Source organism: Protopterus annectens, chromosome 3.part1 (assembly GCF_019279795.1).
Source record: "Protopterus annectens isolate FY-2018-M chromosome 3.part1, PAN1.0, whole genome shotgun sequence".
NCBI lineage: Eukaryota > Metazoa > Chordata > Ceratodontiformes > Protopteridae > Protopterus > Protopterus annectens.
The window spans coordinates 1,891,575,914-1,891,644,761 of record NC_056732.1 but is presented as its reverse complement, the minus strand read 5'-3'; the positions used below and the strand labels follow the sequence as shown (position 1 = coordinate 1,891,644,761).

The 68,848-nt window shown below is 38.9% G+C and overlaps 1 protein-coding gene across 1 annotated transcript; it reads left to right on the top strand.

The window, feature by feature from the left end:
- Positions 1-21,967: 21,967 nt before the first annotated feature.
- LOC122798808 (single-pass membrane and coiled-coil domain-containing protein 3-like) lies at positions 21,968-49,782 on the top strand. Its single transcript, XM_044067929.1, has 2 exons — positions 21,968-22,107; positions 48,887-49,782. The coding sequence occupies exon 2, from the start codon at positions 48,904-48,906 to the stop codon at positions 49,570-49,572; it is 669 nt and encodes a 222-aa protein (XP_043923864.1). The 5' UTR covers positions 21,968-22,107; positions 48,887-48,903; the 3' UTR covers positions 49,573-49,782.
- The last annotated feature ends 19,066 nt before the right edge of the window (positions 49,783-68,848 follow it).

The window sequence follows — 68,848 nt, the reverse complement described above, 5'->3', positions numbered from 1 at the left end:
TGCTGCCTGTCTACTTGGCTCTGCTGTGTCAGGTCTTCACTCTTTGCAATCTGCTACCTCCGCTACTTTCTTTGCATTCATATGCCTCCCTATCCCGTTTTGCAGGTTTCTGCATGCAGAGTTGTCAGCTGCCGATTGGCCTTCGTGGGTTGATAACTGTTGATTGCTCATTACTACTCCAATTACACTGCTTCCGCATTTCCTCATATTCTCAACATCACCTTCCTGTATCCAATGTTATTTGCGGGGCGAGCGTCACATGACTGGGTTAAGGGAACGTAGTCATCCTCGTGCACATGCACCTCTGCGTGCATTGTGTGCTCTCAGCTTAACTATTTCCCCACACGCCGGTCCTGCAGCTGTGATGTGCAATGTACAGCCCAGGTTTGCTGAGCTCCAATGTGCTTCCTCCTACAGTGGCACACCCCTCTGCAGGTGACATGTATTCCCTCTGAGCCACTCCTCGGTGTATTACTGCTGCGCCATTTGGTACAGCCTTACACCGGCGGGGGTTTTGCGATTCAGTATTATCGGCCTCATTTGCATGGCATTGACTACTAATTCATAGTTACCACGCCGAACACTGCCGCGACTCCTTGGCAACCCTTGCACCATGGATGTGGCTTTCCATGCATACCATGGTGTATTGTGGCTGTGAAGATGATGTGTATTACACTGCTGTTTTATGACATTGTCATATTATTTCATTGTTTAGCACCTTCCGCAGACATGTCCTGGGGTTCTGCTGTGAGTTTCTGTGGACATACCATTTATGTTATTATTTACATGTTGTGCATGTTTTCTTTTGACATTCTCTGTGTCTTTCACCATTGGCATATGGCAACAGTGTGATACCTGACGTTGACAGCCTTCCGTTACTCCTATGTTATGTTTGGGTAAATGTAAACCGGTTTTTTTTGGTTTACATTGCCGTGCCCTTATGCTACGCCTGCGCCACTTCGTGGATCGCTATATGCCTTCATTTGCATGGTGCAACACCGCACATGGAGTGTTTAGCATACCTACGCCGGAGGCGGCGCAGATCCGGCGCATGCCAGTAGTGCATGTGGGATTGGATCGTACCTGAATCGCTCGGCAGCCATATTTGGCGTTGTAACGCCTACGCTATGCGTCCGCCTGGTGCAACGTTCATGAATCCTGGGGATTATGATTGTTGTTAAAAAATCTATGCATGTCATTACAAAAGGGAACTAGTATTCCTCTTCCTCCTTATTCTTCTTGGAAATACTGTTTTATATCTCCAGTTTTAAACAATGAAAGCATCTAGACTAGTGCTCTTCATACAGACATTTTTTGCTGTTAAGCATGGCCTATAAATTATCCGTATCAATAATTACAAACAGAGTAAATAAGTGATCAGTCTTATAATACATAAGAACCAAACAGGATATTTTTGAATAGGAAAACAGAAGATGACATTAAAATAATTATTTCCATTATAGACTTTGATCAATGAATACTAAGCTATCCATTATATTTTGTGATCTGGAAAAAAAAATGTGATATTCTTAAATTGAGTTTTCCTCCTGTGTGTCATCTGTTAGAGAGATTTTCATCAGATCTCATACAGGATAAAAGTCCTTAACCTAGTTGTTTGTTAAATAAATCTGTTTGTCATTAAAACTTTGATGTTGTTATTTGTTGGAATCAGCTAAGTCAGTGGAGGTGTTTCCCAACATGAATCATTTGGGTTATTAGTTTTTCATGTTGGACTTGCTCACTGTTTTTAAGGTTTTGCCAGGAGTTTTATATTTAAATTGTTAGAAATTATGTTACTCTATTTCAAATCATATATAAAAATTCTAAAGCCTGTATTAAAAGTGTATCTTTTTATCACATGAATTCAAAATAAATAGAGGAACTAAACAATTTTGTCTTCTTTCCCCTTTGATTTTTGCATTACTCATTAAACCTTTTGCAGTCTTTATCAGAATAAACATGGAATTGAGGCATTTAAGCTTAATGAAATAGTCCATTGTAAAATACAACTGTCTGAGACTACATTTTATTAACAATTAAAGAAACAAAGCTTTCAATGATATTTTATCATCCATTATACTATCTGAAAATGTTTCAAAAAAAGAAATTTAATACAGACAAAACAGAATTATTATCTATAAATCATACATTTGCTAAACTAATCAATACATTTAACTTTGACTTACAGTAGCTAAAACTAGCTTTAAAGTCCGAGGAATTCTGGTCTCAGAAAACTTTGTGCTTTACAAAAGAACATGTTGGACATGCTCCACTTAAAGAAATCCGAATCCCTCAGAGCCACATGCTCCAGGTATCTAAACCCTGTCATCACAATGAACAAAACATGCTGGAGGGATAGGGTCCTGACCCGAAGACCCCCCATACCCTGGAATAGACTGCCCATACATATCAAGCAGAGCAGCTCATTGGCCCACTTCAAAAGGAACCTTGTTGATTGGATGGGAGATAGGAAATTCATCCCGGGGATCATGTCAGTCGTCCTGCTAGACAGGGGCCCGGAGAAGTAAATATTGTGGGAAGAAATACCCAGGGAATTGTTATGGCTAGGCTTGCATAGACCCTAGGGCTGATAGCCTAGTACCAACCTATGAACCTATATGAAAATATAATAAAGTTAAAGAAGAAATTAACTCCCATATAAATAATTGGAATAATATACATTTTTAATTGAAGTATATTTTATTACTCAAGAAAATATTCTTTTTCCAAAAGTTCTATATGTAATACAGTCAACAATCCTTTTTCCATTAAAGGAAACAATAAGGGAAATTAATAAGATATTTTTAATTTTCTTTTTATTATTCTGCCCTGCAAAACCCTGAACTGCATTTAACAATCATATCAGACCATGGAACAAAGGTTGTATTAGATTTCCAAATATAGAACATGATGTCCCTGCTTCAATATTTAAGACTATTTTATGATGACTAGATAAATCCCGAGATCCTCTGTGTAAGTTGTGACCAATCAGATCTTTATCCATGTCTTCATTTATTAAATATTGTAAATGCACAGTGGGTTATTAAGAACCATGTTAAATAGCCATGCTGATACTCTAACCAATTCTAATTATGTCAATCTATTAATAAAATCCTTCAGAAGTCATATTTATAAAAACACTTCTCTTAAAAGCTGGTTGTATTCTTTAGTTCCAATAGCAAATACTGGTGGATATTTCAAAAGCAATGCTATTAACAAGGTACATACTGGTCTAATTGCTTCATCGGAGAAATATAATGACAGATACAAATTATGCCAAATTTTGTCTCAGAATATGAAAACTAGTCTTTAATCTTCAGTACAAGAACAAAAATTGAAGAAAAAATGATGATACAAACTGAAAATAAGAAAGAAAATATTTCCAAAAATACTAGAATATTTTTCTCCAATTATAACTGGTGGTAGTGGAGTTATAAAACTTTCTCAGTCAAAATTTTATAAGTTAAACCTTGAACTAGAAATTCAAAGTCTTAAGAAATATTGGGATTTCATTAATCTTTATATCGTACAAGACAATGACACATGCATTGACAAGGACTGAACATTAAGCTTAGTCAGCTTACCTTCAAGGACATTTTGAAAAAGTTTTTACTTTAAAATATTTGTACAGAACATTTATTACTCTCACAAAATTGGTAAAATGTTCAAAACTACTGAAAATTCTCACTAAAGATGTAAAAAGAATCTATTAAGGCTGACTGTTATCAAATATTTTTATAATGCAAAAAATAAACAAATATTGGAAAGACATTTGTTCCTTCTCAAATGTGTTGTTGTCTCATAGATGTGTAATTTCGGATACTTTGATGCTAAGTGATGTTCTAGTTACGGCTTAGATAATTCTTAATACCGTTTGATTTGAATATTATTATCAACAGCAAGGAAGGTAGTAATTTTTATCTGGAAAGTGAAATACCATCTTTGTATGCCAAATTAAATTAATGTTATAACTCTGAAATCTTATGGTAAAAAACTAATTTTAGATATTGGGTAAAATTTGAAGCAATCAATAGATAGCTATGATTAAAAAGAATTGTTAATAATACTTTTTAATTGTTTTATATATGGGAAAGTGAGTGTGAGGTTTGTTTATATGTCTCTGTAAATATCAGACATAGTTATACATGTATTACATTATTGTAAAACAATATTTTTGGAAAATAAAAAGAAAGAGGACAGATGGCTTGATCATGTACTAGAAAATCTCAGATTAAATAAAAAAGCAATTGATTAAGTCAGGCAACATGATATGGAGCATTTAGTATCAGAATTTAGTATAAGTATTAGAATGTGAAGACTTGGGTCAGGGAATAAATGAAACACAAATGAATATGGAGTGAATATTAACTAATAAAAAGGATAATATACAGAACAAAAAGATGAATGGCAAAATTAAGTTCAGGTCTATTCAGAGTTTTTGTAATTCTGGCTTGACAGTGATGAAATGGTTATATGCAAGTAACAAGCAAGTGGCTAGAGAAGAAAGGCAAAACTTGAGAGAGGATACTGGAGATGTGATAAATTAGCAAACAAGTCAAAAAGGGAACAGATGACATGGAACTAGAGGAAGCATCTAAACAGTAATTTCAGCAATGGATAGGGGACTGCAGTGCAAAACTGAAGACACAATGGATGGAAAGTACAGTTGTGTACACTTACCATAAATGTAGATGTTTGAGTGTATTCACTGTTGCAGTCATTACATTTGGGTAATCTGTTGGCAGGTTGCCCTCAGTCGGCCTGAATAACAAAAGTCTTGGGTCTTGTGTCAGTTGCTGTCTCTTCTTCCATGCCGTCAGGTCATCAAGGGTATAAAACATGCAGCCATCACCATTTTAATCAGTTTTTCTTGCCCCAGATGTCAGGTGCCCCCCAAATGGGGAGCAAAGAATATATATATATATATATATATAAATATATATATATATATATATATATATATATATATATATATATATATATATATATATATATATGTATATATATATATATATATATATATATATATATATATATATATATATATATATATATATATATATATATATATATATATATATATATATATATATATATATATATATATATATATATATATATATATATATATATATATATATATATATATATATATATATATATATATATATATATATATATATATATATATATATATATATATATATATATATATATATATATATATATATATATATATATATATATATATATATATATATATATATATATATATATATATACACGCATGTAATTTAGAACACAAAAAATGTACCTCCAACTAAAAGCAAATAACCAAAAAGATTTTTGAGCCCAGTGAAGGACAGAAGAGGTATAATAAAGGAGAAATAGGGGGCTGGCAGGTGGGTAACCAGGACTGCAACAGTGAATACATTCGAACATCTACATTTACGGTAAGTGTACACAACTGTACTATGTTCTTCATGTTTCACTGTTGCAGTCATTACATTTGGGTAGAATCCCAAAGCTATGGTCGGGAGGATGGAATTATACAGCATTACGAGTGGCTATAAGGCCCTCCAGGACAGCAGTGGCAAAGCCTGCTCTGGATTTAGAGAAGAGAGGTAAATGCTAATGTTTGGTGAACATATGAACTGAGCTCCAAGTTGCAGCTTCTAGAATGTCTCTAGTAGGAACCCCTCTGAGAAAAGCTGCAGACGTAAATGCAGCCCTGGTGGAATGGGATCTGCTTCCCTTGGGGACAGGTTTACCATGGTGCATGTGGCAGAATTAAATACAATGGCTTATGCATTTTGAAATAGTCTGCTTTGAAATAGCCTTTCCCTATGCCCCTGCAGCAAATGCCACCAGTAATTGTTCAGATTTTCTTAGAGATGTTGTCCTGTTTAAATAGAATCGTAATTGTCTGTGTACATCCAATGAATGCAGAATCCACTCCCCCTTGTTCTGTGGATTTGGGAAAAAAGTTGGCAGATGAATGGTCTGATTAAGAGCTACACTGGATACCACTTTAGGCATTAATGATGGATTGATCCTGAGAGCCACCCTATCTGGATAAAAGATAATGAAAGGATCCACTGCCATGAGAGCCTGTAGTTCTGAAATCCTTCTAGCTGAAGTGACTGCTAAAAGAAAAGCAGTCTTCTAAGAGAGAAATCTTATGTCTGCAGTAGCAGCTGGTTCAAAAGGAGGTAGGGTGAGTTTTTCCAGTACAAAATTGAGGTCCCATGTTGGAGTTGGTGCTCTTCTGGGAGGTCTCAGATTTTTGGACCCTCTGGGGTACTGCTTTAGCAGGGGATGAAAAAAGAGGGGAGGCTCTAAGTGTAATGAGCCGAAATGGCAGAAGCATGGATCTTTACGGAAGAAAAGGATAGGCCCTTATGAAGCATCTCAGTTAAATATTGCAGAATCTGAGGAATATTGGGCATTGCTGTGCTTATTCATTGTGCTTGGATCCAGGCACAGAATCTTTTCCATTTATCAGCATAAGATTTTCTAGTACTAGGCCTTCTAGCTTCCAAAATGACTTCCATCACAGGTTTACTGAGAGATGTAACTGGTGAAATTAGTTGATTAGCCATGCTGCAAGATTCAGAGTTTGGAGCTGAATGTGCAGAATTTGATAGTTCTGCTGAGACAGTAGACAAGGACATATTGCGTAGGAGGGGATGCCAGTGTTTACGAGGCCAGTCTGGAGCAATCAGAATCATTTTTGTTTTTTTCTGTATGAGTTTTAGTAAAACCTTGGAGAGCAGAGGCAGAGGGGAAAGCTGAAGGATACAGCATCCACTTTCCAAGCTTTTTTTGTGATGAATTCTTGCTCAGAATTTGTCCAACTGCTAATTTTGGGGAGAGGCAAAAAGATCTATGTCTGGGCTCCCCCATCTCTGTGTCAACATGCTGAAGATTTGTGGATCCAGTTTCCATTCGTGTGGGTCCTTAAGATTTCTGCTTAGTTCATCTGCCAGAGTATTTTGCTTTTCTGGCAGAAATTGAGCTTGCAGATGTATTTAGTAAGTTAAGGCCATGTTCCACAAAGCCATGGACAGTCTGCAAAGGGGGTAGGAGTGAGTACCCCCCTGCTTGTTTATGTACCACATAACTGTGGTGTTGTCCATCTTTATCAGTACTTGTCCTGGATGAAGAAGGTCCTTGAAGGGTGTCGGAGCATTCTGTACAGCTAGTATTTCTTTCTGGTTGATATGTAGGTGCATTTGAATTGGGCTCCATTCGCCCTGAATGCATTTTCCTGCCAGATGGGCCCCTCAAGCATATTCTGATGCATCTGTAGTCAGGGTTTGGGTGGCAGGGGATGGAATGAATGACAGTCCCTTGTTTTGGTGACAGGCCTCTGCCCACCATAGGAACTCCTGTTGCAGGCAAGGAATGATAGGAATCATTGTTTCCAGGCTGCGACAATGTTGACTCCATAAGCTTTTTAGGTACCATTGACGTTTCCTCATATGCAGTCTTGCACATGGAATTAGCAGAATGCAGGAGGCCATGAACCCCAAGGCCTGCTGAATTTGTCTTGCAGATAGCTGTTTTTTGTGGCCACTTGTTTGAAGTATGGCATCAATTGAATTTGTTTGTCTGGCATGAGGTAAGCCATCTGGGCAGTTGTATTCAAGCTTGCACCCAAGAATGTAATTATTTGAGAGGGCACCAGTTCTGATTTCTTTTCGTTGATGGTGTACCCTAGGCATGTGAGAAGCCTTTTTACAAATGCCAGATGTTGAAGAAGAGTGTCCTTGTCCTCTGCCTGAATGAGACAATCATCCAGATAAGGATACATTTGAATGTTTCTTTGTCTGCAGAATGCAATTACTGGTGCCAGGCACTTTGTGAAGACCCTGGGAACAGTAGATAAGCCAAAGGGCAGTGCAGAGAACTGGTAATGCAAATAGCCTGCTTTGAAGTGGAGGTATCTTCTGCAAGATTCCCTGATTGGGATATGCAGGTAAGCCTCTTTTAAGTCTAGAGTTACCAACCAGGCATCCTTGCCCAGCATAGGCAATAACTGTTGTAGAGTTAGCATCTTGAATTTTGGAATGTCCAGGAAAGTATATAGAATGGATAAGTCCAGAATTGGACACCATGATTTGTCTTTTCTGGGTACCAGGAAAAGTCTTGAATAGAAACCTTGTCCTTTTTCCTTTTCTGGTACTGGTTGAATAGCCCCGATATCATAACTTGTTTCTAGGACTCTGCCCACTGATTTGTAGGCAGATCTGGCCATCCGTTTGGAATTGGCAACGTGTGGAAATGAAATCTGTATCCCTGGGATGCTGTATTTAAGACCCACTTGTCACGGGTAATTAGATTCCAATTTTGTGTATGAAGTGCTAGTTTTCCCCCCAAAGTGGCTGCCAAAAGATAAGTGCTTGGAAATGGCAGAGTAAAGTCATTGAGACTGTTTACTGTGAGGAGGGGCCTTGCTACTACCAGATTTGGAGGTGGAGGCACTCCATTGTTTTGTTCTGTAAGCTCCTTGTGACTGAAACCTGGAGCTTTTGGAATGTCTGGGCTTGGCCTGAGTGGCTCTGTTGGGTACTGCAAAGGACCAGTTCTTAGTAGGCCGGTGCGTACTGAACCTGGGTGGCTGCACTTTTAGGAAATCTTTTACAGTTTGCATAGATTTAGCTTTGTCTTCCATCTTTTTCAAAACTTCTTCTGCCTTATTACCAAATAGACTGTCCTGTTGTAGAGGTTCATCCAACAATTTTGCTTTAACATGATCAGGCAGATTTTGCTCCTTGTGCCAAGCACGCCTTCTTATCACAGATCCAGTTACGGTGGCCCTGCAAGAGGCCTCCAAGGAATCAAAACCACATTGCAAAGTATCCTTTCCAACTTGTTCAGCTGAGTGCAATAAATCCTGTAACTCTTTATTTTCCACACAGTCAGAAATCAACATAATTTTCTGTTTCAGTAAGCCCATGACATGCTTCTGATATTTAAGCATATGAAATTGACAGTTTAAAGCCCTGATTGCCAGGGTTGCAGATGTGTAAACCTTCTTACCGCATCTATCCCACTCCCTGGAGTCTCTATCAGAAGGGGTAGGACTTTTAGCAGTAGAAGCATTAACACCCTTGGGACCCAGAGAAATCATTTCAGGATCAGCATTAGGGATTTTAAAAAGTAACTTGTGAAAGTCAGGAACCCTGTAATATCTGTCTGGCTTACTAGGGGCCAGAGGCAGGGAATCAGGAGTCATGCTGGATTCTGAGAAAACATCATCAACAATATCTAAAACAGGAGGTATAGCTAAAGGCCTATGCTGAGGAAGAAGACGGAAATCCCTAAGCCTCTTTTTGGATTCTGAAAAATCCCGACTCTCCCAATGAAAATGTTCCCTTAAGGAATGCAAAGTTTCTCCAAAAGAAAAATCCTCAGAAGGAGAAGCAGAAGGAATAGATTCTTCTGCACCAGAATCCTCATAAGGTGGAATAGAAAATTTCTGATCAGAAGAGGACTCAGAAGAAATGAAAACCTGATCTGAAGATTCATAATCAGTGCCTTGCCTAGGCCTCTTAGCAGGAGGGGGTTGGGAACCCCTGATCAAGGTAATTAAATCCTCAGCCATTTTGATCATTTGTTTTTTAGGCATTGGAGCCTGAGCACGTGGCCCATGCGTTGGTTTTTTAGACATATAAGTTGGTTTTGGCCTTGTTTTTGATGATGGCGTCGGTTTAATATACAAATCTCTAGGCCTGAAAACACCATCAGAAGCCGGTGCCTGCTCAGCATTTCCAGACCCATCTAAGGGAGAGACACTCGCGGGTTCAATACTTGAAGTGTCTTGCGGCATACCAGACTCCAAATGGGTCTCAGTAGAGGCCTGCAAATCAAAAGTAGTGGGCATCGGGGACAGTCTGTCTCTGCCTTTTTCTTTGCGTTTTTTTGTGTATTCCAGTAGTCGGATTGCTAACCTACGACATTTCTGGATAGTTAAATCTTGAGCCAAAATAATGAGATGCAAAAATATATTGATGCTTAATAGTGCATTGATTAAATTTAGCACAAAACCGACAGCAAGGCACATTGTGGTCAGGGCCTAGGCAAGGAATACAGTACAAATGAAAATCCTTATGAGGTATTTGCTTCCCATAAATAATACAATTATTAACTTGTACTGACATTGGTAAGGAGCAAGAAAAAGTTTCCCCAATGGGGTACTTAGCTTTAGGTTGAAGACTTTGGTTCTGAAACTCAAAAATGAAAATTTCCGGAATCGGCCGACTGGCACTTGCGAACTGCTTCTGCTTCGGGCACCACACAGCAAGGAAGACTGATTAAAATGGTGTTGGCTGCATGTTTTATACCCATGACGACCAGTGGTGGCTGGTGACTTCAAATCAAAGGGGGGGCTGCAGGAGACAGCAGAACGGGTGGGGCCAATGGGACGGGGTGTGGCCAGCTCAAAAGTGGAGGGGCTATGCTGAAAACCACAAAAACTAATAAAATACACTGCCCTGGGTGCCAAACCATCATTATGAAAGGCCAATCAAGACAAAATTAAGTGTAGAAGAATAAAAATATTTCAATGCATTGGCTGCATGACAGCTTACTTAATATCTAGATGGAAACAAAAAGGTTGTGAGGCATGAAAAAATAAATTACTTTTTAAATACATTAATGGAATGCCAGTCAAAATCAAGTATAAGAAAAACAAGCAGCACTCAACTCAAACCACTTCTTACACTGCAGTTCTGATTATAATTTATATTCAGCTTTATTAAAGTGCCATGTAACATGCTGAAAGTAGAAATCTCTGATGCCCCCACTTGTAAAAATGTTTCTTATCCAAAAAAGACCTGCTGCCTGACAACTATCTACTTGTTTCATGGGGAAAACATGATCAAAGTAAAAAATAAACAGCAAACAAGAAACAAGCTCAAGATACATTGCTTAAAAGGATTACTGTACTGGTTATGGACCACGCGATTGGCATTCTGTTTAGTTTACGGGTAAAGCCTGCAGAGATAACTGGAAGTCTCCAAGTGTAATGAGCTTCTTAAAATAATGTAATCCTGTCCTTTATTACAAATACTGTCATATGCATTTTAATACCCAAGGCTTATACATTATCTAGTTAAGTATTCTCTACATGGCAACAACAGAAAGGCTTTCAATGTTGGCAATTCTTTAACAGTATGCTCATTAAAGTTTACTTGCATCTTACAATCTCAACCAAGCTTACCTGATGGTCATTAAAGTATTGCTACTTAAACACAGAGCAACAGGCACTTTGAGTAATAAGCATAAATCAACAGTACAAAAAATATGACAGAAACCAGACCATTCTGCAAAAATCAAGGACAGATGAAAAACCACTCTAGTGCTTGTGTCTACCTTGGATGGGGGGATACTCTGCACATTTGCACTGCATAACTACTCCTTGCCTTGCTTCGACACATCCAAAGTCACTACATGGGGGAGTGGGGTGCAACAAGTATGTCACAATTTGAAATGTCTCTGGCTGACTGTGATGGCCCTGACACATTTGTCATACCTCTCAACCTCAGAGCAAGAAATCTGGACAAAGCCTTACAAAGAAGTGGGACAAAGGCTCAAAAATAAGGACAATTTTTAAATATTGCTCTTATAAACTTAGAAAGATAATAGAATAGGTCTTGCATTAGTATGAATTTTCTGAAAGGTATAAAATCTGAAGCTCAAATGTCTGTCATTATTTTCTAACTTCAGTCTTTAATGATTTGTCACTAATTTGCCAAAAAAACACAATTTTATGAAAAAATGGGCCGAAAATGTGATGTAAAAATATAAAATAGCCACACAATGCAGCTGGGAAGTTTAATATACAAATCTCTAGGCCTGAAAACACTGTCAGAAGCTGGTGCCTGCTCAGCATCTCTGGACCCATCTAAGGGAGAGACACTCGCGGGTTCAATACTTGAAGTGTTTTGTAGCATACCAGACTCCAAATGGGTCTCAGTAGAGGCCTGTAAATCAAAAATAGCGGGCATCGGGGACTGCGGAAGTGCCTGACTGAGTACAACTGAGTTACAACTGCAGAGACTTCTGGGATCTCTGCTCTTACATGTTTCCCAGTCCGGACTGCTGCTGAAACAGTCTGCACATGCTCCAGACTGTCTCAGCATTAGTCCGGACTAGTGTGAACGTCTGCAAATTTTAATTTTTCTTTATCTTTTATTTTCTTTAATTTTCTTTAATTTCTTTATTTTTTTACAGCTGGGGGGGTTGCAGTCTGGCAGTCCAATAGCACGGGCCACCCCTGCTTGATGACCTGACATCATAGAAGAAGAGACAGCAACCGACGCAGGGCTCAAGACTTTGTTTCTGGCCGACTGAGGGCAACCTGCCAGCAGATTACCCAGATGTAATGACTGCAACAGTGAAACACGAAGAACATCTGAGTGCAGACAAGGCAATCATCATGGTAGTAAAGAGGGAAGTCAGGAGATGCTGAGAATTTAGATACAATGGAAAATAGCTGAACAGATTAACAACTTCAAGTATATGGTGAGGTTGAGGGGAAGGGAAGTTTAAATGCGTAGGTCAAAGTTAGAATTGGAAGGAAACCAAACAAGCTAAAAATTCAACATCCAAGTTTTAATAGGGTAGAAGTATAAAACAACAGCAAACAACAAAGCTTTTGAGACTGTAGCTCTTTCTTAACGCATATAAATACTAAATTAACTTCACTCCTTCTATATAGAAAGTCACCCAATCAATAAAAAATCATGAAATGCAATTATAATGTGCTTTAAATACAATTAAATACTTCATATAACAGCCCTAAATAGTCCTTTTATACAACTCCTTATAAAACATGCATAAAAATATAGAACATATAAAATGTATTAAAAATATATACATAAAAACTCATTCATACATTGATTCATAGAAAGTCATGCATAACTTTTAAAACAGGTTTTAGGCTTAGTAATGTTCAACCATGCTAGATTATCTGCTCTGAAATAATTTATCCATTTATATTCTGCTATTTCTGTTTTTGTAACTAAATCCCCCCTCAAGCATCTTGAGTAATTCTCTGTATTATCTTAAATGTTAATTTATGTTCAATACCACTATTTAATATGTGTTTGATTAATGCCTTAGTTTCAACTTTTCTATAGAAGTGGGTTAGGGAGGAACTCTGCTTCACTTGGATGGGAAGCCTGTTCCAGAGATGGGGTAGTCTCTGTGATACATACCTGTCTCTCTAGCAGATCCTATTTGTATCACAGGCAAGGTTTATTCTTTAGAATGGGTAATTCTGGTGCTATTTGTTTTCTGTATATGCAGGAGGTCCATCAGAGGGGGTCTGACAATGCCCTGTATGCCAGGCATAGATCTCCCATCAACAGCCTGTAGGAAACAGAATACAGGGATATAACTCTGAGGCCATCTGCAGAAGAGATTTTCCTTACATCCTGTATTCTTTTAGTGAGTAACCTCTGTGGATAATCCAATTGTTGGATATGCCTGGTTAGGTACATACCAAAGGGGGCATTTTACTCAGTGATAGGTCTGATGAATGTGGAATACAGTGGAACAATGACTTTCTCAGACTTAAATGTCATACCTTTGTTTATAAGTTGTGTAACATAGCATGATATGCTCACCACTGTAGACACATGATGGTCAAAGACTAGATTACTAGCTATATGTGTCCCTAAGTCCCTGACATCTCGGTCTACTCTAAGAGGTGTGTTGTCAATATGATAGCTACCAGAGGTGGAGGACTTCCCAAAGAATACTATTATGCATTTTTGGCATTTAGCTTTAGTCCATTGTTCTGACACCAGTTGTTTGTCTGTGTCAGCCCTTCCTGGAAAACATTTATGTCAATGTGGGATTCGATGACAGCTCCTAATTTGCAACTATCTGCAAATTTATTCAGTCAGAGACCATTGACATTGGCCATGATTTCAGAGGAAGAAATGCTAAAAAGGAGCAGTTCAACTACTGTTCCCTGAGGGACTTCACTTGTGACTGGCCTCTTTGTATAAGTGGACTCTGCAGATCTAACTTCCTGGATCCTGCCTATGAGCCAGTTGCCTATCCACCACATGTTTGTACCTAACCTCTTGAGTTTGTCAACAATATCTGAGTGGGGTATTATGTCAAACACCTTGGCTAGATCAAGGGCAGTGTGAACCGTTTTGCCCTCATCGATTGCTTTGGTGACCTTCTCAATGATGTGCACCAGGTTGAGTAAGCATGACCTGCCCTTGCCAAAACCAAACTGGGCTGGGTTCAATGTCTGGAGGTTTGCTATATCATTATTAATCATTTCTATGATAATTCTTTCTGTGACTTTGCATAAAAGACTAAAGAGACTTATGGGTCTGTAGTTTCCAGGGTCAGTAGATGGCCCACCTTTGTGCAGAGGGATGACTGATGCTGTTCTCCATTCATGAGGCACAAAGGCTGTTTGGAGGCTACAGTTAAATAGCGATTCCACAGGGTCTGATAGGTTGTCCAGACATGTGTTGATATAGATAAGAAATGAAGGAAAACACCTCTGGCATTTGAAAAGGTGCTCCACCATCATATTGTACCTTTATATATTTCCTCTTACCTGCTACAAAATTATGTAAGATGGTTTATAAAAAGAAATTAAAAATACTCTGTGATGGACAATTGAATGATACTCTTTTTAAAAGAACCACAGTTGGCCAGCAAAGTTAGCAGTCGATTGTACAGCCCAAAAGAGAGTGAATAAACAGACTTTATTAATAAAAATAAATAACAGACCAGTTTCGGCAAAATTATGCCTTCTTCAGTGTTAAGCAAACAGACATAGAACAAAATTAAATATGCATATTTATATATTATGCTGACCAATGAACACATTGGAATGTTATTGTTGCTCATGAATAATGCCTAGGACAGAAAATAATTGGGGCTAACAAACCATATACCAGAGACCAAGGCTGCTATTCAAACACAAACCAAAATGTCACAAAAGAATAATAAAGATTTATACCAAAGCCAAAACAAAATAATATGTATAAAATATTAATGTAATATACAAAACCATGTAAGTTGAGCATATATATGCTAATACATAAAATATATTAATTTGACCCACATGTAATACATCCAACTGGTAAACACCAAATTCTTTGCTATAACATGCATAGTTGAGAGCTTGAACAACTAGCATGAATCGTATCCTATAAACAATATATGATGCATTATACAAGCATAATATCCAATAAATGATGTATATATATATATATATATATATATATATATATATATATATATATATATATATATATATATATATATATATATATATATATATATATATGGGATTAGTAATAAAATAGTGATAATATACAATACCTGGCATCGATGATGATTAAAGTATGGAAAAGTATATCATTCTCCATAAAATTGTGGTTATAGATGATCATTGAGTCCAGGTGAAAAAAGTGCACCCAAAGTAATTATCCAATATTTCTCCTTGTGATTCAATATACTGTGCCACCCTTGTGGATTACTACGATCACCAACTATTCTGTCTATGATCATAAACATAAACTGTGCTTGTTGATGTTGTAATACATGTCGGTATAAGGCATTTGTGTCCTTTTTATTTTTAATATCACTTCGATATTCATTTATTCGTGTCCTGAGTGGTCTGGAGGTCTGGCCAACATAGAATGCCCCACAACAGCATGAAGCCAAATAAACAACCCAGTCGCTACTACAGTTACCAAAGAGTTTACAATCAGAAACCTTACTGGTATTATGGCTAGAGAAATGCTGGGACCTGGTAATCTGTTTACAAGAGCCACAGTTCCCACATGGATAAGTACCCAACAGTTCATGTCCCGTTATTGTAAGTTGTTTATAGATTGCTCCTCCACTACTGATATGTTTGTATTGAGATAAAAGGGAGCCCAGTGTTTTGCCTTTCCTGTATGAAAATTGACATTCCTCCCCCAGAACAGATCTAAGTTGTTCATTGGCCATAAGGATATTCCAATGTCTATTTATGATGTCCCTAATTACATAATAATTCCTACCATACGTTGTAATAAATCTGATAGTGGATGTCCTGAGATTACCAGATGGAGACTTGTAGTCCAACAATATATTCCTATTCATTTCAGAGGATCGTGCCCATGCTTTATTGATATCCTCAAGTTTGTACCCTCTGCTGGCAAATCTATGACATAAATCAAGACTAGCTGCATCATAATCCGATTTAGTAGAACCAAGGCATTTCATACACATAAATTGTGATACCGGGATATTTCTGATGGTATGGCGTGATTGCATGCTGGATGCATGTAATAAGGTGTTGTATTGAGGATATTTGCGAAACACTCTGGTGGCCAACGTATGATCCCGATTTCTGGAAATGGTTACATCCAGAAAGTTGATAGTCTGCAAATCAAAAGTAATGGAAAATTCAATGCCCCAGATGTTACCATTCAGATACTCAACAAATTCCTTCAAATATCCTGCATCCGCACGCCATACCATCCAGCAATCATCCAGGTACCTGCGCCAGATGTCCATTTCAACCAAATATATATTATGGGATACATCATAGATCATGCATTCTTCAAAGAATGCCATAAACAGGTCGGCATAAATGGGAGCAAAGGATACTCCCATGGCCGTACCCTGTAATTGCCAATAACATTGGCCTTGAAAATAAAACACATTCTTGTTGAGTACATGTTCCAACATGCAGATTAATAGAGTATTAAACCCTGGTGATTATAGTCCAGCCCTGTCTAACCAATATTGAAGGGCTTGTAATCCAGCCCAGTGTGGTATGCTGGTATACAACGCTTTGACATCCAATGAACACATTAACCACTCAGGCTCCAATTGTGTGTTCTCTATTATTTTAAGAAATTGTGTAGTATCCTGCAGTCTTGCCCAGACTAAACCCAAGAGAGGTTTCAGATATTGTGTCAGGAAGGCCGACAAGGGTTCAGTCAAGGATCCAATACCAGAAACTATTATTCTACCCGGCGGGTTCGTTAATGATTTGTGGATTTTTGGGTAATAAATATAAAATCTGCTTACGAGGGTCCTTGACCGAAAGTTGTGTAACACAATTCTTACTAATAATACCTTCCTCACATGCTTAATTCAAGAAAGAATCAATTTCTTTTTTGAAATTCGGGGTAGGGTCAATGGCCATGTTCATATAACATGCTGTGTTGGATAACTGAGATAAGCCCTCATGAAGATAATCACACATGTTTTGAACTACCACCACCCCACCTTTGTCTGCAGGTAAAATAACGATATCCCTGTTGCTACATAACTGTTGGAGGGCTATGCTCTCCTGCTGTGAAAGGTTATGTCCCAACATGGTGTATCCATGATTTTGAAAATGTAAATCCCTGAAGACAGACTGCATGAAAATGGACACATACTTATTCATCGGAGGCTGAAAATCAGATTTGCCAAATCTGAGTTCTGTAGATCTTTGAAATGTATAATCTGCAAAAAACAATTTAAGATTTAAGCTTTGACAGAAATTTGTAACATCTGTAACGGTATGGTATTCATTGGAATAAAAACCAGGTATAAAACTAAGTCCTTTATTCAAAAGATTTTGTTGTTCACAAGACAAACTTACATGGGATAGATTTAAAACATTTTGATTTAGTTGTTGATCTGGACTTATGTTAGAAAGTTCTGGATCAATCCCTCCAGGGAATGCTCTAATTGGTCTTTTCTTATGCTTCCGCCCCCTCTGTGCCTGGAGCCATTTCTAAAGGGATATTTCTATTTGTTTTCTTTTTATGTGGTGATCCCCTATCCCCTGTACTATCATAATCTGTAAGAGAGGAATCCTCTCCTGAGGTGCTGTTATTAAACCCTTCTCTATTTTTCAAAATAGATCTTGGTCTTTTCCTGGGGCGATTTGAGAAAGACCCCTGACCGACCTCTGCAAATCTAACTAAACGATTAAACTCAAAGGGGCGTCCCCTTTGGTAATTAGAATAATCTCTGTGAATTTTATTAATTTTTCTTTCTTTAGTGATTTTTTCATGGTTTGTCAATTCTTTAGTTAACTTCTTTAGGTTGTCCTGAAAATTAGAAAGAGATTCATATTTTTTACAATCAAAACATAACGTTTTGACATCCTGAATGTTCACGTCCACCATCCTCTCATAGTATTGTAAAAGCACATTCACAAAGAGCATAGACCCAGTTTGTACAGCTTCCTTCCAGTCACTATTTAACCTGTCATCCAGTCTACCAACCAACGGTTGGAGACGTATTCTTAAGCCCCTAGGGGCAATATTCTGATTTGAATACACTCTAAATAATTTAAGGTGCCATATATTGGACCTCAAATTCTTGAGGCCTTTAGTAAATGAGTGGAACGACAAGTCACAATCAGATGAAGTTCGTTGGTAAGTACTATTTGGATTACTGACTGGTGAGGAATTGATCCCAAAGAACCCAATATCCTCCCGATCAGCACATAATCCAGATAATATACTTTCAAGGTCCATACTGTGAATGTGTACCAAATATACTAATAAATCTACAAAGGGGGGATAGCAGTTATTGACAAATCAGGAAAAAGCCCCAATACTTTTGTGATTCAAGCAGAAGTCCATCTAAGGTATCTCAAACCGCTCCAACAAAAAGACCACAAATCTTGGAAATGTCCAATATGCAATAATATTCAAAATTCAAGTAAATTTTTATAGAAAAGTGATTCAACAACAAAATAATATTCCCAAAAATATATTGATGGAAACAAAAATCTGACTAGGGGAATATGACCAGATAATTGTCCAGCACATATATATTCCTTAATGACACCAGAATATCATGGAATATGAAAAATTGGTCCCAAATGCAAAACCACTGACAGCCTTGGATAGTGATAAAAATGTACTGAAGTATTATCTCAGTTCCCTTGGTTAAATTACATAATTCTCACTACCTCCTAGGATAATGTAAAAAAATCACATATTAGTGATAAGTAGTAATCCAACAACCTAATAAAGTTGCTTGCACTATGTTAATAAGATCCAAGTATACGACCAGGGTATAACCACCCTGACCCATAAATATCTGGCAACAATATAATACTGAATAACACTAAGAGTGTCCCGAAATACCTATAATTAGTCAAAAAGGAATTACTATTGGTCAAAATAAACTAATGAAAAAACAATAATGTTAGAGGAACCAGTTCACCTTGTCACTGTTATAAAGTATAGATGCCCCTACTCATAATAGTAAAGGAAGAACTCAAAGGATACCATATTAATGATCCTTGTGTAAAGCCAGTGTGATCTAACCCCATCAATCTGTAAAACATCCAATAAATCTATGTAAACCTTATTAATAAAGTCCAGAATTTCCAAGGATTGTGAAAAACACTGGACTAACCAATATAAAGTCTCCACCTATATTGTTATTAATCCATGGAAATATCCTTGTGCATAACAGTTTAACATAGAAGATTCCGGAATATGCTCACATGTGGTATCCAACTAGGTGTGGATTAATAATCTAAAATAAACACAATATATACTGGACAAAAAAAAGCTGCAAGTATATGACCAGAATAAAAATATATGCATAACAATGTCCCATTCATTAACAATGTCCCAAATTCTCGACCAGGTTGGGTTGTTCCATTCTTCAGCAGAACCAAGTCCATAAGTTAGTTTTTGGAAGTGATAATCTGATCCGATATTGGTGCTATGCGAATCAAACAAGGTCCAAAAAATAGACACACACCTCTGTATGAGCATCAAATGTCCCTCTAGCACAATGTCAAGTGTAACAATATGTGCCCTATATACACAAAGTATATAATGATAGTTGTTAAATATAAGGTTTGTATCATATACTAATACTTTGCGAATCAAATATGGTCCTTAAGAAACACCTGTTTATAAGCATTCCCATATTACTCTAGCACCATGCCAAAACAAAAATAAATATCCTACATACACAATATGTATGAAAAAATCATGACAGAAAATAAATGGATGAAAGATACAGGGTGTGTGTATACTAGGGCAGAAACTATTGCCCCCCAAAAACTTAGTCCCAAAAAGATGTTGAATACTGTCCCACATTGTTCAGTGAAAGGAATGTCACTCACATGCACCATACCAAGCCTGTGCTGAATACCAAATAAACAAGCCAACAGTACCCACAGAGAAAATGTCAATGAAGACCAAGCCAGCATGTGTAGTAGATACCTACTAGACCTTTATCCCAAACCAAATGTATGTACACCGTCTGCATGGAGCTGTCCCAAATAAGAAAAAAATTCACCTCGATATCTTAGATGTAATAATCCACCAATTCGTAGGTGCAAGCTGTTTAAACACTGTCAATATAAACCTATAAACATATATACACTGTCTGCATAAGAGGCATCCCAAACCTGTAGAAAATTACCCTCGATGTATAAAGAAAATAATCCACCAGTTTGTAGGCCCAAATCTAAAAAAAAAACACGACTATCATCGTAGTAAGCCACAGTCCCTAGCTAATTAAACGAAACAGCAGCCCGAGTATTGGAAAAAACGTCTGTTGCTCCAAAGAAAAAAAACGCTGTCATAAATCCAACATAAAATGTGTTGGACAAGTAGCCTGTAACACTATCAGGAGAGGATTCTTCTTCGTACAGAAAATGGTGGATCAACTGCTGATCCCACAGCACAGCCCAAGAATCAAGACCAAACCAATTGCTGTGCACGTGGGTGATGCAAGGCCGGATAATACCATAAAGAAACACAGTTGGCCAGCAAAGTTAGCAGTCGATTGTACAGCCCAAAAGAGAGTGAATAAACAGACTTTATTTATTTTTATTAATAAAGTCTGTTTATTCACTCTCTTTTGGGCTGTACAATCGACTGCTAACTTTGCTGGCCAACTGTGTTTTTTTATGGTATTATCCTGCCTTGCATCACCCACGTGCACAGCAATTGGTTTGGTCTCTTTTTAAAAGCTCAGGAGTGTTCATAGGTAGTTACTACATGCTTGGACAAGGAGACAATTTAGGAGACTACCTCATTTCACAATTGTACCAGAACACTGTTTGGTTAAGCGATGTGTTCCATACCTCTCAACCTCTTAATAAGAGAAATCTGGACAAAGCCTAAAATGATTGGGGGAGACAAAGGCCCAAAACCAAGGGCAATTTTTAAATATTTCTCAATAAAATAAGTTGCTAGAATTCCAGGATTTGTATTAGGAAGCATTTTCTGATGGATATTTGGTGATGTCAATCCTTAGTGATTTGCCAGAAAACCACTCATTATATGAGTGAAAGACCAAACATTTGAGACAAAAATCTGAAGATTTGAGAGGTATTTTCTCAATTCATACTGCAGACCACTAGAGTTAATTCTTTGGACTGCAGAAAAAAGTTTGTCAACAGCTTATAGCCTCATTCCTCTGTGCTAGCCAGACAATGAGCTCAATCCCACAGGAAGGGAATAGAACCCATAGTCTTCTGATCATCAAGTACCAAAGGCAAGTCTGCTACCTGTTGAGTACTGACACCACAAATCTGTGCCATACTTATTTTTTTCTCCTCTGGAAGCCTGATAATTGTAATATTTAAATTGACACAGACAAAGATTTGTTTCTTTACAGTTTCCTGGATATAATCAATGCAGAATGCACTATAGTAATTAAACAGGTTTAATGTTTCCTTAGCTGTAATTTATTCAAAGGCTGAAAATATAAATAAAATGTCACATAATACAAATAAAATGTCACTCTTCATGTATGTGGTCACAGTACTGAATGCAGTCTGTTGTTGCCATCAGCATTGCACATTTTAACCACATGATGGCATCATCAACATTGTATCAGCCATCAAAACCTGAGTAAAACTAAAAATAAATTAAAAGCATCACGTGACAATGCCTAAGTAAAACTGAAAATAAAGAAAGAGAGAGACAACACCCTCACTTTAGAACTTTAAACAGTCACAGAGTGAGACAGAGCATCTTCAGGTAACCATACTCACCTTATTCAGTTCTCAGGAGTGTCCGTTTGCATTAAAAAACTTAGCAAAGATTGTAAACTTCTATCATTGGAAAGAAAGTACTCAAGGTATGATATTTTTTTACATTTATTATTCATGTTAAATTAAAATGTGTCCTGATGTATGTGGGCTAAAAAACTGAGCTCATGTTTAACTCATAGCCTAGAAAATGACAGATTCACTCAGTACAGGTGAGCATACCCTGTATCCTAATTGGATAATGGACAGGGGGATATTGTCAAGTATTCCAGCAAATTTATGTTCAGGTGTTGAATATTTCAGGTTATATGGTGGGAGAAATCTTCTAATTAGCTGTTTTCCTCATTTGTCATTTCTGTTAGTGCTGCTTCCACCCTTATATCTTTGTCAATGAAAAGTACTTTGAGATTCAGTTTCCATCAAGTTACTTCTGTTAAAAGGTATAAAAGTCAGGGTCTATATTAGATCACCGAATGCTTACAAAAGCAAATGGTGATCAATCGAACTTATGTAAGCGAAAGCTTAAAATATCGAAGCAAGAGAAACCGTCTGTTTCTGTTGCTTCGGTATATTAAGTGCTGTGGTGGAAAGTTACGGGTCGGGTTCAGGTAAGTGTGCGATTGTGTAGATGTGAGTGTTAGGGCGGGTTAGGTGAGTTAGGGCGTGGGTTAGGTATGTCTGCGATTGTGTGGACGTGAGGGTTAGAGCGGGTTAGGTGAGTTAGGTGTAGGGAGTGGGTGAAGTGAGTGTGCGATAGTGAAGGACCTTAGAGTTAGGGTTTGGGTTAAGGAAAGTGGATAGTTAGTGATATGTGTATAGTTTAGTGTAGGGTTAGGTGTCAGATGTTAGGTGTATGTCTGTGGATTGCTGTTTGTTTGGTGTGCTTGTGTTGTATGTGTTATGGAACATCGATTTTTTTCCCTAGGAAAAAATCTCTGTTCTGACAATTTGAGATTGTAAGCTTTTGCTTACATAAGTTTGATCAATCACTGTTCACTTTCTTAAGCGTTCAGGGATCTAATATAGACCCTAAAAGTCAGACCCTTATCGAAGATTTTTTGCTGAGTCAGTGGATTTTGTCGAGTGGTTCCAAATCTTAGTCCTTTTCGTTGTTGGTTTTGGTGGGTCCCTTCTGTTGTGTCAATTTCACCAAATCCCTGAGCTCTCAGTCTCCTTTCCAGGACATGTTCCTCTGTTGTTGGTGCCCTTGTGGAGACCTCTGAGTTGGGGTGAAGGGCTGCTCCATTGTGTGTCTCCCTGTTTGGGTCTGGTGGTTCTGGTTGGTGGGTGTTTTTCACTGTGATGTTTTCCTCATTCTAATCAGAGTAGGAGGAAGAAAGATAGGCTACAATGTCCTCACTTAATTGAAGCCATGCAAGAATACGGTGTTACAGGTAAAGCTGGCTTCATTTATAATACAAATATTTATGTCGGATATTAAAACAGTCTTGTTATACATAAGCATAAAATGAAAAAAAATGTAAAGATTACATATGAAAAGCTCAAAGATCCCAGCTACTTTACAGGAATTCATTTCAGATGTATAAAATGTTATTTTCACATCTATGGTGAGAATGCTATATGCTCTTAAAGGTTTGATTAAAATGTGTTGTTCTGTTACCTCTGACCAATAAGATTAACTATAGCATTGATACTGATTAAAATAAGTTTGTCAGAGTGCTTATCTTGTGATTTCAGATTCTTCATCTTACACTACAAATTACAAATGAATAAAAATAATGACAGTTTTATATCTAGCAATTAATGCAGATGATCAAGGATATCCGCTAACAGGCTTCATCCCATAGTTTAGAGTTTGACTCTTTCAGCCTCAGTTTGTCTTGTGTGTGACTGAACAAGTCAATGAATCAGACAGTTATTTTGGAGACTGGTTTGGTGCTTCCATGTTGTGTTCTACCACATGCCTACAAACTATCTATCTGTGATGTGTGTGTGTGTGTGTGTGTGTGTGTGTGTGTGTGTGTGTGTGTGTGTGTGTGTGTGTGTGTGTGTGCGTGTGCGTGTTTGAAAGGGCATTATCCACAAGGATGGAAAACCACATTATCTGCATATATATATATATATATAGTTGTTTGTTTCACCACAACACCTGCTTATCATGTGATGCTTGTTTTGATAAATTTTATTGGTGGTTACAGTGGTTAAATTATATTACACTTGAAGTACAAAAGTTGTACTATAATACCATTTTAAGAGTTATCCTCTTTCTCAGCTGTGTGGCCATAGATGTAGTGTATTTAAGTTCTGGGGATTTAGGGGCAGAGTTCCCATGTTAGGTGGGAGGGGAAGCCTCACATGTTAAAGCAATGTTTTTGTTTTGTTTAAGTGATTGCAAATGTAAGCCATTCTTTTACACTTATGATCACTTTAGTTTTTTTGTGAGATATTTGTGATTGTCAATGAACTTTTTAGACATATTCTTTGTTGACAAATGTTTATCAGTGATGTAAAGAAATGCAATTTTATATATATATATATATATATATATATATATATACATTATATTGCACATCACAGAGTGTGTGTGACAGAGAGAGAGAAAAGAAAAAATTATATAACACAGATAGTGTGAAATGATGTGTTGTAATGCCTGCTGCAGTAATATCCACTTTGTTACAGAATTGTGTTCAGACAGGTAAGACTAGATTTGTCACTGAACCTGTCAAGAAACCCTTCACAGTTTAAAAAAAATATTTAGAAAAGTATTACGTGAGTATGAAGACATATGAAAAGTCCTTATTTCTGTTTGAGGCTTGGTCAGTCTTTTTCCCAGTGATGCCAAGCTCTGGAAAGACTTATGGAATATAAATAATAACGATTTCTTCTATTTAGGGAATAAGGTTACAAAGGCTGCATGTCTGCCTCACTGGATTTCTACATTGTAACTATGAAGGTGATGCCCCTATTTCCTATTTAGTTAAGTTGTTATGTTTTCTTTGCCTTTATATTGCCATATCTGAATCCTGTTTCTTTTTCACTGGTGAGATTAGGGACACAGAGTCATTCTAACTTCATTTAAATGTCTGCTGAGATTACAACGCAACATTTGTACATATGAGAAATATTGGCTTTCCTTTCTTTATATATTGTCCCCCCCCCCATGTAAATGCTTTATTTTATTTTTTTTAGGCAATTTTTAGTGATTCGAAGTATTCAACTGTTGAGATTTTGATACAGACCTGCATGTACCACATGCATCATACACTGCCACAAAATAGAACCGTGAATGTATATTTATATGTATATGTATATTTATATTTAATTTATATTTATATTTCATGTACATAAGCAAGTCAAATGGTGATAGAAATACTCAGTCTAGACACCTAAAACACTTCTCCAACATTAAGAGAAGAGTTTGGAGGGGCAGATGTATCTCACAGAGGATACTGCTGCTGTGGAACAGACTCCCCATCCACACAAAACAAAGTTCAACCATGAGATGAGAAACAGAAAATTTACCCCAGGACTGTCCCTATACTACTAATGGACAAAGGCAGCTCTTAAATGCTTCATCTTATGTATGGATCCACTCAAATTATCAGTGGTATGATCTCAGTTACTCTTCTTAGGGGTAATATGTAATTATTAACCGTGGGATTGGTAAGTCCAGTCTATAACCAAATGGAGTAGGTTATTTCAAGCAGAAAAAGGGAAACTGGCTAGACTTAAAAATGACCCACAAGGGCATCTAACCTGGTACTTAGCTATGAACCTATGAACCTATATGCGTTACAGCCGTTGTACAATGCCGCAAAAGAGAAATCTGCACTTCTGTGTACCACATGCATCATATACTGCCACAAAAGAGAAATCTGCACTTTTATGTACCGCATGTATCACTGACAGCCACAAAATAGAAATCTGCTCTTCTGTGTACCACATGCATCATACATTGCCATGAAACAGAAATCTGCACTTCTATGTACCACATGGGTCTTACACTCCCACAAAAGAATAATTTGCTCTTCTATGTACTACATGCATCTTACACAGCCACAAAACAGAAATCTGCACTTCTATGTACCACATGCTTCATATACTGCCACAAAAGAGAAATTTGCACTTATATGTATCACAGCCATTGTACATTGTCACCAGTGGAGAAAAATGTATATTGCCACCAAACAAATACATGTACGTTTATGTATCAAATCCATCATATACTGCTACAAAAGAGAATTGTGTACTCAATTCAATTTGATCTCTTTCTTTGCAAAGCCAGTGGATCTACAAATCAACTGCATGAGGGACCTAAATCTACACCAGCAAATAAATATGACTGCTGGAGAGATACGTTCCTATCCGAATGTGTTCCCAGCTGATGGAATAAGTTACACCTACAGGTCCAACAAAGGAATACTTTTACTACCCTACCTTTAAATCTAGTTTTGATGACTGAATGGGCAGCCACAAATTTACACCATGATTGTCATGTACAGATCTGCTTGACTTGGGAAGTAAACATTATTAAGTGCTTAAAAGGGGTGTATGAACTTTTAAGTGTCTACTTAAAGGTGTATATGACTAGGTACCTTATGGCGCTTATGATCACTTGCTTAGTGTTGTTCCTACATTCCTACTTTCATATCTGTCTGTCTGTATATCTTATCTATTTATCTATCTATCTAGCTATCTATCCATCTATCTATCTAAATATGTATATGCATGTCAGTTAGAATGTTGTCAGTTCAGAATGTAGACAGTGGTAACTGGGCTGGTTTTAGGTCTGGGAATGTGTTTGTACAAGTGTTGGTGGGTTAGAGTTAGGGTAAGGGTTAGGGTTAGAGTTAGGGTAAGGGTTAGGGTTAGGGTTAGGGTAAGGGTTAGGGTTAGAGTTAGGGTAAGGGTTAGGGTAAGGGTTAGGGTTAGGGTAAGGGTTAGGGTTAGAGTTAGGGTAAGGGTTAGAGTTAGAGTTAGGGTAAGGGTTAGGGTTAGGGTTAGGGTTAGGGTTAGGGTTAGAGTTAGGGTTAGAGTTAGGGTTAGAGTTAGGGTAAGGGTTAGGGTTAGGGTTAGGGTAAGGGTTAGGGTTAGAGTTAGGGTAAGGGTTAGGGTAAGGGTTAGGGTTAGGGTAAGGGTTAGGGTTAGAGTTAGGGTAAGGGTTAGAGTTAGAGTTAGGGTTAGGGTTAGGGTTAGGGTTAGGGTTAGAGTTAGGGTTAGAGTTAGGGTTAGAGTTAGGGTAAGGGTTAGGGTTAGAGCTAGGGTAAGGGTTGCATAAGAGAATAGCTTAATTTTTATTGTGCATGTTTGTTAGAGTGTGCTTCTGTATCTGAGCCTCTCTTGTGTTATGCTAGTGTTACAGAAAGATATTTTCTACTGTAAGATGCAGAGTAGGGGCAGGGAGAGGGTTTGGATTAGGCTTAGTGGCATTAGTAGGGTGAATAGGGGACTAACCAGGTACCATTTTTAGATACGCTTGCCCTCTGTGTGACAGTAAAGTGATGTTGGTTATTTATGTAGTGAACCACTGTAGGTCAGTTTCATCTGTAGCAGAATTACACAGATTTTGACTAGAAGGCTGTGGTTGTCTGATGCAGATGCATGTTTGAAGTTGATAAAGAGAGCACCTGTTAGTTGTACACATGAAACATGAAAACATCTGGAGAAAACTAAAACAACAAAGGACAATTTAAAATAAATAAAACAGTGATAAACACAGAAACTTAAAAGAAGTAAGAAAAGTTATCAGTAATGTGTAATGCATTGGGATACAGTCCCAGAGGAATAAAATGCTGTCAAGTGTTCCATGATAAATGATAAACAGTACAGAGGCCAGATAGAAAGTCAATAGTGCAATATGTGCTACAAGGGACAACATTAACCACCTAACAACTTGTCCCCAAATACCCATGTATAGGGCATGGGAGCACTGCATGAGCTGCAACCAGTAGAAGGCTGTGGGGTACTTACAGCTGCTGGACAGCACCCTAAGCCTGACATGTCCAGCTCATGAAAGTTTGCCATTAGGTGGTGGACATGACATACTGGTGTTTTGCATGATACCATGGAGACCATGCCATATAAACTTTACCACATAACTGTAATGTTAATGCACGTGTGACATTAAAGCACAGAGGAAATAACATAGCATTTCGTAGGACAGCTACCATAAGTGTCATATGACAACTGTCAGATACATGCCCATGCTATGCCAGATGTCACTGGTACAGCCAGTGAATATGAAATGACCACTGAATGAGTAGAGCTTAGCAGACTGACCTCATAACTCGTTATTAATGGTAGGGTAAGGGGTAGTCCCGCTGGACATGGCACTGAATAATTACAAGCAATGAGGTCCAAAGTAGTCAGAGTCAGAACATCCACTTCCAGCACTGTTTGTGTCAGCATGACACTGGTGAGAAATCTTGTATCACTATGCCAGTGGTAGGGAATTCCTGCATCATCATGCCACTGGTGGGAATTTATACATCACCATGCTGCTGATGGGAATTCCTGTATCACCATGCCATGGGTGGAAATTCCTTTATCACCATGCTACTGGTGGAAATTCCTGTATCATCATACCACTGGTGGAAATTCCTGCATCATCATGCCACTGGTGGGAATTCCTGCATCACCATACTGCTGGTGGGAATTCCTGTATCACCATGCCATGGGTGGTAATTCCTGTATCACCATGCTACTGGTGGAAATTCCTGTATCATCATGTCCCTGGTGGGAATTCTTGTATCACCATGCTGCTGGTTCCGAATTCCTGTATCACCACTCCCACTAATGATAATTCACCATGCCACTGGTGGGAATTCTTGGGAAAAGGATGACAAGGTATGTGTCACTTAAAATAAAGCAATGTGGTGAAGAGTGGTTAAATATTTTTATCAGCAATGCAAACATGGGCAGTGAAGCTGGTATATATCAAATATATAGTCACACCATTAATGGCACATGAGAATTCTAAGCTTAGCCAGTCATGCTTACTGCCTTCAGCAAATTTTTTATTTATTTATTTTTATTTTTTTAAATAACCAGTTGTCTTGAATTTTACCAAGTAATGACAAACATTAAACAAAAATAAACATCTCCATGAAGCCAGAGAACTGCATATACCTGAGCAAGCACATATACCCATGTATAATGAACTAGCAGTCACTACAACTAACTGCGGAGGTCTAAATATGTCTCTCTAACCTCCTTTTCCCATTGACTGAGAAGGTTAAATGGCACCTCTTTAGGTCATTATTTCAAAGATGGCACTGGTCAAGGGAGCAGAAACTGCCTGTTTTATCACTCACCTTCCTGGCAAGGTAGTAACGGGCATCCATCATGTGCTGGTGTGCTGGAGTCCTTATCGGAGGTCCCCAACAGGTGCTCTCAGTGGACCAGATGCAGGCAGTAGAGAAAGACTTTTGCTCCTTTCATAGGTTCAAAGGTTCATAGGTAGGTACTAGGCTATCAGCCTTGGGGCATTTATAAGCATAGCCAGAATGTGTTGGCTTTCGCCTCCCTTTTAGACTAGATTCTTGAGCTTCTATCCAGCAGGGCCATAGAAGTGCTCCCAGGAGTAAATTTATGATTTCCCATCCTCTCATCAAGATTTCTCTTGAAGAGGGTCAGCGAGGGGCTCTGCCTAACATGGACTGGGATTCTATTCCAGAGCGAGGGAAGCCTTTGGGATATGAATCTATCCCTCCAGCATGTCCTATTTATTATTGTGCTAAGGTTTAAGTCCCTGGTGCATGTGGTACTAATGGATTTTGTTTTCTTGAGGTAGAGCATGTCCAACAATTCCGGGTTAGACATGGCCTTGTACGTCAGGCAGAGATCGCCTCTGAGTAGGCAGTAAGCAACTGAGTAGAGCTGGAGTTTCTATAGTTGAGCTGCATAGGGCATCTGTTTGAGGCCCACAATCCTCTTCGTGAGGTATTTTTGAGGTCTTTCCAGCTGTTGCAGGTGTCGAGTAAGGTGCATCTCAAATGGGGCATTGTACTCAATTATGGGCCTGATGAGCAATGAGTAGAGGGGCACAATGACCTCTCTTGATCTAGATGTGAACCCTTTTGTGACCAGGTGAGCTATATAGAAGGTTTTTCTAATCACTTTGGCAATGTGATTGTCAAAGGAGAAGTTACTATCTACTTGGTTCCCCAGATCCCTAATTACTTAGTGGATTGCCTCCTATGTGGTAGTTTGTGGGCACTTTGTTTTTCCCAAAGGGGATGACTATGCACTTTTTGACATTTAGCTTGAGGTCATAGTTCTGACTCCAGGTATCTTTCTCCATAAGGACCTTCTGGAAGATACTTGTGTCAGCCAGAGAGTCAATTATGGCTCCCAGTTTGCAATCATCTGCGAACTTGGTCAGCCACAGTCCTCTCATGTTTGCCTGTACCTCAGAGAAGTATATACTGAACAAGAGGAGTCCCAGGACTGAGCCCTGTGGGACACCACTTGTAACTGGTTTAGAGTCGGACATGGCACCTGCAACTCGGACCATGTGAGTTCTATCCCTGAGCCAGTTTGCAACCCATCTTGTGACATATGGGTTGATATTTAAGCTGGTAAGCTTATTTATGATGCCAGAGTGGGGTATTGTGTCGAAGACCTTTGCGAGGTTCAGATAGGCAATGTTTACTACCTTTCCCTCATCTATGGCTTTGGTAACTGTTTCAAAGAAGTCAACTAGGTTTAAGAGGCAAGATCTGCCTTTAACAAAGCCAAATTGGGTAGGGTCCAGTGTTTGGAGGTTCCCAATGTCTTTTTTTATGAGATCCATGATGATGCACTCCATAGCCTTACAGACCAGGCTAGTTAGGCTTATAGGGTGATAGTTCCCAGGATCCATTGTAGCGCCACCTTTGGTGTATGCGTAGCATCACTGTTGCTGTATTCCATTCTTTGGGTACATAACCTGTGGTAAGGCTGAGTTGGAACAGTGAATTTATGTGAGGGTTTAGTTCATTTTGAAGCTTGTGTAAGATGCAGCCCGGGATACCATCCGTTCCCATTGATGCAGTGTTTTTTTACTTTGGAGAGGGCTGCTTTCACCTGTATGTCTGTGATGTCTGGGGGACTGCATTCTTCTGGGATAGACACTGGTCCTTTTTGGGGGGGTAAAGTTTTCACTGAACCTGTCTGTCAGGATGTTGGTAATGTCAGTGGGTCCAGTGTATTTTGTGCCATTTTGCACCAGCTCAGAGCAGATCTGAGAGCTGCCACCAAGATTCTTGACACAGCTAAATTACACCTTGTGATTATCTTTGGAGTCTTTGGCGATTTTTCTTTTGAAGCTAGCCTTTGATGATTTTATGAGGGATCGAAGTTTCTTGCTAGTACTGATCAGGGATGCTGTCCCTTTTTGGGATTTTGTCTTATCATGTAATAATTTCCTCCTTCTGTTGTATAGCTTATTTATGGCTGGGGTCCACTAGACTGGTCTCCTGCTTTTGGAGGAGTGAGTCTTGGTTTTACTTGGGATGGCACAATCCATGCATTCCTGTATATGCTCATAGAGTGCATTTGTAAAGGATTCTGTGGTTTAGGTAGCATTTTCCATTAGCCCCAGGGCTTTGAAACTTACCACCTCGGTCTTGAGAAGTGTGAAGTTTACTTTTGAGAAATGTTTCACAGTGGTTTCCTTGGCTGGGGGTGGGGTCGGGATGTGGATGTCCATTGTGATTAGTTTATGGTCTGATCTTAACAATGAGGGGTTTACCTCTGGTGTGGAACATTGAACATCACAGTTGGTGATGACCAAGTCCAATATGTTGTCCCCTCTTGTGGGAGTGGTGACCAGTTGTTCCATAGCATTTGAGTTTATAAACTCCAGGAACTGTTGGGCAAATTAGTTTGGACTTGAGTAGTTTTCCCAGTCAATGTTTGGATAGTTGAAATCCCCCAATATCATGGTGTTTGGTGAGACCTTCATATTCTCCAATGTTCTCAGGAATGCCGAGTGGGGGTCCTGAGACAAGGTGGGTGATCTGTAGCAGGCTATGAACTGAAAAGCAGTTTTACCTACTGTTAGTTGCACCTGGATGGTCTCTGGTGCCTCGTGCAGTTCCACTAACTTGGAAGTATAGGTATCCTTGATGAAAATGGATACTCCCCCACCTTTAGTATTTCGGTCCAAGTTCTGTGGCCGAAAAGAATGGTATGTGTTGAATCCTGGTAGTTCTGGGGTGCTCTCTGTAGCCTTGTACCAGGTTTCTGTTACTGCACAGATATCAATTTTCTCCATACTGCAGAGTGCCTCGAGTGTGCGCATCTTGAGGTTTTAGACTTCTGGTGTTGAGTAGCATTACCCTTAGTTTTTTGTTTCTGGTATTGTCTATGGAGGTGGGTTTGTCTTTTGAGCCTTGCCTAAAAAAGGCACTATGGGGGAGGCAAGAGCCATATTCAAAATCCTAAGGGTGACAGGTGCAAGCCGTCCCTGGCAAAGCAATGTGTCTTGTCGAGCATGTCATCCCAGGCTGACAGACACTGGATCCCCTTTGAATGACACCAATAGCTTAGTCAATTGTTGAAATTGATCATTTTGTCTTTATACTGTTGCATCATTCTTGGTGAGGGCAAGACGCTACTGAGGGTCAGGGTCATACCGGCCTGGGCTACATGATCAGAGAGCTCCTCTATGTCTTTTTTCATGTAGTCCAGGGAGGTATGTCTCAGGTCATTCACACCAACATGGACAATGACAGTCATATTTGTACCTGCTGTGGAGTGACCTGAGTGCTTGTGTTATGTGGCGGATCCTGGCACTCAACAGACAGCTTACAGTGACCTTCTCCTTGTTCAGTCTGGAGAGTGGGACGTCAGTATGCCTGACAACAGAGTCTCCAATTACTAGTATATTAGGTGTGTTATTTAGCTTATTGAAGTATGTGATGCGTGAAAGTTGTTGTGGAGTAGCGGTTGCTTGGATGTCTGCTTTGGCAGATTTTTATTTAGAGCCTCTGGGTATGTTTTTGTGAGTTTATGTGTCTTGTTTGCTGGTGCGTTTGGTCTATGTGAGACTGGTTGTGTGGTGCGAGTGATTTCCTTCTCCTCCTGACTGACTGTGCCAGTCTTTTGTTGAGAGAGCTCAGCCTTCAGTTTAGCTGTGTAGTTGCATCTCTCACATATATTTGAGTTTGTTGAAAGGAGGAGAGGGTTGTCTGTGTACATAAGGCAATTGTAACATTGCCTCAAGATTCCCAGATTCACCAGCTGGACTGGAGAGTATACCTGAAACTGTGCTTTGGACATGCCTGGATAGTTTAAAGAACTGATTTACTGATTGCCCGGAATGGACAAATAGGGAACCTTGTCCTTCTGGATAGTATAAAGGGGTGTAGTGCTAAAGTTTGTTAGTGCTTACTGAGAAATATGAGCAAGTGCTGGGCTGTAGAATGAAGGCAGAGTGCTTATTTTGAGAGTTTGACTAGTTCTAAGGGTAAAATTAAAGAGCAGACTTTGTGGAGCTGGGAATAGTTTAAAACAGCCTAATCAGTACTGCACGACATTGCGCAATGCTGCATTGTGCGCAAAATTCCGCAAAACTGTGCAAATGTGGGTTTTAAGCCAGGGATCTTGAAACAGATAGGAATTAGCCCAAAATGGCCAATAAGTTACTAGTTGCTGGGCTGAGACCACTCTTCAAGGGACAGATAGGCTGCTCAAAGCTCCCCACCCTCACTGGTGAACAGAGATGCTTTCTCCTATCCAAGTAAGAATATGGGGAACACAGGAACTTATACCACAATGTAGAATTCAGCAAAACCTGAAATCTAGACTACTCTAGCTCAGAAAAGGCAGGAAACAAGGATTTTTTTTTTTTGATAATTTTAACAGAACAACAGTAACTTAACAAGAAACACTGTAAATGCTTTAAACAGGCTAGCACACTTGAGTGTTTAGCCTACAACAATTAAACAACACAAACACTACTTTTAGAAGTGCAAAACAGAAAAATTACTAAAACAATGCTTTTTGAGATCTTAAATTAGCTAGAAACTCACTTTTCGGCAAGAAAATGTGGTCAAAAGTAGAAAGGCAGAGGAAAAAAATAATATGTTTATAGTCTCTCTTTTGTATCTCTGCTACTTGTAGCACTGTGCAGGACACCACAAGGAGCTATGCTGAGTTAGAAACAAGCGCAAAACCATGTGAATGTGGGTTTTAAGGCAGGGAGCTTTAAAGAAATAGGAATTAGCCCAAAACGGCTAATAAGCTACTAGTTGCTGGGCTGAGACCACTCCTCCAGGGACAGATAGGCTGCTCAGAGCTCCCCACTCTCACTGGTGAACAGAGAAGCTTCCTCCTAGCCAAGTAAGGATATGGGCAACACAGAAAATTATACCACAGCCCAGAATTCAGCAAAACCTGAAATCTGGACTACTCTAGTTTAGAAAAGGCAGGAAACAAGGATTTCTTTTTGTTTTTTGTTTTTTTTTTTGTTTTTTTAACAAAACAGGAACTTAACAAGAAACACTGTAAATGCTTTAAACAGGCTAGTGCACTTGAGTGTGTAGCCTACAACAGTTAAACAACACAAAAACAACTTTTAGAAGTGCAAAAACAGAAAAAATACTAAAACAATGCTTTTTGAGATCTTAAGTTAGCTAGAAACTTGCTTTTTGGTGAGAAAATGCAGTCACAAATAGAAAGGCAGAGAAAAGAAATACTTAATCTGTTTAAAGTCTCTCTTTTGTCTCTCTGCTACTTGTAGCACTGTGCAGGACACCACGAGGAGCTGTGCTGAGTTTGAAACAAGTGCAACACCGCGCAAATGCCAGTTTTAAGGCAGGGAGCTTAAAATAGATAGGAATTAGCCCAAAACGGCCAATAAGCTACTAGTTGCTGGGCTGAGACCACTCCTCCAGGGATGGACAGGCTGCTCAGAGATCCCCACTCTCACTGGTGAACAGAGAAGCTTCCTCCTATCCAAGTAAGGATATGGGCAACACAGGAACTTATACCACAGCCCAGAATTCAGCAAAACCTGAAATCTGGACTACTCTAGTTCAGAAAAGATGGGAAACAAGGATTTTTTTTTTGTTTTTTTTGTTCTTTTTAACAGAACAACAGGAACTTAACAAGAAACACTGTAAATGCTTTAAACAGGCTAATGCACTTGACTGTGTAGCCTACAACAGTTAAACAATACAAAAACGACTTTTAGAAGTGCAAAAACAGAAAAATTACTAAAACAATGCTTTTTGAGATCTTAAATTAGCTAGAAACTTTTGGAAGTGCAAAAACAGAAATTTTAATCTGTTTAAAGCCTCTCTTTTTGTCTCTCTGCTACTTGTAGCACTCTGCAGAATACCATGAGGAGATGTGCTGAGTTAGAAAACCTGCACCATTCAGCACCTTCAGAAGCCATGGCCACTTTTCAGGCTACTGTTCAGAGTAAAATAGTATCAGATTTGCAAGGGCATGTATTGAAAGTGTTTTCTGTTAAGTATCTATGGGCTCTAGGGCAGCCTGACAATGTCCAGCGCCACAATATAACTCTGCATCACTAACTATGGCACCATGGGGGAAAAATGAATTAGACAAAAGATATCACTCCAGGACAGGCTAGATTGTTTGCCATAATTGTGGTGCAGTACCCCAAGGCCCATGTTCTAAATTAAAAAGTTTGCAGCTGCACGGATGTCATGGATCTGCCCATATATGTACATGTAGAGACAGATAAGTTCTATTACACAGTCTAAGGCTGGAGCACATTATGATAAATGTGTGAATCTGAAACATTTATCTTGAACTGCATGATTGCCATCCTATTAAGACTGAAATTGCATGACAAAAACAGTCATCCCCACTAAGGTACTTATCACACTATATACATTTTTAGAAATAGTAGTGGAACACAACTAATATATCTACAGTGTTAGCAGAGGGTACGTATGATTTACATCTGCTATAATAGTAATGGCACACAGGCTATTGTCAAGTGGGGAGACTGACGGATAACTACAAGAAAGTTTTGTTACTGGGGAAGGGGTTGCTCCACAGCTGCCTGCTGATGGGAAAATGGGGAGAAGATGTTGGTTTGCAGCAGATTTCTGTGGTCAATAACTTTTAGTTATGTACTTACCATAACTTTAGATGTTTGGGATCCATCTCGCCTACATTCTGTACTGATGGGCTCAGAGCCGATCCCTCGGCTCCGACTCAGCACGCTATGCTATAGAGCGAGGCCTCTTATTGGCTGAGCTATTTCTTATCCCAGGATGCACCACCACTAATCCCCCAGATCTTGTTTGTCCGCATTCATGCACACATGCACAACTTGTTTATATAACATTGTTAGATGTTTCAAGATAAAACAACAGGATTCGGACCTTCTGATATCCTCTGATCTCCAAGGAAGGGGGAAGGAGGGTGGGTTATTAGGAATGTAGGCGAGATGGATCCCAAACATCTAAAGTTATGGTAAGTACATAACTAAAAGATGTTATGTGATCCTATCTCGCCTACATTCTGTACTGATGGGACAGCGTCCCTAGCACCTAAATCCTGGGTGGCTCATTGGAAAACACTCCTGAGCACTGTGGAACCAAATGAAGCTCGTCCTCTAGATGCCACATCCAATTTGTAGTGGGAAATGAAAGTGTGGGGAAGACCACGTAGCAGCACAAATGTCACTAATGGCAAGCTTAGAATGAAATGCTATCGAAGTAGCCATAGCCCTTGTAGAATGAGCTTTGACAGAGGTCGTAAGCTCTTTGTTAGAATAGGAATAAGCTTGAGTAATACAGTCCCTGATCCATTTGGCAATAGTGACCTTTGTGACAGCTTTGCCCAATTTATTGTCTGCAAAGGATACAAACAACTGATCTGTTTTCCTTGTTTGTTTGGTCCTGTCTAAATAAAAACACAACTGCCTGTGGACATCTAGTGTGTGGAATATGAATTCCGCTTTGTTAGAATATTTTGGAAAAAAGACTGGAAGTTCTAACGATTGTTGTAAGCAGAAACTGGAACAAACTTTAGGGAAAAAGGAAGGATTTGGCCTGAGAGATGCTCTGTCTTTGTGAAAAACCAAGTACGGGGGTTTTACTGACACAGCTTGAAGCTCTGATACTCTTCTGGCAGAAGTAATCGCCACCAGAAAAGCAGTCTTCTATGATAGAAACTTTAGATGACATGTAGCCGCCGGTTCAAAGGGGGAGGAAGTTAAGGCGCGTAACACCACATCGAGATCCCATGGAGGTGCAGGATGAGAAATCGGAGGTCTTAACAGAGCAGCACCTTTCAAAAAGGTCTTACACAATCTGTTGCTCATTAAAGGTGGGTTTATGGATTCGTGAAAATTGGAAATCGCAGCCAATTGGACCTTGATGGTAGAGACTGAAGAGCCTTGATTGAAAAGAGAAGTTAAAAATTTGAGTACTTCTGCCACGGGAATAGAGATGGGGTCTAGGCCCCGGAGTTGAGCCCAAATAGCAAATCTTTTCCATTTGCTAGAATACAGTTTCTTTGTAGCAGACTTATGGGCCGAAGATAGTATGTGTACAACCTCTGGATCCAATGTATGACTCCTGACTATGGTCAGAAGAGGAGGAGCCAAGCCGTCAATTTTAAGGTGTGCAGGGACTGGTGGAATAGTCCTGACTGATGAACTAAAAGGTCTGGGATCTGATCCAGGAACCATGGACCTTCCAGAGCATATTTCCAAAGGTAGGGAAACCATACTTGACGAGGCCAGTAAGGAGCAACTAAGATCATTTTGCTCCCCAAGAGAGATGCCTTTTGGATCACCCTGGGAAGGAGAGGAACTGGAAGGAAGGCATAAAGCAAGCTGGTGGGCCAAGGACGGACTAGTGCGTCCATGGGGCTCTTCCCCGGAGCCGGGGTTAGAGAGAAGAATTCTTTGCACTTCGCATTTAGTGGAGTCGCGAATAGGTCGCAACACGGAACTCCCCATTTGCTGAAAATCTGACTTGCAACTGTCATGTTCAGAGACCATTCGTGAGGAGAGAGGATGGTTCTGCTCAGTCTGTCGGCTATCACATTGGACTTGCCCGGGATATGAGTAGCCACTAGAAAGCGTTTGGTCGAGACTGCCCATTCCCAAACTCTCATGGCTTCTCTGCAAAGAGGATAGGATCTGGTCCCTCCCTGTTTGTTCAGGTACCAGACAACTGACATGTTGTCTGAGTGAATGGCAATTACGCCCTGAGGGAGATAATCGTGAAGGGCTTGAAGGGACAGAAGTACTGCCCTCATTTCTAGGATGTTGATATGAAGTAGGGTCTCTTCCGGGTGCCATTTGCCTTGGACTGACCTGCCCAGGGAATGCCCCCCCACCCCATCTGGGAGGTGTCCGTGGTCAAAGTGGCCGCAGGAGGAGGTGGAACAAAGGGTCGTCCCTGATCCAAATTGGAGGGCACTAGCCACCAGCGAAGGTCCCATTTGCATGTTTCCGTGATCCATATGAGGTGACTGAGAGGGAGTTCCTGAAAGGACCACTGAGCTGAAAGAAGCCACTGGAGAATTCTCATGTGCAACCTTGCCAAGGGGACTAGAAGAACCGTGGCGGACATGGACCCCAATAGCTGCAGGACCATTCTGGCTGTGGCTTTGGACCTGGGAAGTAAGGCTCGAACTTGAGTCTGTATGGTTTGTATTCTGTCTGTAGGTAGATAGACCCGCATTCGGTTTGAGTCTATCTCTACCCCTATGAATCTTATTCGTTGAGATGGCAGCAACACAGACTTTGGCCAATTGAAGGTGATTCCAAGGGAACTGCCCAGTGATATAGTGGCTTGTAGGCTCAGCAGTAGTAGATGCTTGGAGGTGGCAGTTAGGAGCCAGTCGTCTAGATACGGAAACACCTGGAATCCTAGACTTCTCAGGTGAGCAGTCACAACTGCCAAGCATTTGGTGAACACCCTGGGGGCTGTGGTGAGACCAAAGGGCAGCGCGCGGAACTGAAAATGACTGCCTCCTAGGCTGAAGCGCAGATGTCTCCTGGACGCTTGATGTACCATGATGTGGTAATAAGCGTCCTTGAGATCTATGGAGCACATCCAAACACCTCTCTCCAGCAATGGGAGAATGGTTTGTAGGGTGACCATTCGGAACTTGGACTTTCTGACTGAACGGTTTAGAATGCTGAGGTCCAAAATGGGCCTCAAGTCCCCGGTCTTTTTTGGCACCAAAAAGAATCTTGAGTAAGTCCCTAATCCAATCTGGTCTGCGGGGACCGGTTGGATGACTCCTTTTTGCAGCAGCTTTGAAACTTCTGAGGCTGCAGTATCCCGTTGACTGGGTGGCGGGTCCGGGATTTTTTTGGACTGAGGTGGGGAATGAGAGAAAGGGATGGTGTAACCTCCGGCGATAATTCGAAGCACCCATCGGTCCTGGGTGATACCTTCCCAGGCTTTTAGGTGCTTTGAGAAGCGACCCCCAACTGGCTCCGGAGCTGCACAGTCGGGCAATCCCTCAGGGACTGTGAAAGGCTGAAGAGCCATGAAAGGAATCGCGGTCTCCAGTGTTGCGAGCGCCTCTGCCGCCTCTGGGATGGCGCCTTCTGGAAGAATTTCCCCCTCCCCTGCCTCTGGAAGGGGGATCCTCCTGCTGAGAGGGGTAAGGCTTCTGAGATCTACGGAACCACATTTTCCCTCCACTTTTAGCCTTGGGATAAGGTCGAAAGGGAGTGGAAAATCGTGCCCCTACGGCAGTCAGAGTCTTACCCTCCTGTTCGCAGCAGGTCAGTGTGTCCTTTACCTTGGGTCCAAACAGGGAGGACCCATCAAAGGGGGCGTCGGCAAAGGAAGACTTAAAGGCCTCCGCGAAATGACACAGGTGGAGCCAGGCTTGTCTCCATAGAGCAATGCCTGTACCCGCCGCTCTACTCTCCCCTTCGGCCGCATAAGAAATGAGCCTCATGGACGAGTTTGAAATGGACGACAATGTAGCCAGCTGAGAGCCAACCGTCTGGGCCAGCTCCTCAGGCAGGTTACCCAAGAGGGTATCGGATAGTTCTTTAATCAGATCCCTCTGAAATCTAGTAAAGTGCATAAGGTAGTTCAAGGACCTTAATGTAAAGGCCGCTGAACTTAGGGTGCACTTTCCGTACCGATCCATGCTCCTAGACTCCTTATTAGGAGGATGGACAGACGTCGAAGCCTCTGCTACATCTTGCTGGGTAGCAGATGCCACCACCAAAGCATCTACAGCCACACCTTTAGTTAGAAACTCTTTTTCAGGGGGTGCTGAGAGGAACTTATTCGGATGAGCAGACACCGGTTCCACAGAGTCTAGGTGTTCCCACACCCTTCGACAGATCAAATCCAAGAGCTCGTCGAAGGGCAGAGACACCCAGGAGGTGGAGGGCTGAGCCCCAAAGGCCTTCAGCAACACCGACTCATCAGCAGAAGGAGGTTTGGACTGCCAGCCGCCTCGTTGTTTAAGGGCTTCCAGGATGTCTGCAAAGGAGACATCATCCGAGGACAACTTAGGGGACCCCTCTGCATCATCGAGATCAGTGTCTGATGTAAGAGACTCATCAGGGGAGTCAACGTGCTTCCTCTTGCATGATCTCTTCCTGGGGGTTCTTCCGAAGAGGCTTCAGAAGGACCTCCAGGAGGGGGAGAAACCCCAGTGGGGGTAACCTCAGGCCCCGGGGCTCCACTGTCTAAGGACAGGGGGACTGCCAAAGACCCAGTCTCGGTATGCAGGGAAGGAGCTGGGGAGACCGTGGAGGTAGCCAAAGAAGATTTGGCTAACGCACTCCTCATAGCCCTGAAGGCGGGACCACCAGAATCCTGGGAGGGTCCCACCTCCGTCCACTCCCGCCGCCGACGCACCAAGAGGGAGACTTGGGACCAAAAACATCAATCCCGAAGCATCCCCCCAGGGCCGACGGAAGAAGTCCGTGTACTGAACTCCGACCCAAGAGCCGGAGTTGGAGTAAGGGTCGGGCCCGACCCTAAAACCTCCACCGGTTCCACCAGCACCGGCTCCAATGGTGCCGAGGCTGTTGGAGGAGGAACCATAGTAGGGAAGTGGACTATCGGCTCCGAAGCCGAATGGGCTGGAGCCGAAACTAGCTTTTGGAACACTGGAGACTGGAAGAGTCTTAGGAGCACCCTGTCGATGTCCGAATCAGACATCTTGGATGATCTGGAGGATACCGATTGGGTCCGAACTGATTTCTCCATCGGCTCCAAAGGACTAGGGGACTGGCTCCAAATGGATTCTACCACTATCGGCTCCGAGGGAGATCTCAAGGCAATTTCCCTCGGTGCCAATAAGGACTTCGGCTTCGAAGGGGAAGAGTCTGAGCCGGTAACCCTCATCGGCTCCAATATCAGTGGAGCCGATGAAGGTGACCGCCTCTCGATGCCCCAGTCCTCAGCTCCGAAACCAGAGGGGTCGAGGCTGGAGGCATCGAGGCAGACCGTTCCGCCCTCGGCTCCGAAGTCCGTGGAGCCGATGGAGAAGTCTGCCTAGGTTTTTTTGCAGTCGGTTCCGACAGACTTGTCGGAGCCGACGCTTTCTTCTTTTTTGAAGGAGAGGGAGACGAAGATAAAGCCTCCTCGAAGGATGGCTTGATTAATCCCTTAAGGATTAATTTGTTTTTCCTCTCCTGGAGGACTCTTGATGAGAAGGCATGACACACGCTACATGATTCTTGTAGGTGCTTGGCGCCTAAACAGTAAACGCACGAGGAGTGGTCATCTGTTATGGACATCTTGAAACCACACCTCGTGCATTTTTTAAATCCGGAGGGTTTATGGTCTTTGGACATGACTTAGAGAACACACAGTTATCTAAACACACACAAAAAAAATTAGGTTAGAAGTTCACAATATAAAGTTTTTTTTTTTTTTTTTTTTTTTTTTACACAAACAAGTGCACAAGAAAAAACACAGAAAGAGAGGGTCAAGACCCTCTAACTAAAACGGGTACTTGACCCACTAATAAACGCTACAAATAACGCTAGAATAGCAAAAGGGGAAGGCCCCTCTAACTAAAACGGAAACCTTCCCTTAACTAAATATAACAACTTTCTCAACAGAATCAGCAAAAACACACACGTATCACAAAAATAGCTGTTAAAACAGCTTTTGGGTTGAAAACTAGGAAATTCCTGACAGGAAAAGTCTAAATAAATTAGTACTTAGCCCAGCCAAGTTGAGACCACATCTTAGCTTGTAAGCGGCAAACGAGATCTGGGGGATTAGTGGTGGTGCATCCTGGGATAAGAAATAGCTCAGCCAATAACAGGCCTCGCTCTATAGCATAGCGTGCTGAGTCGGAGCTGAGGGATCGGCTCCAAGCCCATCAGTACAGAATGTAGGCGAGATAGGATCACATAACATCTACATTTGCCTGCAGATTACAAAAGTCTGAAGCATCTCTGGAGTAAGGGTAAACAGGCCATAGACATATGGGGAGAGTGACTAATAACTCAATGAAGCTTTTCATTTTGTTTTTTTTTTGTTTTTTTAGAGGGGATGTTGCCTCATGGAAATCTGCCTACAGGGTTTTGTGGAGCACAGGGAGGGTTGCAAAAATGTATAAGATGCAATTGGGCTGAGGTGCAGTCAGCAAGAGCCCACTGACATTTTAGCTGTGAGGCAATATGGAGCAGTGTGTTGCTCAGGTAGAGAGGACTGTGCTGCACAAAGTCTATCATATATGAAACACAGTGCATAAAGGTGAGTTGGGAAAGGTACACTAGATAACCAATACAGGGTGGGTTTTAATATGTAGAGCACACAATGGCTGTGCTTTCTTGGGCACAGGTAAGAGTATTTTGTTGACATGGTGTGTGTCATAGAACAGGCATCTCTATGTTACCCTACTGAACATCTATGATGAGTTATCCTGTAATATTAGAATCTGGTAAGTGGGACATCTTTTCATGGCACAGATGCCACATGGGCATGTGACATCTACAGATGGAGTTACACATGTTTTGCATCTGTTCACTGACTACATCTGTATTTCATTAACATTTACAATTAGATACATTGTAGCTAAAGGGCTGAGTCACAGAGAGTAGTTCTCACAGGCAGAAACCAATGTGCCACCACTAGCTGTCCTTGAGCAAAGATGCCAGATCTTGGATACAAGCAAAAGCAAGTGGTCCTTCCATTAATGCATCTGGTGTCAGTTGGTGGTGGATGTGAAACATTCGATGGCCAGGAAAAAGACACCTCATAAGATCCAGTACAGGATTACAGACATGATCATGGATGTGTATTAATAAGCTCATGACATTACACTGGGGTCTACCACAGAGCAGACTCACCACCACAGAGGAGTATCTATTCTCTCTCTCTCTCTCTCTCTCTCTCTCTCTCTGGGTAGACTGAAAGGACCCAGATCATTCTAAGAGGCCTGGATGTGGAAACCAAATTGGATCAACCATCCCATGTTTCTGTGAGGCTGCAAAATTAAATTAAATTGATATTTCTTTATGTTAGCAATACATGCTAGTGCCTCACCTGTTTCATGAGCTCAGGGATGCTCAACACTACTATATCTTCACTACTGACACACCTTGGATGTAGGGAAAAAGACATACAGTACCATGCAAGGTACATTTGTTTACATTCTTTGCATAGCTGTCATTTTTACTGTTGATACATCATAGGGTAGTGAGATATTTACAAATTCATAGTGTTGCACATGGATGTTTGTATGTCTGCTTTCACAGGCTCTGCAGTTATGGGGTCTTCTGCCTGCTATCAGTGCTGCATCAGACAATGATGATGATCATAGGATCATAGAATCATATTAAGTTACTAGGCTATTGGCCCTGAGGTCCTTGCAAGCCTAGACAAGAATTTAGCCCACGTTCCAACAAGTCAGCACCCAATGCCCCTATCCAGCAGGGACAGAAGTGGAATCCCTGGGGTGTATTTTCTGTTCTCCAGCCAGTTATCCAGGTTGTGCTTAGAAAGGGTTAATGAGGTACTCGACTTTACATGGAGTGGGAGTATATTCCCCAGAAGGGGGAGTCTCTGGGACACTAATCTGTCCCACCAAGTCCTATTTATGTCACAGAACAGGTTGAGGTTGTGCGTGTGGGTTACTCAGGTGGAGCTTGACTTGCAGATATGTAGCATTCCCATCAAGGCTGGGTCTGAGATTGCTTTGTATGCCAGACAGAGGTCATCTCTGAGGAGTCTGTAGAAGACTAAGCAGAGAGACAGGGCCTTTAGCCTATCTGTGTAGGGTAGATGTTTAAGGCCCTGGATTCTCCTGGTGAGGAACCTCTGTGGTCTGTCCAGCTGCTGCGTGTGCTTTCTGGGGTACATGCCAAATGAGGCATTGTACTCAATAATGGGTCTTATAAGGGAAAAATACAGGGATGTTATGACCACCTTGTCCCTGGATGAGATACCCTTACTAATAATGTGGGTGATACAGAAAGCTTTGTGTACAATAGAGGCAATGTGGTGGACAAAGGTCAGTTTACTATCAACCTTGGTCCCCAAGTCCCTCACGACTGATTGCATATTTAGGACCTTGTTATTAATGTGATAATTTGTCAGGACATCACTCTCCCCAAAGGGGATGATGATGATGCAGTTTTTGGCATTTAGTTTGAGGCCATGTTTCTGGCACAACTCATATGTTTGGGTGAGACTCTCTTGGAGGATGGCCACATCACTAGGGGAACTAATAACAGCACCCAGCTTGCAGTCATCTGCAAATTTTGTCAGCCTTAGTCCACTGGTTTTGGCCCGCACCTCAGAAAGGTATATCCCAAACAAACAAGGCCCCAAGATTGATCCCTGGGGTACATCATTTGTTAAGGGTCAACTGCTTCAGGTGGCCTCCCCTATTCTGACTAGGTGGGTTCTATCAGTGAGCCAGTTTGCTACCCATCTGGTAACATACAGATTGATGCCTGGTTGACAGAGTTTATTCCGTTATACCTGAAGGGAGAATAGTATCAAAGACTTTGGCCAGGTCAAGTCAGGCGGTGTGCACCATCTTCCTCTTGTCCATGGATTTAGTGACTGTCTCAAAGAAGTCGACCACTTACTGTCTTATAGTAGCACAGTCTGAGGGCACAATGTCACTCTCAGCAATGATGACTGGAGGACACAGTACTGCCCTCATTTAGTGACAGAAAGGTCTGTTCAATGTGGAACCTCTGCCAACTGTTTAGAGTCCATTTAAGGAAAGGGCAGTCCTAGCATCTGCACACTATCACCTGCTCATGCACCAGCATTTGCCAGTGGCATCTGTATGGAGCATGAAGACAGGGTTGGGAGTGGTAGGCTGGAGGCCATCACTACCTTGGCACCCACTCATTGCTTAAAATGGATGTCAAAATGGGTATTATAAACCAGGGGAACAAGGCTTTCATCTTGGGACAGGCAGATGCTACCACTGACATGGCAGAGGCAAATGGAGTTCGGTATGGCCTGCAAGATGGACTAAGTGAAGGTATGACCCAAATCATTGGCACATTTGATAGGCATGTGGTTGCCCTCACTGCCACTACAGAGAGGCATGCCTCTGCAGATGATGGACAATGCTGACCCCCGTAGCTACCACTCATCTGCTTGTACTTTGGACACACCAAGTTCACATACTTCTACCTCCTAAGCACCACCCACTGGTGGCAAGTCTTTTGTGGCATGATAAGGCCACCCACACACATATGAACTATGTTATGGTCAGACACATGGTACAGCCAGGTGCTTACTATGTCATGGATCACCTTCATTTTATTAGCAGGTATTTGTGCCAATATCATTCTTCAGAAGGGGTGCACCCATGCCCGGGGACATTAATGATCTGTATCATTCCCACCTGAAATTACAGAAAACCAGCCTTACACCACACACACACACACACACACACACACACACACACACACACACACACACACACACACACACACACACACACACAGTGCAACCACATCTGTAACAGCTGTGTCTCCTAGAACCCATTCTAAACAGATACGCCAGTACACTTACCCCACATAGAAAACATTTCTCACCCTACACATTATATTCAGCTCACCCTCAGTCTCCCAGTAATAATGTACACTCCAATAACCAATCTTACTTTTCCCCCATCCTAGAACTGTCTCCGTTTCTGATTCCTTTTACTGTGCCTCTCCCTACCAACTCATAAGATGACAACTATGCCCTCACTGCTGTGTTAAATGGGTATGTGATATATGATGTACAATATGGTCAGTCAATGCACTATAGAGCATACCCAGGTGTCCTACTGCATGCAGTGGTTTTAATCTTTGTTGTGTGTAATTTAGCCCATAATTGTGGACCAGATGCTACCTCATTGCTAGTGTCACAAACTATCGCTTCCATTTCTGCCTTACAAATCTTTCCTTGCAATCAGTTCTTCAAATGGCTGCAAAATCAGCACCTTCTCCTCCAATGGCTGTTATATGTATATTCCTCTGATAGCAAGTTCCTGCTCTGGATATTTGCAAACCACCATGTTATGTAGAATTTCACAGAGAGCAAACAACATTCTGCAGGTCTCCAGAGCATACTGCAGCATAGTATTAGTGGAATCTAGGCAGTGACTGTGGGCCTTCATCAGTGCACACACACATACACACTCTCAGCAATGTTGTAGGTCTGTGATAGTGTGATGTAATATTGCATCTCAGTCATACTCTGAGGATTGTGTATGAGTGTCATATCATATCTGCAGAGAATACTTGGCATCACCAGTAAAATATCCATTTGGGAAGTCACTCTGGGCATGAGCTAGATACAGGAATCACAAGAACAGACTGAGCAGTATCAGACACATGTTGTATAATACCCTGTGCATTTCATATGACCAGGTTGTTGATGGAGTGGAAACGCTTCCAGCTAATGTACCAGATGTGTACAGGATAGGGCCTGTAGGTAATAAGACTGCAGCCAATGGTCCCTAGAACCATGAAAATGATGGGGCAGTGGTGCAGCGGTAGCATTGTCACCTCACAGCAAGAGGTTCTCCAGTTCAATTCTTGGCTGGGGTGCCTTCTGTGTGGAGTCTGCATGTCCTCCCTGCATTAGTGTGGGTTTCCTCCCATGTTACAAAGACATGCTTCCGGAACATTTTTCCTCCAGCCTCCACTGAAAATTGGCTTTGTTCCAAGTCTGATTTTCCCGTAAACAAATGTTAAATAAAACAAAATTAAAAATAAAAAAAATTGAGTATTTTGTGGAATGGCTGAATACTGTGTCTGTCTTCTGTTTGACCCTTGGGAACCACTTATATTCCTCTACATGCTGCAGTATTAACATCAGGGAACTGGTGCAGAATTCAGGTGGATGTCTGCGATGTACCCAGCATGTCTCAATGACCACTGAAAAGTCCATGTGGGAAGAATTGCTAAAGCTACACATACCTGTCTGCATGCATCAGTTTTCCATGCCACCGATAAGATTTCATCTGAGTCTACCAGTTGCTGTATGGTGTCTCTGTCTATAAGATAGCATTTAATTATGTCCCTGTTGGAGAGGTGATAATGTACTAGGCTCTGTTGAATTAATCTGAAACACAGAAGATGACAACTTTCCCTGTTGTGGACAGTGGCTGCAAGATCAACTCCTAAAATATATTGCTTGGCTAACATGACTTTTTCTGCCAGCATTGTAGTGTGGTCTGTATCTGTCTGTGTTCACTGAAAAATCAGAATGTACAAAGATCCTGATGGACCCAGCTAACTGCATACATTTTTATACATTTCTGAATAGCTCTATATCATTGTGTATCCTCATTTGCAGTTATGACTGATCTCACTACCATGATGCCATTTATTTCTGTATCATCATGCAGTTATAAGCATATGATGCACACGCTGCAGTTTCACGTGGCTGTACAACAGTATTACGTGTGTTGACAAATCAGCCCAACTCTGCATGTGACAGCCCTCTGCACAATTCCATGTGGCTGTGCAACAGTGTTACGTGTGTCTACAAATCAGCCTCCCCTGCTTGTGACAGCTGACTGCACAGTTTCACTAAGCTATACATGGTGTCACATGGGTCTACAAATCAGACCTGCCCCACATGCCACAGCCTGCTGTTGGATTTTGCATAATTCATTGCATTATTTGTTTCAGAATTTAGCCCTGTTCTGTAAACATCATTCTTTTGTATATAATACTTGTAAAAGGTGAATCCAAAATTTACTGTTGTATAGTTTTGTTGCTAGAATGTTTATAGATTTCTCAATTAGTATTTAATAAAGGCCTGTTTATAATTTCAACAAAAATTTGATTCAGACACCCTCTACAACTTTCTGACATACTGAAGGAGACTTCTATCACATGTACCAAAAACTCATCCTTACATCCGGGTCTGTAACGTATGCAAGTTTAGTAAAGACATATTCACTACATCAATAAAACAAATAAGAAAAGGCAAATATTAAAATCTTTCTTTAAATGAGTGTCACCCAGTGTGTTTTTAATCTTATCTTGAACTTTTCTGATGGTCCCTTTACCTCAGTTTGTTTTGCCTAATGTGTTATTCCTTTAAAAATGTCTAGTTTCTTTCAGTAGTCTAACGCTCACTCATTTAAGGACAAATCCACAATTTTGTCTTTGCTTCTCCATGTAGTTGAATGAGCAGATTGTTGCATGAATTCAACCTCCCTTAATTGTTTTTAGCAGATCCTTCGAATTCTTACGTTGTCATATGGGTACAAATGTGAAATACTGTTAATCTTAATACTCTGGATTTCCTGAGCTTTCCTTTTACCTTTTGAGGCTTGCACTGAGGATTTTACATTAATATCGTACGCATATGCTGTTACTTTTGGTTGTTACATTATCATGTAAAAATTGTTTCAGTGGCACTGTTCCTACTTTTTGTTACATTTCCAGATTATACAACAGTATTCTTCATGTAATTAAGATTTATGTAACACTTTACTTTTCTCTTTCAGAGTTTAATCAGAAAAGTATGGCATTGAGTGATTTGATGTTCCGTGATAATGAAAGAAAAAGGACCCATGCTATTCGTTTACATCAAGAAATAGTTTTATGTATAGAAAGGAATTTTAATACTACCAATAAAGTGAGTGACATCTGTAATATGTACCTTAAAACCAGATTCAGACACATTGAGATGAAAGCCTCTGACAACCTTGAAGAGAACTGTGATATTCTGAAGAGACAATTAAGCTCCATCCAGAAATGTTTTACGGAGATGGACCAGCATTTAAGGGATACCTTGGAACCAGATGTTTATAATCTGGTTTGTGATGTTTCTGTTTCTGTTTCTGAAAAACAACACAAATTAAGCAAATATATGAAAAAACTTGAAGGAATTAGCACATATTCAGTTATTGTTGCTGGTATTCTGTTCCCAACACTGGGTTTTATACTATGCAACACTGTAGCATGTGTGACTAAACTTACTGCATGTTTAATTGGGGGTCTACCAGTTCTTGCTGTCTTTGGAGTTGCCCTTGTAATAAGCTATTTTTCTGGCAAAAAACAGAGTGAAGCACTTGATGAGGCTATAAATGAATATGAAAAAGTAAAGTCTGATCTTAAACCAAATACAGATCGCTATCAATTTGAAGTAATGAAAGCATGCATAAAACTGGATATCCCATGGGAAAAGTAAAATCAGAGAAAAGTAGCAGGTAGTCAATTCACATTCTTCAGAGGAGAGAGAAATTGCATGGTATTGAGATGTTATGGGTGGGAAAATCAGTCAGCCACTCAGAAAAAGTTGCAGGATGGTTAGACGCTTCAGCAATCTGTCTGCAAAGATATCCTGACTTAATATAGCAGATCTCAAAATAAATAATGAAAAACTAGTCTTTTTTCTAGATTACTAGTGTGTTTGTATCTTCATTTTAATCTAAGACTAGTCATCCTCAGGGACCAGCCTTTTACTTACAAACTGAAAAACTTTGCTTGTTTGTTTCCATCACCTGTTGCATACATTGGGCCATAAAAATAACTCAAAGGTTAGAGGTCATGCACAAAATGAGTTCTTGTCTTATCTGAATTTCCCTGATTAAAATTTAATTTAACATTTAATAAATCAGATTTCATTTACTGGTGAATAACATTTGGATATATATATATATATATATATATATATATATATATATATATATATATATATATATATATAATATGGATGTTGTTGAGTTAAGCAGATTTGTAACTGCAGCATTAGAAACATCATTGTAGATAGATTCCAAGATGGTGGTCATCTAGTTGACACCTTTCACATGAAGCTCCTCATAAATCAGCTAAAAACCGACAATTTAAAACAACTTTCAGTGTGGTGTTCTCACAGGATTTGGTCTAGTAAATAACTGTGTATCTTGTCATTAAGAAAAGATCGTTCTTCTATCAAAAAATCCAGTCAAATCTCTTTTGTGGAAAATTAAACTTCTATCAGCCTGTGAAGCCTGGGCCATGTGCATCCAAGGGGTTTGTAGCTTTGCCTGTATCCTACTGGAGTATTCTCATCTAAGGCATGGCTGGTAACTCTGACACCATGGAAACACAAACTACCAAGGCCAAATACTCTTCATTATCATCTCCGGAAAAAGATACCAGTTCTAAAAGACTCAGAACCCATAAACAAGTAGGTGACACTCCAAAAACAAGTGCTAAAGAAAAAACTGACTCAAATTTCCATATGGAAGACTTAAAAATGGCCTTACAACCAATTCATTCAGCCATACAAGGTTTTTCTACTCAGCTTACAGACTTTGGCAAAATATTAAAACAAATAACAGACAGGATGGACATACTTGAAGGTAAAAACCATACTATGGAAATCCAAATAGATTCAATAAATAAAGACTTGTGTGCTAAAGATTCACTGCTTACTGAAATACAAGATAAACTCCTGGACTTGGAAGCGAGAAGCCGTCGCAACAATATATTAATAAGAGGTTTGCCAGAATCATACGATAACCAAGATTTACTTAAAATCACAAAACAGATTTTTTCAGCACTTCTCACTTTAGACAGCGACTCTGAAAACCTAGTAGTAGAAAGAGCACACAGAGCCATACGTTCTCGTCAAGTAACCACTGTACCTCGACTGATCTACACCAAGATTTTGAACTTTCAAGATGCCCAGAAGATCTTGGTTACAGCTCGTAAACGCAGACAGTTTGTATGGAATAATCACAAACTGACTTTCTCACGGGATTTACCACATCAAATTAAGTTACACAGACAGAAGCTGTCTCCTTACTGTGCTGACCTAATCAAACGTGGTATAAAATGTCAGATGCGATACCCAAATGCATTAACATTTACTTATAAAGACAAGAGACAGTCAGTGAATACCGTGCAAGAAGCACAAGACACTTTTCTAAAGCTTTTTAAAGTAGTGCCCACCACAACATGAGAAGCTTAACAAGAACTGGCCAGTCTCTGGTGGCTTATAAGTCATTGTGCTAATCTAGTTTTATTCATATGTTGTGCATTTGTTATGCCGCTTTTACACTGAATTGTGAAGTACTAAACTGTGTTGAGATGACAACCTTGGCTTGTTATCTTTCATGTATCGCATCCATTCTACATTTAAAACTAGCGCTTTATGCCAATAGGAACTTTTGTTCGACGACAATTGTAGTGACTGTATCACATCGATCAATCTTTATGAAGGCACGCTCACCTAACATAGACTGTAGCTACGTATATAGCTTACTGTCTTCGACTTGCATGGTAGCTGGATGAGACTTTTCTCTGTATTATAATCTTGCTTACCTTATAGTTTCGTTTTATATATTGGAATGCCACAATTGGTTTCTCCTGTGATCGTCGCTGTGACCTATAGGGCTGACGTTGCCTCTTCAGTCATGCAGAGCACTTTTTTCTATATTCCGGTAAACTTTTGGTTTGACGTGCCTGTCGTGCCTAACACGAACATTAAGACACACTCAAGGTTTAGCTTTCAAAAGAGAAAAGTTGCTAAGAACTGTTTATATTCCATTTATACATTGTTTATTATGATTTTTTTTATTTTCTCTATGTTAGAGTGTTGTTTTTAATTTGACTTTCATCAGCTACATTAACTTTGTTCAATTATACTTAGTGGAATATTGCATAGTTTGTGTCTGTTTATGCAAAAACAGTGTCGCATGAATAACTTTCAATGCTAGTTGTGAGGTATGTGTTTGTACAGTATGTGCGGTATCAAAGCAGATAGCTTCACTATCTCACAGCACTTTATTCTCCACTTTGATTCTCAGCAAAATCCTCATGTCCTCCCTACATATGTGTATGTGGGGGGTGATTGGATACTATAGTTTCCTTTCCAGTCCTAAAATACTGTTGTAGGTGAATTGGAAATTCATCATGTTGCCTGCAAGTACACAAGTACATATGTGCCCCATGTGATGGATTAGCATCCTATCCTGATTTTATTTTCTCCATCTTGCACCAATGAGTGCTAAGATGGCTTCCAGTTGCCCTGCATTTCTGCATTAGATTACATGGATAATTGGAAAATGAATGTAAGAATTTGTGAATCCTGTAAACTAATGAAATATGATATTTAGGGAATAATAAGATTGTGTGTAGAATTGTCTTTCTTAAACACTTCTTAAGTCATATAAACAATCGTCATTTATATTTATATATGTAGTATGACAGCTACATAACAAGGTGATAAATGGGTATTAATAAAAGTTGAGTCTAATATCCCAGCGTCACAAATAGGTTCATATCCCTATCAACACCTATCATATACACATTACATCTAGCGGATACCACAAACTTGTCAATACATTTAATTTTATTTTAAACACTACAGTGAGAAGGAGAGTTGGTGTGGTGAGGTTTTACTAAGACGGACATTTTGCTTTCTATGTTTTTGTATATATGTATAGTTATGGTTAAAGTCCTTTTCAGGACTCTTTATAGAACTATTTCAGTAATGATATCTAATATGTTAACTAAAGTTAACTTTATTATTTGTGATGATTCATATGTTCCTTCTTTTGTTGTAGACGGGTGTGTAGGCACCGGGTTAGTATGGAGGGAACTGGTTTCGATATTGGAACTTTTGAGAGGCAGTAACATACAATATAATTTATACAGTGAGACTAGGTTCAATATTTTCTATTTTTTTAGGATTTTATTAAGTAAAGTATTTAGGATTTTACTAAGTAAACACTTAAGTAGATACATAGACTTAAAGCAACTAATGTAATGTCTTTATATATTGATTATTGTAATGTCAGAGGGTTACAGAACAAAACTAAGAGATCACTACTGTTTCATTTAGTGTTCAAATCTCAGGCCAGTATTTGTTTTCTGCAGGAAACACACATGCATAGAGATGACTAGAAAAAAAAAAAAAACAATAAGAAATGGGTTAAAATGATAATTGCAACCAGGGATTGCTCTAATTGAAGAGGTGTGGCAATTTTAGTCAAAAACAATTTCCTAGGTAATATTACAAACATAAATTATGACACAGATGGTAGATGGTGTTATTTCTCTTCTTATTTTTCTAACATTGATAAACCACTCTTGTTTTTTAATTTATATGGTCCTTGTGACCACCAACATATTTTCTTTATTCAGATATGTAATATTCTTTCATCTTTCAAGGATCATTATATTATTATGGGTGGGGATTGGAATGCCATTATTAATCCTGATATTGATCGTACTAGTAGATCAATTTCATATAATCACCAAGCATCTATTGCTTTAGAAGAATTAATGTTAGACCTTAACCTTATAGATCCCATTACCCTCAATGTACATACTGACAAGAAAGATAGATATACATATTATTCTAAATGTTATAATGCATGGTCAAGACTAGATTTTTTTCTTGTTTCTGTTTTTCTTATGCATCAAAAAATTGAATACTTCATGGAGCCTAGATTTTTATCTGATCATTCAAGGATATCACTTAAGATTAGCTCTGATATAACGAGGCCACACATATATACACAAAATAGATGGACATTTAACAACAACCTTCTCTTGAATAAGAATATCCATGTTATAATTACTGAGATTATACAAGAAATGTTTTCCAATCTTGATACATCAGACATTCCATATGATGTTCAATGGGCTGCTTGTAAGGCAAACCTTAGAGGAGGGTTAATTAGCAAGGCTTCTTATCTTAAAAAACAGTATAGAAATAAAGAATCCTCGTTAAAACTAAAAATCCAAACTTTAGAAAACCAGCACAGATTGAATCCTGATTCTTCTATATATGTACAAATTTGTGAATTCCAAAAAGAACTTTTACTACTACACCAACATAATCTCTCTATAATAGAACAAAGGCTCTTAGCTACTTATTCTGAATGGGCTCAAGTCCCCTCTAAAGTTCTCGCCAGAATAATTAAAAATAATCAGTCCTTACCTAGAATAGCACCCATACACTATAACAACAAGATATATAATACGGACTTAGAAATTATGCATCTTTTCACTACCTTGTTTTCAGATGTATACTCTAAAGAGCCTGACCCTATGACTACACAGCATATTGAAAGTTTTATATCTTCCATTAAATTTCCACTACTGAATGATCAACACAGGAAAACACTATCGGCCCCTTTGAGATCTCAAGAAATTTCAGAAGCCATTGACAGGATTAAAACTAATAAATCCCCAGGTCCGGATGGATTTACACCAGAATTTTATAAGAGTCACAAGTCAATTCTTGTACCTTTTCTTCTTAAAGTTTTTAACTACATAAAAATAAATGGTATATCAGATTTACATTGGAATGTCTCAAAAACCATATTAATTCTAAAAAATAATAAAGACAAAACAGATCCTAATAATTATAGACCTATCTCCTTAATTAATATTGACATTAAAATTTTAGCCTCATTATTAGCTGAGAGATTGAAAAAAGTCCTAACATTAATTTCCCCAGACCAATCAGGCTTTATTTGCCACAGGCATGTATGGGACAATACTTTATCTCTAGATGCCTTTATACACTTCGCAAAAAAAGATATAAATCCTATATATGCACTGATCCTTGATGCTTTGAAAGCTTTTGACAGAGTAAATTGGGACTTTCTTTTTCGTGCTATGTCTTGCTTTAATATACCTAATACTTTTATTGATTTTATTAAAGTTTTATATAAGGATTCTTCCACCTTTCTTCATATCAATAGAAATGCCTCTAAGATTATAAAAATCACTAATGGTACGAGACAGGGACGCCCATTATCTCCTTTTCTTTTTAACCTATACTTAGAGCCAATGTTATTATATATAACACAAAACACTTTTCACAAGATTCACAAAATTTTAAATACTGAGGTTCCCTTTTCTGCATTTGCGGATGACTTGGTGATATACCTCCAAACACCTAGTACAGACCCTGTGAAAATAATAAATATTATTAATACATTTTCACAGGCCTCTGATTATCAGGTGAACTCTCATAAAACTTTCATCTTTCCTATAAATCCATCTGCCCATAAACCCCACATATTTTCAGACTCCCCTTTTTCTTTCATCTATGCAATTAAATACCTAGGTACTCAAATTGAGCATAATGGTCTTTCTACATTTCAAAATAATATTCACAGAGTATGGTCATTAATAGTTTTAGATTTACATAGATGAGAATTACTTAATATATCACTCTTATCCAAAGCAGCGATAGTCAAAATGAATATACTCCCTAGACTCCTATTTCAATTTAATGCCATAGACCAGATTATTCCTAAATCTTTCTTTACAAAAGTCAATAAGGAATTAGCTAGATTTATCTGGTCTCCTAAGTAAGTCAGAATATCATATCTTAAATTAATGTGTCCTAAAAATAAAGGAGGTCTAGGTCTTCCGAACTTTTACATGTATTATTTAATTATTTCGGCTAACAAACTACACACCATTGTGAACTTGAAAGCTGATAGGTATTGGCAGTACCCCATTTGGACCAAATTATGGCATCAATACATTTCTAGTAAAAATATTAACCCGATTGCTCTTCCTTTCCTATCTAAGGAAGCTGCTATCATTCTGAAAATTTCCAAACCCTTAAAACAAAAGATCAATTATTTTCAAGAATTGATAAAACTCATTAATCTAGATAGCATTTTTCAACTAACACAACCTTTACACTTAAATCCTAATATCCAGTTTAATAATGTACCTTTTAATCTTTCTAAATTTCCACTTATTCAAAGTTTCACTGTGTGGGGCTTGCTACAATATAACGATTTATCTCTCGCTAACCTACGCATAAAGCTGAAAGCAAATATTAATTACATTACTATACTATGTCAATTGAGAGATAGCAACATTGTGAAATTTGCTCACATTAAAGTAAATATAAATGATTTTACAAATCTTACCACTGTTATACAAGCTCTAACATTACCACAGAAGATGTTATCTAAATCTTATAATCTGATTAATCACATAATACATAATAATACTTGTCTATTTTCTGATTATTGGGATAAACAGAATTTCCATTTGTCTTTAACTCAGAAACTTTCAGCCATCAAGGATACTTTAGACTATTCCCCATTCAAGAAGCTTTTTTATACCCAGTTAATGATATTTAATAATGCATATCATACTCCTTCCAAACTTAACAAGTTTGACTCCAGAATTCCCTCCTCATGTTCTTGCTGTTCTTTTAATGCTGATCTCTTACATATTTTGTGGTCCTGTCAGCACTCACATAAACTTTGGACCTCCCTTAAAATCAGATTACAGAAAATGGGATACCAAAAATCCACACTATCCTGGGAATTAGCGATTCTTCATATTCCTATTATTCATCTATCAAAATTTGATACACGTGTTAGTTTATATTTGTTCACTCATTAAGTTTTATATTACTAAAAATTGGTTAGACCGCACCAAACTAAATTGGAATAACTTTAGAACCTTAGCCTACTCTTATATTTCAGCTCAGAAATTACTGGTGAAGAGTCCAAAGAAGTTAGCTCTTAACAATAAAGTCTTAGAAAAGGTATTATACATCTTGGATAGTGTTTAATAATCTCTGTCATTTTTATAGTTTTATTAACCTAGTCCTCTCTCACTTACATTTACATGCATACTCTTTTATACACAGGCTTATATACTTTGTTGTCTCTGGTTTAACATATTCATACTTTGTATATAGTTATGTTATATTTGTCTTGTTTGGAGTTCTTGCATTTACATTGTTATAGTCTTGCATTTATACTTGAACTCCCATGCTCTTATATCCAATGTTCATTATGGTTATTGTGTTCTCGTTGTATTGTAAATATGCATATATTAATAATTCAATAAAACGTTTTTTGAAAAAAAAAAAAAGAAACATCATTGTACATTACCCGGGATAAAAGTATCATTACTGCACTTGTTGTGGTATGTCAGTGAAAGCTATGTAATCCAACAGAAATCCTCTTGAAGTCAAGGCCATTGTCCATGGCCTGTGGTTGACTAAATTTGCAGATGATAATTAGGAGCAGTCATAGAATCTCCCAATCACACAAATGTTCTCCAGGAAGGGCTGACACAGACAAATATCTTGTGACAGAGTCATGGACAAAAACTAAATGCTAAGAAATCTATAATAGTATCCTTCAGGGAATAATCCACCCCTGACAATTATCACATTGACAACACACCCCTAAGATTTAACCCGGAGTCAGGGAGTTATGGACACACATAGACAATAATCTAGCCTTTGACCATCATGTGTTTGCATTAGTGAGAAAATCATTCTATGCTGTTCAACTTATCAACAAAGGTATGACATAGGTAGGTCCAAGGAGGGTATTGTTCCACTGTATTAAGCATTCATCAGATCTATCACTGAGTATAATGCCCCCTTTAGTATGTACCTAACCAGGCCTATCCAACAACTAGAATGAACACAGAGGTTCCTATCACAAAATGAATACATGGTGTAAGCAACATGTCCTGAGCAGACTGCCTCAAGGCCCTATCCTTGTATTCTATCTCTTACAGGCCTTTGAGGGGAGATCTATACCTGGCATATGTGGCATTGTCAGATCCCACTCTGATGGACCTCCTGCATATCCACAAAACAAACAGCACCAGAATTACCCATTATAAAGACTTAAACCTTGCCTGTGATATAAATAGGACCTGCTGGAGAGTTTGGTATGTATCTCAGACACTACCTTGTCTTTGGAACCGGTGCCCCATCCATGTGAAGCAGAGTTCCTCCCTAATCCAGTTCAAGTGCAACTTGGATAATTGGATGGGAAACCAGAAATCCATCCCTGGTTTGGCACCTATGTCTCTAATGGACAGCGATAACCTGTAAATGGTTCATCTCTCAGGCCCATGCTTACACTTGTCAATGGTATCAGAACTTGACAGAGATTTGGGATGCATGTCTAGCCTTAAAAAGGCCCTTGTGATTGTTAGCCTAGTAAACACCTATGAGTGTACTGGACATTAATACATACGAAGAAAGTGGGAGATATCCAAGAATGCTTTAGCAAAACTGAGTAATTCAAGAACCCAAGAATATGCATTTTTTCTTAGAAATCAGTCAATAATCTAATTAATTGTGTTTTCGTGTCTTTTGAATAAATATATTGTTTAACTACTAAATATACTAATACTCAGCCTTCAGCCTTCTTGGCATACTTACAGTTCATAACTAATAACTCAAGGATGTGCTACAGTAGAACTTACTTTTCCATCTGCATTGTATTTTGCATTAAATACATAATACTTCACCTGAAAATTTAAATGTACACATATGATATTAAAATGCAATTTGGTCGTTCCTTTTCAGAATGAATTAAAAAAAAAATTCAGGCAGTATGGACAGATAAATGTTATATATCTGACTCACTTATTTTGTTTAATGCTCCAGTACTAGATGTTGTCTTCAGATCACAGTTGCCTCTCCTTTGGTTGATTTTTTTCAATAGTTAGAAAAATAATTACAAAAAACTGGAAATGTACAATTGCTCTGTCTTTTAATGATTTTCTTATTTTAGCTAAAAATGTATGCAGGAAAGAACTTTCAACTTTAAACACAAGGACATCAAATATTACACGTCAGAAAATACATTGGCAAAAACAGAATGACTTGCATTATCATTCACACGTCTCCTTATGATGTGTTGTTGCCTAAGCGACTTTTCTCAATCTCGTTGATTTTGTTTCCCATGTGATATTTGAGAAATGGCTTGCGTTTATATTTTCCGATGCGTTTCTGTTACTTTATGCATATTTAAGGTAGTGGCATTAAGTCACACTCCCAACTTTCATCTGTATTGGTTTGTCTTTGACCTACATAATGGAGAAAAAGGTTACATGTACCAGCGTACATACCAGGTTAGCAAATTAATAAACAAACTACCATGAATAGTAATGTTGTTGTTTCTCTACTAAATTTACTGAGTATTTTTTCACTCTTTTTCAGCTACATACTTGCAATTATTAAGCATCAACTGTTTCAGTACCTTAAACCCACACAAAATATAATTTATAAATATTAATTTCAGTAAGCACAGTTAATAGGAAATTACTGATTTGTCATGCTGTGTAACAAAAAATGAGTGTCATGTCAAGTTTCATGCAGTGTTAGCAATAAAAATATCCCTAAGCCAATAAAACGATCGTGTCAGCACAGAGGTTGCAAGTCCATAAAACATTTATTGTATAAATTCCACAAGCGCTTTCACCCTAACTCAATTGTAGGGCTTTTTCAAGTGTAAAAACAGTGTAACTGTTCAATCAGCCATCTTTAAATAGCTTCATTTCAAAAAAGGCGCCAAAACCAGTCTAACCAAAATTTAAAGTAACCATGCACATTTTTACAACTGTAAAATTTAAAAACACAAATAAATTCACTTTGTTTACCAAACATTAATAAACTTGAAAAAACTTTGAATTGAAGTAGTATAAACTAACACAAAATAACAGTTCTATCTAAAAAAGAAGAAGAAAAGAATGTCAAAGATTTAAAATACTTTAAATTATGTTAAACAATACAATCAAAATATTACTTTAATAATTGCTTCAGTGGTTGTTTTAAGTAATTATTTTGATAAATCTTCTGCTTTTTTAATAAGGCTTAATATAAATATGCTCATTTAGTCCCGGGGGGTGGGTGGCATTCAATCTAATTTGCCAATAGGTCTCCCTACAGCATAGCCAATTCTCCCAATCTCCCCCTTTAGGGTAAACAGGTAATTGTTCAAGAATCCCAAAACGAAAGCCAGTGTGTTTAGGCTCCATTTGTAAATGTTTACTTAATGTATTATTAATATTCCCTTTTTTTATGTTATATAAATGTTCATAAATTCATTTGTTCAACGCTCTCTCTGACTTCCCTATGTAGAAGCTAGCACAGTCTCTACACATGGCTAAGTACACAATACCCTTAGTATGACAGTTACCCTTCTTTAAGTAACTCCTACTGTTGACATAATTGTTTAAGGTGAAGGGTACTTCATCCAAAATGTATCTACAATACCCACACCTTCCACACCTACTAGTTCCCTTGTCCAAAGTAGTTTTACGTCTATAATTGTTACTTTTGAACACCCTTTTCAGATTTATTCCTGTTTTATAAACAAAGTTAGGATGATCACCTACTTTGTGTACTAAGTCCTTATTGCGCTTTAATATCTTCCAGTTTCTCTGAATGAGGTCCTTAACTTCCCTTGTAATGTTACTGTGTTAAAGAACCATAGCTCTTTTAAAAGCTTGTTCACTATCCACTTCATGACCTTTTATAGTTTCCAATGGTTTCCCCAAAATAGGAGAATATCTAGTTGCACGACCATTTATAATTTCTTCCGACACTTCCTTTATTAACCTATCAGGGTAACCCCTTGAACTAAACAAATCAGAAATAAAATCAATTTCCACTAAAAAATCATCCCACTCTGATGTCATCCTGGCCGCTCTGACCATTTGGCCCTTGACTATACTCCTTTTTTGTTTCCAGGGGTTGTCACTGTTGTAGGGGAGGTAGGAATTACTGAAAGTATTTTTCCTATAAATTCTTGATTTCAGTCCCCCATTAGTTTTATCTAACCTCACATCTAAATAATAAAATCCACCCTGGTCAAAATTAAATGTAAATTTTAAGAATCCAGTGGTGGAATTCAAAAACTCAACAAACTCCACAATAGTGTTCGCTGGTCCTTCCCAAATAATAAACAAATCGTCCAAGAAGCATCAGTATAAGTTGATGTTATTGTTGTAAAAATCTGAAGGAAACAAATGCTGCAACTCCCATTGTAAAAGGACAAGGTTGGCGTAGATGGGGGCACAAGCTGCCCCCATAGCTATGCCTCTAACCTGCTTGAAATTTTCCCCCTCAAAATACACAAAACTGTTTTCCAACACAATTCTCATTAGTTCTATCAGCAGGTCAATATCAAAGCTCAAGGTAGACTTACTGTCCTTCAAAAGTAGCCAAAAGTAATCTAAACCCTCATCAGTTGGAATAGACGTGAATAGGTCAACCACATCAATGGTTAAAAAGTACACCTCACCTTCATAAGACTGCAGTGTCAAACCACATAAAAAATCCCAAGAATCCTTCAACATATACTCATACTGATCAGGGATGTGTTTAAGTGTATGGTCCAAAAAAAGATGCAATAGCATATCTCTTAGACCCCTTTCCTGACACAATTGGTCTATATGGAGGGTCAGTTGTACTTTTATGGATCTTTGGAATTCCAAAGAAAGTCGCTAGACTTGGTTTGTTAATGGTCAACATAATACCAATCTTTTCATCCAGTCTACCTTCCATGATGAATTCTTATATGGCTAGATCTATTTTCTTGTAAGAGATGTTGATCTGATTTGTAGAAACTGGAATGTAGAAATCAATGTCCCCCAGGATGTTCAAAATTTTACTAGTGTAATCAAAAGTGTTGACCAAGACCATACCACCGCCCTTATCAGGTTTCATAATTCGAATCCCCTTGTCGTTGAGTAAGTCCTCCAAGATGTGTTTTTCCCTTGTGGTCAAATTAGGCTTAAAGAAAAACTTTTTCTTAATTTTTTTATCTACACTCAGTTTGTATAAATCTGATGCACATGTCTCTTCAAACACCTGTAAAGCCGGGTGGAGGAGGGTTGAATGTACTAGACTTTTTAAAGCTAGTTGTATCATAGCCATTGGTCTGCTCAAACATTAATGCAAAATTTAATTTTCTAGTGTACAGTTTTAACTCTATAAGAGTATCACAAACATCAAATCTAATTGTTGAAACAAATTAGAAACCTTTTTCAAAAAGGTGAAAGTGCTCTTTATTAATCTCAATCCCACTTAGGTTAAACATTTTAAAACCACTGTAGGAATACGTCACTTTGTCAGAATCAGTAACTATTTCCCTATTTACTTTATTGTCCAAGTTAATCATTACACTTTTCCTTTCTTTTTTGTTTTCACTTGGTTCCTTCCTGTTCCCTTTCCCCAGAAAAATCCTGTTCGTTCAACTCTCTTTCTTTCCCTCCCTCAGCCATGTCAGTAGTAACTATCACGACTTTGTCAGCATCCACAGTGGTGGGGTTAGGAGTGGAAATATTAATCACTGGGGTGGTTGGATTGTGGTGCAAAACATCCACAGTAATTTGTCTATTATTGACACATTTTTCACCTACTTTAGATTGTTCAACTGTTTCAGATTTGGTCAAGTCCCTTACAACTGTAGGATCAGATTGTTTGTATGAACTGTTTCTATAAATTCTCTCCTTGAACTCATAAGCCCTATTTTCACTGTATTGTTTCAAATCCCTTTCTAATTTTCTTTTTTTTCTCTCATATATTTCTTCACATTTTCTTTCAATCCTGTAAAAACTATTATCATAACTTTCTTTATTAAATTCAAATAACAAATCCATTCTGATGGCTTCGTCCAATTTCTCTGCTTCCTTTAATATCATATCCACCTTCATTTTAGCAAATGTTACCATCAGCTGTAAAATTTTGAAACCACATTCATCGAACACACTATTAAATTCATTAAGCATGTCCAAATCATAAATAAAACCCTTAGGGTATTTACAAACATGTGACCCTTGTGGGACCATTTTTTGTTAAACATTCTTCTAAATTGCAATGTCAATATTGACACATTTTATTTTATACAATTTCTTTTCCAAATCCCTAATTCCATCTTTTAAAGAAGACGCTGTAAAAGAATGACCTGCCCCTTTAGACTTATTTTGGTGACATGAATAATTATTAAAAAGTCTCCTTTACTTTGTACATAATCAAACCATTCTCTAACATTATGAAAACACCCTCATTCATTCAATACAGTGCAAGCTGGCACACTTGAGTATGTAGCAATGTTAGACCAAACAGTTTAAAAAACTGCAATTAAATTAAAAATGACTAAAAACAATGCAGAAGGAGTCTATTAGGTAGAATGAGGTAAAGAGATGGGACTGGGGGGTGTCCCAGATCAAATCTACAGTGGGGGTGGGCAACTGCAAAATCCTCCAAATTTAACAGCAACACAGGAAAAGGGAGGGTGGGTATGAGAAAACCAACACCTTCAGTAGAGATCTGAAAAACTATAAAGTGAAGCAAAAATAACAGTGCACAACTCTGAAGTCAACCAGCAATGATAGAAAATTAGTCAAATAACAATTACCAGTGCACAACTCTGAAATGCCAGAAAAATATACTCAGCTCTGTATATATCCAGATAGTTTGAAGCGAACTCTGTCAAGACACAGAAAGGCTACAGCAATGATATGCAGACTTTTACTAAGAGGGTCTAATGGTATGCAAGTAATCCTTAAGATAGTCAGATAACACAGAGGATGTAACACCAGTTACACCAACAACTTAAGACAGAGAAAATATGGGGAGGGCACCTGCAGCAGAGATATGAAAAAGTATACAGTGAAGCAAAAATAAAAGGGCACAACTTTGAAGTCAGCCAGCAATGGTATAAAATTAGTCAAACAACAATTACCAGTACACAACTCTGAAGTGCCAGGAAACTATACTCAGCTCTGTATATATCCAGATAGTATGAAGAGCACTCTGTCAGGACACAGTAAGGCTCCAGCAATGATATACAGACTTTTACTAAGAGGGTCTAATTCTATGCAAGTAATCCTTGAGAGAGTCAGATAACAACCAGGATGTAAAACCAGATATATAAACTTAAGATACAAAGAAATTTGGTGAGGCAGGAAAAACACCTTCAGCAGAGATCTAGAGCAGCACAGTGGTGCAGCGGTTAATGCTGTCACCTCACAGCAAGATGTTCTCTGGTTCGATTCTCGGCTGGGGTGCCTTCTGTGTGGAGTTTGCATGTTCTCCCTGCGTTCGCGTGAGTTTCCTCCGGGTACTCTGGTTTTCTCCCACATTCTAAAGACATGCTTCAGGAGCATTTCTCCCCAGGCCTCTGCTGAAAATAGGATCTGTGGAAGCTAGTCGGACTTTCCTGGTCAACAAATGTTAAATAAATAAATAAATAAATAAAAAATCTGAAAAACTATACAATGAAACAAAAATAACATTGCACAACTCTGAAGTCAGCCAGCAGTGATATAAAATTAGTCAAAAAAAATTACCAGTACACAACTCTGAAGTGACAGAAAAATATACTCAGCTCTGTATATATCCAGATAGTTTGAAAAGCACTCTGTCAGAACACAGAAAGGCTCTAGCAATAATATGCAGACTTTTACTAAGAGGGGCTAATTTTATACAAGTAATCCTAGAGATAGCCAGATAACACACAGGATTTAAAACCAGATATACCGACTTACGAGACAGAGAAATAAAGGGGGGGGGGAGCACCTTCAACAGAGATCTGAAAAACTATACAGTGAAGCAAAAATAACAGTGCACTACTCTGAATCAGCCAGCAATGAGATAAAATTAGTCAAACAACAATTACCAGTACACAAAACTGGAGTGACAGAAAAATATACTCTGCCCTGTATATCTCCAGATAGTTTGAAGAGCATTCTGACAGGACAAATGTAGGTTCCAGCAATGATATGCAGACTTTTACTAGAGGGTCTAATTTTATGCAAGTAATCATTGAGATAGGCAGATAACACACAGGATGTAAAACCGGTTATACCAATTTCAGACACAGAGAAATAAGGTGAAGGGTGAAAAACACATTCAGCATAGTTCTGAAAAACTATACAGTGAAGTAAAAATAACAGTGCACAACTCTGAATCAGGCAGCAATGATATACAATTAGTTAAACAACAATTACCTGTACACAACTCTGAAGTGCTAGAAAAATATATTTAGCTCTGTATATCTCCAGAGAGTTTGAAGAGCACTCTGCCAGGAAACAGGAAGGCTCCAGCAATGGTATGCAGACTTTTACTAAGAGGTTCTAATTTTATGCAAGTAATCCGTGAGCTAGTCAGATAACACACAGGATGTAAAACCAGTTATACCAACTTAAGACACAGAGAAATAGGGGTAGGGGGAAAAAACCTTCAGCAGAGATCTGAAAAACTATACAGTGAAGCAAAAATAACAGTGCACAGCTCTGAAGTCAGCCAGCAATGATAAAAAATTAGTCAAACAACAATTACCAGTACACAACTCTAAAGTTCCAGAAATATATACTCAGCTCTGTATATCTCCATATAGTTTGAAGCGCAATTTGTCAGGACACAGAAAGGCTCCAGCAATGATATTCAGACTTTTACTAAGATGGCCTAATTTTATGTAAGTAATCCTTGAGATAGTCAGATAACACACAGGATGTAATACCAGTTATACCAACTTAAGACACAAAGAAATAGGGGGAAGCGGAAAAACACCTTTAGCAGAGATCTGAAAAACTATACAGTGAAGCAAAAATAACAGTGCAAAATTCTGAATCAGCCAGCAATTAGATAAAATTAGTCAAACAACGATTACTAGTACACAACACTGAAGTGCCAGAAAAATATTCTCTGCTCTCTATGTATCCAGATAGTTTGAAGAACATTCTGATAGGGCAATTGAAGGCTCCAGCAATGATATGCAGTTTTTACTAAGAGGGTCTAATTTTATGCAAGTAATCCTTGGGATAGTCAGATAACACACAGGATGTAAAACCAGTTATACCAACTTAAGACACAGAGAAATAAGGGGAAGGGTGGAAAACACCTTCAGCAGAGATCTGAAAAACTATACAGTGAAGCAAAAAGAGCAGTGTACAATTCTGGTCAGCCAGCAATGGTATAAAATTAGTCAAACAACAATTACCAGAACACAACTCTGAAGTGCTAGAAAAATATACCAAACTCTGAGCACTCTGTCAGGACACAGGAAGGCTCCAGCAATGATATGCAGTTTTTACTAAGAAGATCTAATTTTATGCAAGTAATCCTTGAGATAGTCAGATAACACACAGGATGTAAAACCAGTTATAGCAACTTAAGACACAGAGGAATGGGGTGGGGGACACCTTCACCAGAGATCTGAAAAACTATACAATGAATCAAAAATAACAGTGCAAAATTCTGAATCAGCCAGCAATGATATAAACAACAATTACCAGTACACAACATTGAAGTGCCAAAAAATATTCTGCTCTGTATATCTCTAGATAGTTTGAAGAGCTTTTTGTCAGGACAAATAAAGGCTCCAGCAATGATATTCAGACTTTTACTAAGAGGGTCTAAATTTATGCAAGTAATCCTTGAGATAGTCAGATAACACACAGGATGTAAAACCAGTTATACCAACTTAAGACACAGAAAAATAACGTGAAGGGTGGAAAACACATGCAGCAGACTTCTGAAAAACTATACAGTGAAGTAAAAATAACAGTGCACAACTCTGAAGTCAGCCAGCAATGATATCAAATTAGTCAAACAACAATTACCAGTACACAACTCTGACATGCTAGAAAAATATACTCAGGTCTGTATATCCCAAGACAGTTTGAAGAGCATTCTGTCAGGACAAATGCAGGCTCCAGCAATGATATGCAGACTTTTACCAAAAGGGTCTAATTTTATGCAAGTAATCATTGAGATAGTCAGATAACACAGCGGATGTAAAACCAGTTATACCAACTTAAGACACAGAGAAATAGGGGGAGGGGAAAAAACACCTTCAGCAGAGATCTGAAAAAGTATACAGTGAAGCAAAAATAAAAATGCACCACTCTGAAGTCAGCCAGCAATGATTTCAAATTAGTCAAAGAACAATTACCAGTGCACAACACTGAAGGGGCAGAAAAATATACTCAGCTCTGTATATCTCTAGATAGTTTGAAGAGCACTCTGTCAGGACACATAAAGGCTCCAGCAATGATATGCAGACTTTAACTAAGAGGGGCTAATTTTATGTAAGTAATCATTGAGATAGTCAGATAACACACAGGATGTAATACCAGTTATACCAACTTAAGACACACCGAAACAGGGGGAAGGGGAAAAAAAACACCTTCAGCAGAGATCTGAAAAACTATACAATGAAGCAAAAAGAACAGTGCACAACTCTGAAGTCAGCCAGCAATGATATAAAATTAGTCTAACAAAAATTACCAGTGCACAACTCTGAAGTGCCAGAAAAATATACTCAGCTCTGTATATCTCCAGATAGTTTGAAGAACACTCTGTCAGGACACAGGAAGGCTCCAGCAATAATATGCAGAATTTTACTAAGAGGGGCTAATTTTATACAAGTAATCGTTGAGATAGCCAGATAGCACACAGGATTTAAAACCAGTTACACCAACTTACGAGACAGAGAAATAAAGGGGGGAAGCACCTTCAGCAGAGATCTGAAAACCTATACAGTGAAGCAAAAATACAGTGCAAAATTCTGAATCAGCCAGCAATGAGATAAAATTAGTCAAACAACAATTATCAGTACACAACACTGAAGTCCCAGAAAAATATACTCTGCCCTGTATATCTCCAGATAGTTTGAAGATCATTCTGACAGGACAAATGAAGGCTCCAGCAATGATATGCTGACTTTTACTAGAGGGTCTAATTTTATGCAAGTATTCCTTGAGATAGTCAGATAACACACAGGATGTAAAACCAGTTATACCAACTTAAGACAGAGAAATAAGGTGAAGGGTGGAAAACACATTCAGCAGAGATCTGTAAAACTATACAGTGAAGTAAAAATAACAGTGCACAACTTTGAAGTCAGCCAGCAATGATATAAAATTAGTCAAACAACAATTACCAATGCACAATTCTGAAGTGCCAGAAAAATATATTTAGCTCTGTATATCTCCAGATAGTTTGAAGAGCACTCTGCCAGGAAACAGGAAGGCTCCAGCAATGGTATGCAGACTTTTACTAAGAGGTTCTAATTTTATGTAAGTAATCCTTGAGATAGTCAGATGACACAGGATGTAAAACCAGTTATACCAACTTAAGACACAGAGAAATAGGGGAAGGGGAAAAACACCTTCAGCAGAGATCTGAAAAACTATACAGTGAAGCTAAAATAACAGTGCACATCTCTGAAGTCAGCCAGCAATGATATAAAATTAGTCTAACAAAAATTACCAGTGCACAACTCTGAAGTGCCAGAAAAATATACTCAGCTCTGTATATCTCCAGAAAGTTTGAAGAGCACTCTGTCAGGACACAGAAAGGCTCCAGCAATAATATGCAGACTTTTATTAAGAGGATCTAATTTTATGCAAGTAATCCTTGAGAGAGACAGGTAACACACAGGATGTAAAACCAGTTAAACCAACTTAAGACACAGAGAAATGGGGGGGGGGCACCTTCACCAGAGATCTGAAAAACTATACAGTGAATCAAAAATTACAGTGCAAAATTCTGAATCAGCCAGCAATGATATAAAATTAGACAAACAACAATTACCAGTACACAACACTGAAGTGCCAAAAAAATACTCTGCTCTGTATATCTCCAGATAGTTTGAAGAGCACTCTGTCAGGACAAATGCAGGCTCCAGCAATGATATTCAGACTTTTACTAAGATGGT

Coding starts and splice junctions, on each gene's coding strand:
- LOC122798808 (XM_044067929.1), top strand. CDS start 48,904: ATGGCATTGAGTGATTTGATGTTCCGTGATAATGAAAGAAAAAGGACC.